Source organism: Nuphar pumila, chromosome 3 (assembly GCF_984573655.1).
Source record: "Nuphar pumila chromosome 3, dmNupPumi1.hap1.1, whole genome shotgun sequence".
Classification (NCBI taxonomy): domain Eukaryota; kingdom Viridiplantae; phylum Streptophyta; class Magnoliopsida; order Nymphaeales; family Nymphaeaceae; genus Nuphar; species Nuphar pumila.
This window is the reverse complement of record NC_143251.1, coordinates 11,421,571-11,493,659: the sequence shown is the minus strand read 5'-3', so window position 1 is coordinate 11,493,659 and position 72,089 is coordinate 11,421,571. Positions and strand designations below refer to the sequence as shown.

Here is a 72,089-nt window from a genome sequence, read left to right as displayed (position 1 = left end):
TTTACATTTTCACCAAAAATACACGATCCAAGAGTTGATTCCTGACAAATTTACCAAGATCAACACATCTACATGGTTGGATTTAGAAAAAAGAGTTCTAAATGCCTGTATTTCTAGTTATCATATATATACATATATATAATATCACTGAAAATGTCTTGAAAAGAACATTGACCTGATGAAGTTCATTGTAAACAGACATTGTCATCAAACTAAACCGTGAAACTAAGGCAATTTCATGCTCATTTGCACCCATTATACAGCGGTAAAGTATTTTTATTTTTTGGGCGAAATACTGATGCAGTAAAGAAAAACAGCAAGTTGGTTGATAGGAGCTGTCAATGCACGTCTCCCTGTGGTGGGGCGTTGCAGGTTAAAAACCCCAGTGATACAATTGAATAATAACTAGTGGGGGTCTGCCTAACCTCAGCTTGCCTTTCAAAAAAACAAAAAGAAAAACACAAAATTCAGACAATGTTTGTGGTAGGAATGAGTGGTTGTGTGGCAAACCAAAGTTAGGTCATGGCTGTTTGTGTTAACCATATATTCAGAGGGCTATGTCCGTAGTTTTATGAATAAGGGATTGTTGAAATAGCTTTTGATACCCCTCCTGACAGATAATGCCATGTTTTTTCTCTTCTTCCTCTTACCACTTTAATTCTTGTTTTACAATGAGAAGTCGGCAACGTGCATACACCCAAAGACAAAAAATGTTTGTAGTAGCATTGCATGGGACTTCGTATACAGAATTATTACCCTGTTAAAAGGATGAAATGACTATGATACATAAGGTGGATTTACTAATAACCATTACTTGCATTGTGTTTTTTGGATAAAAAGTGTGATTTGTAAGTCTTGAATATTAATGAAAATTTTAAAAATTTAGAAAGACGAATTTCAAACAATATAAAAAACCTACCGGCGATGAACTAAGAGTCAGTTTTCATAAAAGCAAGTCGGCATGAGAAAAACATGGTAAAAGCCTGTTAGGCTGGCAGTAGACGAGGATTGGAGTAAGCAGCTACCCCTTTTTATATAAATATATTTGTATGTGTGTGAAAACATTTGCTATTAATAAAGGCAAGGAATAATGAGGTACAAATCATAACGGCAAGTTGTATCAACTCATCTAACCACAGAGATATGCTCAGCATGGTTTGTTTGCTAATGATCAAGCTTTGGATCATATGCTTTTCTGATGTAAAAACATGATTTTTTGCATTATGAAATTTTGCACATTGTGGGTTGATTTGTTATAATCACATGATTAAAAACAAGTTTTCAAATAAATAGACCATGTAGATCACATCTGTAACGTTTGATCTAAAAGAAAATGAATTTTTTTGAAGAAAAGAGTGACTTCTACTCATTAGTTCCTTACCTTCATTAATAGCCAATATTTACCCTATATATATTATCAAAGTGGTAATTATGCATACCATAAAGTTTAAACACGTTCCCCATGGCAGGAGCCGCGTGGCCAGCACGGTGTTTGAGAGGATGCTGAGATGAAGACACTGGATCAAACCCCACTGGCACACACAGGTATGTCTGTATCTTTTAGCGGTGGGCCACTTAAGGCAGTGTGGTCATGGGCCCCACCCAAGGTTTTTCTAGCTTTGGCTAGGGCTCCTCGTCACAATAAAAAAAATTACACAAGTTCCCAACTAAGAAGTTGACAACAGAATAAAGGAGCATTCAGTGGAAAGCTAATTGCCAATTCTTCTCTGATCCATGGCACTTAGCCGCTCCTTTGATCTCAACTACCCATTGTTCCCGGCAAAAGTTACAATATATATAGCAGGAGAAAAGGGCAACGAAAAGTACTGAGATTAATGATGAATGTTTAGCATGGTGCGTCTTGTCCCGAAAAGCAGATTAAAATAAACAAAGAGGGACAAAAAACCCTCTGCACCTGAACAGTATTTTCAAGAATCCAAACCAATCACATATAGAGGTGAAGGGAGCGGGTGAATGTAGTTGAACAGTCGCCAGTTGTATACAATTTTTTTTGAAAGGCAAGCTGGGTTAGGCAGACCCCTACCAGTTATACAACGATATCATTAGGATTTGAACTTGCAACATCCCAACACAAGGTGACATGCACTGGCTGCTCCTACCAGACAAGGAGAGCCCTCCGTTGGTCAGTCCCTAGTTGTATATTAGGTTTAAATCCAACTCTTCTCTTGTCTTGTCACTACAAGGATGCAGGTCAATAGCTGCGATATATCTCGCTGCTATTGCCTATTTCTTGCTGATATAGGCCTATAATGGTGATAATTCTCACCGATAAGTCACCAAAAAATGACCTTTGTTGAGTAATAACAATGACATTTATAGCTCGCCATTAAAAGGTGAACCAACACCGGCAAGAACTGAGAACACCAATAATGGAGTGGCAATCTTTAACGGTGAGGTTGTTTTAACGGCGAGATATGAAATAACGGCGAGATCTTTGGATCACCGTTATAAGCTACCTATAGGTTATAACAACGATGTACTATTCTCCCAATTATAGCTCATAACGGTGAGATAGGGATCCCACTGTTATAGCCTATAACGGGGAGAATTAACTTGATCCACATGAACTTGATCCAAGTCACCTATATGAGACAACCTGGCTGGGAGTAGGTTTAAAAAATGTAACAAATAGAACATGCAAAGGCATGCATGCATATCCACAAGTATATACACTTTAAGGGTGGACAATAAACCCTATGCAACCCTTGTTGATACCGAGAACTGAATATTTCCTTTAAGTCTAGCCCATACGGTAATGGACAAGACAACAAGCTTGGATAACAGCCAAGAAGTGGCTATACTGAGAACCTCGGACAAAGGGACAAATTTCTCAATAGTGACTCCCAAGAAATGTTCTGGAAAAAATTATAACTCCAAAAACAGAAAAATCATTCACCAAATTTGTAAGAACTAAAAATTATAGCATTATCCAGCTCATGGTTTTAAAACTCGCCGAGTCAACTCGGTGACTCGGCTCGGCCCTCCAGCGAGTCAACCTGGCAGGGCCTGACTCGGCCGAGTTCTGGGATATTTGAAATTTGATTTTTTGGGTATTTCAAAATAACAGTTTAATAACAAATAATAAATTAAAAGACAAACCAGTTCAAAGATACAATAATCTATCAATCTTTATGTGTTGATTAAACATATTGGCAAAAAAATGAATCAAAGATCTAACAAAAAAATGAAGCATACACGTATCGGTGCTTGTACTTCATGTTCTGGTGTTGGGTGCCTTTGAGTGTTGTTTTATGAACACATCATATCCTCCATTGTATATAAAAATACATTTTTGTACAAAGTCTGTATCACACCTGTGCATAACAATCTCTACCCTGGCATCCTTATTTTTTGACAGAAACACCCATATCATACCAGTTGTGCTGATCTTGTACAGTATGCTTGTACATGTATCCATGTGACAACATTTCCCTTGGTCATAATTGGAATTTCTTCTGGTGATTCATTTCCTTATTGTTGTTTTACTTTGTTGCAACTAATTCAATCTGGCTTTTTATGCAAGATGATGTGTTGCTGTTCTCAATGAGGTGAGATCACTAGAAAGGAAAGCTAACAAAAACTAGGGTGTCTTCTGGAAAAGTTTAGCTGAAATTCCTAAACCATTCTATTTAGAAACTTGAGTTTAAGTATGTTTCTAGACTCAGTTACATGGGGCCTTCATTGAATACCAAAGACATGCTTGTTATGAAGAAGTTTCTTCATGTAACTTGATCTTTCCATGTGACCTTGTTATGAAGAAGTTTGTACTTTTTCTACTCTGAACTTGCAATTTTTTATTTTGTCAACTCTTCAGACTATATGTTTACTGAAAAACATGGTTTGAGACAAATTATATATTGTTTTTCTTTTAAAATCAAAAGTTAACAAAACCCGGTCTGAGTCACCGAGTTGACCCGCCGAGTCAATAAAGAACGAGTCGAGTTCTGAGTCACGGGTTTTAAAACCTTGATAAAGCTTCTATAACATGCAGTAGCATTCCTACACAGGAAAAAAAGATCTCACCCACTTTTATTAATCGAGGGCTCTTGGAAAGTTTTGGACAAGAATTCACGTGCTTCTTGAGGTCTAGGTCAAGATACTCAAAAACCAAGTACAAGCGCTTTTTGTTGGACATAATAGATCTGGATCCAACCTATTCAGGTGACCCTGTTTGACACCATTAGTGGGCTACATAATGGGTGAGAGTTACTTACATAACTGCCTATTCCCATTGTATAAAGGGGTAGGTTGTCATGTAAATGATGAGAGTTTCGCTAATAAGCCTACCCAAATTCTACATGTAGATTACGTGGTATAGGGTCCTGCTCATTGTCGACCTAAGACATGGGCTCATCGGGGGCCCAAAACCCAATGTTGGCATTTTTGCATAAACATACATAGAAAGCGTACCTTAAGACGCCATAGAGTGTGCGTGCGGATGTTCGACATTTTTCTCAGCCGGTCGACGCTCACGATGAGCCCAGGCCTAAGGTCGACGGTGAGTAGGACCCTGAACCCAATGAACTGAATGTAGGCTAGGTTGACGCTGATACTGTATGACAATGGTTACTCATCATCCAATGCAACCAGCCACCGCTTTATATAGTGGAGAAATGAGATGAGGTACAGTGAATGTGGACATTCCACATTCACGTAACCTCCTCCCTTATAGCATTAACTGCCCTCCAGTATCATGCCCACTACCCCACTAAGCTTTTAATGTCAAACCGGGTTACCCAATAGGTTGGACCCAAATCCAAATGTCTAACATTCTCCCACTTGACCCATTGACACTAAAAGTACATTAAATCGAGGTTTATACCATTATCTCGATTTAATTCTTCATAAGGGTTCACATGCTATCCTGTATCACAAGGATGAATCAAATGAGTCATGAAGATGAACACTTCTTTATGAAATGTCATATTCCCATGTACTACACTACAATTCACCTTCAGTGCTTAAGCATGTTTAAAATTAGCTTTATGAATAGGTTGGTCTCTTACCTATTCTATTAGTCCTTTAATATTGTTATTCAGCTATTCTCTCTAACCCATATGAGAGATCCTTTATGTAAAATCAACTTCGTATCAACACATGGAGTTAAAATACTTTATTGTTAAAGAAATGACTAAGAATCATTTGGTATGTATTGATACAATTGAGACGAAGAAAATGACTGCGGATCCTCTTACTAAAGGGTTAGCATCGGAATTGTATTCCCAACATGTAAAGAGGATGGGTCTTTTTTATTCCTTTTGATATATGACAATACATTAAGTGATCACATTTGTGTATATGAATTTGATTCTCTATGGTTTTGTAAATTGTTGATTTTGCATAAAGGATCTCTCATGTGGGTTAGAGAGAATAGCAAAATAATAATATTAAAGGACCAATTAGGTAAGAGACCAACCTATTTATAAAGGTAATTTTAAACATGCTTAAGCACCAAAGGTAAATTGTAGTGTAGTACATGAGAATATGACATTTCATAAAGGAGCGTTCATCTCCATAACTCATTTGATTTATCTTTGTGATAAAGGGTATCATGTGAACCTACATGAAGAATTAAATCGAGATAACGATATAAACCTCGATTTAATATACTTTTAGTATCAATGGCTCAAGTGGGAGAATGTTGGACATTTGAATCCAGGTCCAACCCATTGGGTGACCCGGTTTGACATTAAAAGCTTAGTGGGGTAGTGGACATGATAGTGGAGGGCAATGAATGCTATAAGGGAGAAGGTTACGTGAATATAAAATGTTCACATTCACTGTACCTCCTCTCCCTCCTCCACTATATAAAGGGGTGGCTGGTTGCATTGGATGATGAGTAACCATTGCCATACAGTATCAGCCTCAACCTAGCATACATTCAGTTCATTGGGTTCAGGGTCCTACTCACCGTCGACCTTAGACCTGAGCTCATCGTGGGCGTCGACCGACTGAGGAGAACGCCAAACACCCGCACGCACACTCTATGGCATCTTCAGGTACGCTTTCTGTGTATGTTTATGCAGAAACGCCAACACTTTTCACTGTGTAGAACATTTTGCAACCTATAATTCACAATAACCCTATCATCAGTGAAGGCTGATAAGCATTTTATCTATCTACATACATAGGGATGGCAGTGAACCGGGGGACAACGGGGCTCCGCCCCGCCTTGCCCCGTTTGGAGTGGGGATGGAGGCGGGGATAAAGGTTAAAATCTATCCCTGTGCAGGGATGGAGGCAGGGATGGCCTTATGCTTTCCCCCACCCTGTCCACGCCTTTCCCCGCCCCGCCCCGTTCCCAATCCTTTAAGGAATAACTATAGACTGAGGGGAAACGGGGGCTCGCCTCGCCTCACCCCCGTTTGGACCGGGGATAGAGGACATGAAACGGGGATGGAGACGGGGATGAAGGTTCGGATTTTGAAACGGGGCGGGGGTGGAGACCTTGTCCCCCGCCCCGGTCCACTGCCATCCCTATACATACACCTCAAACAGTGAACATAAGTACAAATATCAAGATGACATAAAGAAGTCAAGACATGAATCATACTACAGACATTCAGATTAATAGATGGAATAACCACTAAATGCATTTTACTGAAATAGAAGAAGCTGAATCTGCATTAGAACCTGACTATATTCCCATGCTGCATCTATTTGAGCAAGGAGATCTTGCGTTTTGCCTTGCTGGGGACGCCCTCATCTTCCTGCTCAAGACGGATCTTCTTAAGAGCAATTGTCCCATTGGTCACGTGGCCACGAGCCTTATACACAACACCATAAGTCCCTTCCCCAATCTTGTCAACTTTCTCATGCTATCCACATTGTGAACAGTTGAACATTGTTAGTTTAAAGTTCAAACACAATAAAGAATTTTCTATCAGAGATATTTGTTCAAGAAAACATGACAAAAACTAAATTTCAAATTACAAATAACACCAAAAGGGGAATAGTTTTCCACAAGAGCACACTAACCTGCTCCATCAAGTCCTGACCACCACGCCTTTGTAAATAAATAAAAAAACAGACCTAAAAGCAAATCAAAATGATTCACGCCATTAATAATACGAAGGTAGCAAAAAAAAAAAGATGATTACCGACAAAAATACGCCCAAACGCTCTAAGTGGTTCTTTCCACTCCTCTTTTCTAAGCAAAGTAGCAGAGTAAGCAGCATAGAGACCCAATATACTATCATTCTGTATGATCCTCAGGAACACTTCCCAGTGTGATGATCCAGAAAGATTAAACAGAACATTGATCAAGGGAACCACTATGAACTTAATTATAAAATGCCATGTAGAAGGGTAGCCAATGTCTTAAGTGCCAAAATAAGTGTTTTTTCTTGATGAACATGACGAGACGAAACAGTACAGATGGAGGTTACAAGCTCCACCCCATCATTCCTTGTAGCCATAGAAGCATTTTCTGATCCCTAAACAATACAATGTATTTAATATTTTTTTATGATGTTTTTTTGTTATACCACACATTTGTTTCTGATAAACAAGCAGACTTTTAGATTCAAAATACATGATCTAAGATAAACAAGCAGATTTTCATATTCATGATCTTTATGTAATGTAGAATCACCATTATATTAAAATGAAAGGGGGGAAAGGATGCATTTGCGCGCGCGCGCGCACACACACACACACACCGATCACTTTCATAGAAAACCATCACAAGAATAAATCGTCACAACACATATATATGAAGGAGTGATGGCCTTACCTGAATGTGGGTTTCCTACTCACCTTCTTCAACGATTGATCTGTTGCATAGAAAAATAGAGTTAGGGTGTGTGCTAAAAAAAGGAGAAAACAAGTATAATTATGGAAAAAGAGGGATAAAACCAATCTATTCAAAGCAGAAAAACAAAAAATAGAAAACCAAGGAAAAAGAGGGGAGTGGGATGAAACCTAATCCACTGATTTGATCATGGTTGTACATTTCAGTGCAGAAAAAAAATCAGCATACCTTCGGTTTCCTGGTTGCAGCTGCTCTTGAACCCTCATTGCAAAAGCTAGGGTTTAAGCCAAAGACGAGATGTGGTAGCGATGGAGGGAAGAAAGGGGCTGTTGGGTTAGATAGGAAAGATTTAAATGGGGATGTTGTGCTAGGTAGGAACAACTTCAATGGAAGGGAAAAAAGGGCCATGAAAGAGGGTAGCAGGGACGTGGTTGGGCATCGGGCAGGGACTCAAGCCAATGTTCATTCCCGGATTCCGAAAAAGCCACCTCAAGAGTTGGGTGTTGAGTCTGCACATTGGGGAGGGTTTTAGAGCATCCAAAACCGACCCCATAAGGGGACGGCAAAACGAGGGAGGCGAGAGGGCGGCGAGCGTCTGGAGGGGGTGAGAGAGGGTGAGCTCGATAACCCTAGTGTGAAGCAACCCAACTCCCCTAGAGATCCCCGCCGGGAGGTCCGCAGGAAATCCGTATGTGGGAATGGAGAAAGAAACCGAGGGAAAGAGAAGAGGTGGAAGCGAGCGGGAGCAACACATTTTTTTTCTATTGGGAAATAGAAGAGGGCGAGAATAAAAGTAGATGTATATATATATCCATATGTATCGTCGTTATATAAATCTCACATTTATTTATAACAGCCAGAGAGCTTCTAGTCTCACTCGCCTTTGATGAACCTAATAGCGGCGAGACTCACGGTCGTATTACAGTAATAACCAAAAGATATTTGTCTGTTATTATAAAAAAAAATCTTGCTTTATCAATAGCGACAAGATTTTTTTTGCTGAAAAAGAGTCACTGTTATTGACCCCATCCTTCTTTTGATTGATATATATACAACAAGTCAATCCTTGGTGGGTTTACTCCTTGAATGTTTTGCCAACTAGTGGCCATATTTTTGTGCCAATGAAAGGGCCTTGACTCATCATCATACACAAAGTTTCTCTCCGTGAAAAAGGAAGTTCGACTCACCCAGTCAGACTTAGTTGTGGATGAAAAAGGCAGGATCCCACTGAAACGCAAGCTTCTTTCTTAACTGAAAGAGAATCTTGTGTTTCAAAGGGAGGTTGTGGGGGCCTCATGCATTTTTGTGACAACTCCTAACTTTCTATGACATGCAAATGTATTCTATGAGCTTGTTCATGAAAATTACAGAACAAAAGAATAAAACATACATAACACTCTTTTTTTGTTTTGTTCCTTAACAACCATACCAAGTCCAATGTTTGTTTCGACAGTACACGAAAGTTGTGTTTGAAAGTCCAATGTTTGTTTTACGTTATGCGAACAACATGAACACACATGGATAATGGGTCAGATAACTCTGTTTTATATCATACGACTCGATCCGCCTATTATTATTATCCATGTTTTAACGAGTTTATTATGGATTTTAACCCTGGATATGGATTTTGAATTGAAACCAAATATAATAAAAACAAAACAACCGTAAAACAAATATGCAAACCATTTTTCCATTGATATTTTCTTGTCAAAGAAAAAATTTACCGATGAAAATTTTGTTTTCTTGAGAAAATTTTGGTATATTTAAAAAATAATAAAAAATAAATATTGTATCAATAACACAGTTTCCCAGATAAGAATGGATACAAGAAGGGATGTGAGAAATAGTAACTCGGAGGCGTGTGAAGCTGGATTTATTTTGGAAGTGATTGTGGAAGCGTGTGAAAAGCAAAAAAGAAAACATGTAAAAAATAATAGAAAAACAAGGTAAAAGCAAAAAAAAAGAAGATTTAATCAATGTTAAAAATATAAAAAAAAAACAAGGGAGACAAGCGAGAAGGAATAGGAATGTGCTGGGTCGGATAAAGGAATGTGGACAGAGTTAGAATCAAATCCGAAACTAAATCCGTTGTTAAAAATTGTGATTTAGGTTGAGCTTGTTTTTTTTTTAAGGCAAGATGAGGTTAGGCAGACCCTCACTAATTATTAATCAACGTACCACCAGGTTTTGAACCTGCAACGTCCTACCACGAGGAGCACTTGCACTGATAGTGCCTACACGCTGAGTCCCCGTTGGTAATTAGGTTGAGCTTGTACCAATGCATATCCCAGGAATTGGCAAGGGGGCACAAAGTTTTCCTTGAAAAAGGAAAACCTATGTCACAGGACCATGCCATTTTGGCTGCGTGTCCTTGATGACACTAGAGGACACGCTAATTCAGATATAGATTCTTATGAACATTATTAAAATTTTATTACTTTTAAGAATATTTCAATAAATATGTATTTTCAATATTAAAATATCAAAAAACATAGCTTTTTATTGATTAAAAAAAATTGTACCTGAGCCTTATTTTGGAAAAAGTTTCTCAATTTGCTAGTCGAACGTGTCCTTGCATCCTCTTATCTTGTAACATGGGAAAAAACTAACAAAATATATTGGATAGGGATGGCAGTGGACCGGGATCTGTTTCGACCGAAGATGGAGGACATGAAATGGGTATGGAGTCGGGTATGGAGGTTAAAATCAAAACCCGTGCGGGAATGGACTTACGCTTTTCCCCACCCGCCTCATCCTCATCCCGATCCCTGCCTTGCCCCACCCCGCCCTGTCCCGTCCTGAATCCTTCTTTAGGGATGGCAATAGACAAAGGGAAAATGAGTCCCCGCCCTACCTCACCCCATTTGGATCGAAAATGGAGAACATGAAACGGAGATGGAGGTTAAAATCAAAACCCGTGCAAGAATGAAGGGCAGGATTTTGAGATGGGGCGGGGGTGAAGACCTTGTCTCCCATCCCGCCCCTGCCACGGTCCACTGCCATTAGGGATGGCAGTGGGGCGGGGCGGGGCGGGGTAGGGGACAAGGTCTCCACCCCCACCTTCATTCCTTTTTCATGTCCTCCATCCCCGGTTCAAGCGGGGATGAGGTGGGGCGGGGTGGGGAAAAGTGGCAGGGATTGGGCAGGGCGGGGATCGTGGCGGGGTGGGGAAAAGGGTACGTTCATCCCCGAACGGGGATGGATTTTAACCTTCGTCCACGCCTCCATCCCCGTTTCATACCCTTCATCCCCGGTCCAAACGGGGCGAGGCGGGGCCCCACTTTCCCCTGGTCCACTGCCATCCCTAATATTGGAGCAAGGATTTTCATGAAACACAAACCCCAGCTTTCCAAATTCAGGCTTTGGACTATAGCCACAAGTACTGTTCTTGGGAAAATCTTGGTCAAGAAGTTCTCATGAAAATAAGCCTTTTTTTTGTTTACATAGAAATATATAATTTGCAAATGCAAAAGTTACGTCTAAAATATTGTAAAGAAAGCCTTAAATATATTAAAAAAGTATTTATATTCCCTCTGTCAAAATATTGCCTATATTTGTTACTAACTTACTATGTTTGGACCAAGTCGGATCTTGGCCCGTTGCCTGGTGGAAAACCATTTCGTTTTTTTTTTTCCAACAGCATGCCGAACCGGGATCCCCTCTATGGGATCAAATCATGCCAGTCATGTGTGCCAACAGTGTGCTATTTTAGGGTGTGTTTGAATTGGGGACGCGTGTTAACAGGATGCGTTGGGATGTTCACGCTGGTCCACAAACAGGACAGGACACACTGTCCTGTCCTGCCCTGACCACGTCCCCCAAAAAGAAAAACAATTTTTTTTAGTTTTTTTTTATCTGAGAGTATCGAAAGCAGACCAGGTCATGCTGAAAATGAGCGTTTTTGCTCATGCCGAGATCGTGAACATCCGATTTATGCTAAAAAATCAGCAAAAGAGTTATATGCTACGTGGCATTCATCCAAAATGCAAACAGACGGCCACGATCTCAGCATGACCTGATCTGCTTCAAGCGTGGGCCCGAGGGGTTAAAACTAGGGGTGTCAATGGGTCGGGTATAGAACCAGACTTGGGTGCGATTTTTGGGGTATGGTATCCCGTATAGACCTGGCTCTAATCAGTTCCAATATAAAAGAAACCATACCCGGATCCCATAAAAACTACATGAATCAGACTCAAACTATACCAGGTAAAATAATATTCTTTTACATTGAAAATTTATGGGTCTTAATCGAAACTCGAGTCGGGCCCGAGTCTAGTATAAAATCTCACAAACTATACCTGGATCTATATATTAATCGGACTTTCGGGTCTTAATCCGGTCTTATTATTTATCACCAAACTCAGACTCTATAGGGTTAATTTGGTCCGGGTCTGATCCGGATAAACTAGCCAGTTGACACCCCTGATTAAAACGTCCTCTTATTGGCACACAATGGAGACACCCTGCAGACCTGCGCCAACTGTCGTTTCCATCTGGCCATGTGATCTGCTTTTTTTTTTAATTAATTACTGAAATTAACCACATCTGGAATTGAAGACCTGGTCGTGCTAGCCCAGCCAGCCATGCCTATCGTCGTTGTCTCATATACCTACAACTTTGTGGCTAGTCATTTTTATATTGCGAGGTGCTAATGAGTCAAAAACTAGTCCATGACTAAAGCTAGTGCTAGAGTCCATGATTAAAGCTATTGGATGACTCCTGAAATTCGAACATGAGACCCCACTGCAACTTAATCATCCAGCTATCACATTTGACTAGAGCAAAACCATTTACTCCTTATTGGGCACAATGGATACAGGTTTTCGGATCCGGCATCCTAGGGAGAACCAGTGGGACCCATGTTGCCATACTAGCATTGAGCAGCACAGCTCCTGCAGCTGGCACGGCGAGAGGAAGAAATCTAGCAGCCTTCCCTGTCGGAAAGATGTTGTACTAAATTAGGGTCCAGATCCAGTAACAGATATCTTGGCCACCATGAATACATGAATACGGAAGCGTTTTCTCAAACTTGGTCGAATGGGAGCATGCATAGGACGCTCTAATATTATAATGAATCTTGGGAGTAGATCCAGTGGTCGGGGCTCAACCAGTTGGAACCGTGGATGCCCGGCCGTATTAAAAAAAAAGGGCAGCAGATCAGGTGCAATCACATTGCACATCAAAGGTGTGCTGCTGCACCTGACCATCCTCTTTCTTATTGTTGGCCCATAGTTCTCTGGCTTGTTGGCCCACATCGGCATGGCCATGGTGCCTTCTGGGCCCATGCATTTGAGGTGAGTAAGGCCCACACACCTCCATGGATGAGATAACCATTGATTATCTTTATCCAAACTACCTTTTTCCTCTTTGTTTTACCTTGATCAAAAGCTTTTCAAAAACTAATGACATTTTTAGGAGATAAGCCTTACCAGAGATGTGCACGGTAAGGAGAGTCAGTTACTTTGAGCATGGGGCAAGTGAAACCATACAGCCCAAGACTTCTACCAAATTCGGTAGAAGTAAAAACTTTTTTTCAGGAAGCAAGCCTCTCTCTCTCTCTTATCCACTACTGCAAGTATTGAAGTTGGCCTATCAAATGGTATCATAATTAACCACATCTCTACACCCAAATCATCGAGCAAAATTTGTACTAGTGAGTCAGCTAAAATTGACAAACTCAATGAAACAAATTTTCATACATGAAAGATGAGGATCCCGCTTGTGTTATCTTCAAAAGGAATTGAATATGTCTTAGAAAAGAAAATGAAAAACCTAGGTAACAAAGCATCTGAGAAAGATAAAAAGAAATTTAAAAAATTCAAAAAGGATGATAAGCTTGTTAAAACTATCATGCTTCCTTACATAGAGAATAATCTTCTTAAGGTTTTTGAAGATTATCCTACTTCTCTAATTTTTTTTGAAGCAATCTTCTTGAAATATCATATGATCTTTGAGACACACATTTAATTACTTCTTAAAAAGTATAATTCATGCAAAAATGAATGAAGGAGATAATGTAGTGAATCATGCGAACAATATGCTAGTTATGGCAAAGGACCTTGCAGTTGTAGAAAATGTTATCCTAAAGCAGATGCAGATCTCCACAATCATTAACAACTTACCTCTCTTCTTGAAAAATGGTTATCATAGCCATTAAATTGAGTTCATCTCAAATTTAACTATCTAAATTGCCCATACAATTAGCTATAGAATAGAAACACATGAACAAAGACAAGCATAATGAATTGCTAGTTGTTAATTAAAGATGCTCCTTGTAGTAGTCATGAACCTCTTAAACACCCATAATTTAAAAGAAAGCCAAATAATAAATTTGATAAAAATGGTCCAATATTCCACAAGCCACATGTATCATCTCCTCAGATTAAGTGCTATAATTGTGGTAAACCAAGACACATCAAAAGGACTTGTGCTCACAAGAACAAATTCAACAACAACAATAACAAATGCATTGGCAATGAGGAGAAATATGTAATTTGTGTGATATCTGATGCTTGTTCGTTGATCAAGAACTGCCTGGATGGTGGGTGAACTTAGAAGCAACAAGGTATATTGCTAAAAGCAAGGAAGGAACAATCGATCTCAAAGAATACAAACCTAAAGCAGACCATATTTACAGGGGCAACAACACCTATAGTGATGTTATGGGTGTTGGTTCATATAAAATTAATGTTTTAAGTATCAATATTTTATTGGCTGATGTATTGTTTGTGTCGTTCATGAGGCTGAATTTGATATATGTTTCAGCCCTGATAAAGAAGGGTTATGAGGTTAGGTTTAACCCTTATAAGGTCATAGTTAGCATGCATGATTATATTAATTTTAAGGGTTTATTTGATAAAGAATATGAGATATTTAAGCTAATAACACCAAAGATTGAGACATGTTAGCTTAGATAAGATAAAAAAAAATGGCTAGTCTCAAATTATTATTAAATTTTAATAAAAAATCATTTAATAAATAAAAAACTTGTATATATGAAAAAATTACCAAAAAAACTTTTTTCAAAAGAAGTCATTTGTGGACCCTTTAGAGTCCAGACCCGCAAAAGAATGAAATACTTCATTACTTTTATTGGTGATTTTTTTATATTTGGACATATATACTTGATATCCCATAAGTATGAGGTATTGAACAAATTTAAAAAATATCATAAAGAAGTGAAAAGGCAACTTGGACGTAATATTAAAATTTTAATGTTTGATCGAGGTGGTGAATATACATCAAATGAATTCAAAGAATATTATCGAGGACATGTAATTCTTCAACATACAACAATGCCTCAGACAACACAAAAAAATGGTGTCTCTGAGAGATATAATAGAACTCTCATGAACATGGTCCGGTCTATATTGTTTAGTGCATCTTTGCCTAAAGTATTCTGGAGAGAAGATGTGTGCACAACTATGTATACCTTGAATAGAATTCCCTACATGGCTTTAATCTCAACTCCTATAAACTTTGGTTTGGTAAGAAGCAAGACTTAAGTCATCTTTGAAGGTGGGGTTTTGTAGCACATGTGAAAACCCATAATCAATCAAGAGATAAGTTGGATACCAGGTCTATTAGACATACTCTTATTAGATATCCAACTGGATCAAAAGGCTATATATTTTATGATTCGAATATCGATCTTATTGAAAACAAAGATGACTTTTTGGAAAATCAAAATGCCAATAGTAATGCTCGCATCGATGTTGACAATAATCTTTATGATCATATTAACATTGATGATCCTATTGAACAATTAGATAATGAATCAATTAAGGAGGATCATTTTAACCATCCAGAAGGTGATGTACCTTCAGATATAACTCCTTTATCTTTGCATCAAACGATTATTGGTCATAAAAGGCCAAGAGCTCCTCCATATTATTTTATTTATTACTATGTTCATTTAGTTGTAGAGCTATGTTACTCGGTAGATCTAGATAAAATAACTGATAATTTAACATATGGTGAATCAATTATTTCACGTGAATCATCATATTGGGTAAAAGCCATGGATGAAGAAATTAAATTCATTGAAAAAACCCATGTCTGAAAATTATCAGATTTACTTGAGAGAAGCAAACCCATTTGGTGTAAATGTGTTTTAAGAAGGAAATACAAGTCAAATGGAAACATTAATAAATTTAAAGCTCAACTAGTGTAGAAAGGTTTTTTGAAAAGGGAAGGAGTGGATTATGGAGATACATATTGTTGAGCTGCAAAGTTTGCATCCATTAAGATACGTTTGGCTATTGTAGCATATTATGATCTAGATCTATATTAGATAGATGTTAAAATTGCATTATTGAATGATGATACAAAGGAAACCATTTGTAATGGTACAAACAGAAAGCTGTATTGTTAATGGTCAAGAAGATAAAGTGTATACCTTAAAAAAATCCTTGTACAATCTTAAACAATCACCACATTAATGGTCTTTGAAATTTCATAAAGCCATATGTGATATTGGATATGTGGCTAATGCCCTTGACCATTGTGTATATCTATGGAAAAGTGTGAGCAAATTTGTTATTTTATCTTTTTATATTAATGATATACTCCTGACTAGAAATGACAATAATATGATTGTCAAATCTAAGACGTGGATAAGTATTTAGTTTGAAATGAAAAACATGGGCAAGGCATCCTTTGTTCTTGGAATAAAATTTTTGTAAGACATTAGTTCTAGGCTTTTATGTCTAAGTCAGGAGATATATATTGACCATATGCTTAAAAGGTTCAAAGTGCTTGATTGTAGGTCAATTAGAACTTCTATGGCTAAAGAAGTTAAGTTAAGCAAGAATGATTGTTCTAGTGAATGACAAGAGAAATTGAACGTCCCTTATGCTCAAGCCATTGGAAGTTTGATGTATGTTATGTTATGTACCAGACCGAACATTAACTTTGTTGTGGGTCTTGTAAGTCTATATCAAAGTAATCTTGGATGGTCTTATTGTCAAGTTGTAAAAATAATATTTAGATATTGAAAGAAACTCAAAACTCAAAAATTTGTCATCAAATAGGTATTGTCAAGTTATTTCGATGCTGATTTTGCTAGAAGCAGAGTTGACAATAAATTTACTTCAGGCTATCTTTTTCTCTTAAGAGTTGATAATGTTTCTTGGTCTTGCAAGAACCAGAGTTGTGTAACTTTGCATATAGAAGAAGTAAAATATGAAGCATGTAACATGACTACTATGTTTTCTATTTGAATAAGTTGTTTCATAAAAGATTTGAAGCTGAAAATAACTGATGGGCCGTTACAAATATATTGTGATAATCAATTTGCTATTAGCTTGATGAAAAATGGAGCAGATAGCTTCAAAAGCAAACATATAAAGGTAAAGTACCATTATATTCATGGCATGATAGAAAATAATGATATTACAATCGATTATCTGTCAACTACTGATATGATTGCTCACCCGTTGATAAAAGACATACCTGATGAATTATTTTCTAAACATGTTACATGCATGGGTTTAAGATATGTATAGTAATCCAGCTATGATGGAAAGCCATATAAAAAAGTAACACCTTATCACTGTATTTTAATGCAAGTGGATACCCCTAAATAGTGGGAGGTAAATCACTGCATTATTTTATGTTCGACTACATGGATGCGATAATCAATGGTTATCTTTATCCAAACTACCTTTTTTCTCATGGTTTTACCTTTATCAAAAGCTTTTCTAAAACTAATCATATTTTTAGGGGATAAGCCTCACAAGAGACATGCACGGTTAGGAGAGTCAGTTACGCTGGGCATGTGACAACATTGGGGGTAAAACTATATAGCCCAGAACTTATACCAAATTCGATAGAGGTGAAAACTCCTTTTCAAACACTCCTGAAGCAAGTCTGTCTCTCTCTGTGTTATACACTATTGCAACTATTGAAGCTGGGCCTTCAAGGCTGTATCCAAAGATATTGAGTAGTCTAGTGCCTCTAACATGGGCTCTAACATACCTTCCTCACTATTAAAAGGGGTGAACACTTATAAAGCAATCACTTCGAATATTGAACAAGGTAAAATAACCACACTACAAGGATGAGGGTCAATAGCGGTGACTTTTCACACCGCTATTGCCCTATTTATTATCACTATAGGTCTATAACGATGACAAAATTGATCATCAATTTTTTGCCTCAATTGAGTAATAATGGCGACATTTATAGGTTGTCGTTAATGTGTGACCCAACATTGGTGAAGAATCTCACCAAAATTGGGAACACCAATTCCGGTGACCTACTCTATAATGATGACATACCTATAACAATGATATTTTTGTGTCACTTTTATATCTTGTAATGAAGAGAATTGACTCGCCGTTATAGTTGATAACGCTGAGAAGTAAGTCACCATTTTAGACTATGAAGGCAACAATTAAGTCACTGTTATAGGTTATAATGATGATATAGGGTTAAAGTTGATAACGGTGACACAAGAATGTTGTCATTATAGGCCTTAAATTTGCAAAAATAAATTTTTTATATTACATTAATTAAAATAAAAAAAATCTTTTTACACTTCAGAGTCGACTTTCTCAAAGAGATGTTTTGTTGCTTCGTCGTGGTTTTAAAACCTCTTGTAATGCTTGTAAAAACTTTCTCACAATCTTGAGTATGATAATTGAAGTTATTTATCCACGGTAGTACTATGTTCAACTATATCCTTGTCTAAATCAAACTCGGCCTGCATCAAATTATCAAAAAATAGTTAGTAAAACTTTTTTTATAAATTAATTTGTTTATTAAAATATGGTTAGATAATATACTTACATAAACTGCCTCACACAACACCATCTTCTCATTCTCTGAGACCTTTATGCATAACTTGTGAGTAATGTTGATATGCTCCCTGACGATGCACGAAGGCTTCCTAGAGAATACAAAGGTGCCCTCACCTATGACTCATTGCGACTCATGCATTGTTGTTAGTGAAGCCTTTTGTTGCTTTAGTTGCTTTTGGTGAGAAACACATTTGTTCTTCCCATGTTTGTGTTGAGAAGATTCTACAGTCGCTAAAATTTATAGTAAGAAACATATATTAATAGATATGACAATATTAAATTTTCAATTGTACTAAAGAAATACTGGATTAATATTTACCTGAGGTGGTCGTGGATGACTCTAGAGCTATAATGTCCTATGATGTGTGGGGGATCTCCTCTTTCTCTCTTAAAGTATCACCCACCTGTGATCTGAAGTCGATCTTGTCTAGGTGTTCACCTTGGCTGACGAGTGGTGAACTAATCCATAGGGATAAAGAATGCTCACCTCCTCATTGTGAATGATGTGCCAACATCTGTTAATTTCATGCAAACAATATTAGTTCAGACTATATTGTACATAATTGAATCATATAAGAATATTCGCTATCATACATGAACAATATTAAATCAAATAAGTGACAACAACAAGATCATCAAGTTAACATAACATACAATTATGAAATACAAACAGGGGCCATATACATTTTTGAACTCATTTTTCAAGAAAAAAAAAGACAAAGGCACTTATTATACTTCATTTGTGACCCTAGATGCTTTGTCAAGTCTTTAATAGGTAGATGTTCAATTGCACTTATATAAATTTCAGAGTCTTGCCATGAGTCCAACCAATTAGGACTTTCTGACAACATATGTATGGTAAAAATTTAAAAATAAAACAAAAAAACCATAAATGAGATTATGACGATTGACCTGCCATCAACTATTTCTTTTATTGAACACATTCTAATGTCTTATCTTGTATATATGGGTCAAGTTGAACTATACATTAGGTTTAGAATGCTCAGATAGATCAAACAACTATAGGTCACATCACTATATCATAAGAAGATCTATAAATTACACACACTACTACTAGTAAATCATGATTGTGATACTCAAATTCACAAAATTGCTAAAGAGGAGAAGACGAGAGAGGAAGAATAGGAGACAATAGAACACGAGGATGGCGACACTTCAAAAAAGCAAAGTAAATATTGGATTCGACCCAAGTGTCGTTGAAGAACTCCAATGTTGCTAGAGAAAAGAAGACGAGGGAGGGAGAATAGGAGAGATGAAAAGACGAGTGAAGAAGATGCTGCAAAAAAGCAAAGTAAACATTGGGTTCACTTTGCTTTTTTGTAGAACCCGTGTTTCACGGGTGTGATTTCAAATCACCCTACCCATGAGATTCAAAATCTCATTGTTGGAGAGAAGCCAAATCATATTTGATTCGGTGTAAAACCAGTAATTTTTTAGGATTATTAATAAATAAAGAACTCATTTTTTTATCTCCAAATTAGAAATGTGTTTCTAGCTTTTGAATTTCATTTATTTATTTATTACATATTTATTTGTTCATTCAAGCCAATCAGGGTATAATTTGCATTAATAAAACTATTTTGGGCTATAAATCACTATATATATTATATTTAAATATACTTTTGATGGAGTTTGTAAATTATTGAAGTGTATTTGTGTGTTATTTGGCTCTTGGTAATGATTTATAAGATAATTTGCTATTTTTGGCTAATCTTGTTATAATTGGCATTTTTTGAGTTTTTGACATTTGCGATCACACACGAAAAGTTCGTTGTATTGCTTGGGTAGCGGTCTTTACGGACTTCAAAACTCCTCGGTCTTTTGAGTTTCGATTCATTGTTCTTCACATTATTAAGGTAAGATACCTTAACTAAACTTATAGAGAGCATGTTTAAGCACTAATTGTGTAAGCATGATGTTGCACTGAATATCTAAATGAATTGCAAATACAAGTTATGCTCACACACTTCACTTAGTTGTGGATATCTAGGACTCTTGTGATTGTAGTTTGAAGATCATGTTTGTCATGATTGTAGTTAGCAGAATATAGAGTGTGTTTGCTGTAGGTACCCTTGTGTGTGAGATTGAATGCCTGTGCACTTATGAATGTATAATATGTACGCAATGTGTGTCATCATACTTTGGTTTGCGCATACTATGTTGCTTTGTGTGTTTGTATGAATTTGATACATGGTGCAGATATAACTACTATGAATATGTATAAGTCATGTTCGATGCATACTGTGAATGTTATAAGTTATTTTGAACTTGTATATCTTGTTTGCTTAAGAAATATATAAGTATGATGTACGATAGGATGCTCAATGAGATTTTGACCTACCTTTATACAATTATATCTAAGGTGATATATCGATTCATATGGTGAAAAATGCATATGACTTTTACTGTGTGTGCAAATCTCAAACTATGTAGGAGTTATGTATGTTGAGGTTTAGTTGCTTTGTATTATGAAATGTGCATGTTCACGTATGCATGTATAGAACTCATGTTTTGTTTACTCATGCTTCGAGGTTTAATTTATGAAATACAACATTTCTTGTGGCGATGATATGGTGCATAGGATAATATGCTTATGTATGATATGATTTAAATCCCATGTGATATGAAATTATAAATGCATGCGATAAATGTTTAAGTTCAATAGTGAACTTTGGTTCATGAAGCCTTATTGGTTAAATGCGTGATTTTATAATTTTAATGCCATATAAAGTGATATATGATGTGATGCTTTGATTGTATACATGCTTATGCCTGTGTTGATGGCTATCGACCCTAAGAGTGATCAATTGTATTGACGCATGTATCACAATAGTTTTTACTGGATATGGTACCCGTTGAGGAACTATTCCTCAAGGATTTTCTGTGAAGGTGTGCATAACCACATCAGGTAATTCGACTAGAGCGGTAAGTCTCTGTGAGGAAATGCATTGTCCAAGAGCGGGTAGTCGGCGAAGATGGTATATTACTGTGAGGAAGTGCATTGTTCAAGACCAGGCAGACCATCCGTCTAGGGCGGTAACTTCTTTTGAGGTTGTACATTTTTCAGATCAAGTGATCCAGCGTGGATTTTATAAATCTTTATTATGAATAAATGAAATGTTATGATCAATTATGATGATCTTCTGAGTTGATTGAGATAGCCAATTATGAATCTATAGATTTTGCTTTTCTATTATAGCATGATTATATATTAAACTCAGATATGATAATCAGATCCTTATTGATTTTAGATCTTGATATGAGGTTATGATTGTGACGCTTATGTTAGCGTATAGGTGAATAACACATCATGCCTACAAATGACTAGTTTTGACTTATTAGATGAATGATACATCACGCCTACATAGTTTCATTGTAAATGATTGTCTGAGTAAATATATCACACCTATGTATCATGATTGATGTGTATCATGAATATCTAACTAAATTACTCATAAGGTATGTGTGTGTGTTTCATGTTGGAATGGTCAAATATAATTTGACTTATTGTTTATAAGAGTTATGAATGCATATAAAAATGATGCAATGATCTGAATGTCTTAGATGTGTGTGTGTGTATATATATATATATATATTTATTTATGCGATGACTTGTATAACTTGAATGCATATAGATTATGCTTTATTACGTGAGTTAAGGTTGAATAGAATATTAAGTGATGAAATGCTTTATATTTGAATGCTTGAAATGAATGACACATAGGACGTTGTTCCCTTGTCTATCACTTGACGATGGATGAATAATATATCTTTACCTTTAAATGCTTGATATATTTTCTTTAAGTTTAAGTTTGAGTTGCTTTACCAGACTTTAGCGAGTCTAGCCCCGTTTTATAGGAGACAAGTAATGCAGGTAAAATATGATGAGTAGTTGGAGTGAAGGGCTGGTCGAGCTGCATTCTCGAGGGTCCACTCTTACCTTGTGATCTTGGTATTCATGATCTTTTCGTTTTAAGTACTTGATCATGTAGAGACTGAATTGTTTTTTTCATACTCTGCTTTGAAATAAAATTAAAACTCTTCATATTTCAGTCTTATATTATACGTGGTTTAAAATGTGTATATTCCTTATATTTTGATTTGATTGTTATCTTTAGTGTAACCGTGCCTAAAGTTTTAATCGTTTTTAAAAAATTTTGCATTATAAGATCTGATTTACTTATACTTATAAAAAAAATTTGGTCTCAAAATTTCAATATTTGAACAATAATTAAGGTTAAATTTTTTGGGGCATTACATTCGGTTTCTCTCACCATCCACCTTTTTTGTTTTGTTGAGCATGCGATTTGGGGCCATGTGAGAATCACTCTCTTATTCAAACGCTAGATTGATTCACATGTGATCCAACCAAACATTACGTTTGGTTGCATCTCATGTGACTTGAAATCACATGAGATAGAATCAAATGTGATTTGAGGTCATGTGATTTCAAATTACATATTCCACCATGTGATTTGGAATCACATGAGCATCACTTCAAATGTGACTTCAAATCATTTTGAGTTTCTTATTTGCATGAGATTCATTATCTCATTTACATGAGAGTTCAAATCACGTGTTTGGTTAGCTGTGCAAATGAGATTCATTTTCTCATTTGCATGAGATTCCAAATCACCCTAAGATCAGCGCTGACAAGAAAACACAAAACTCATAATGTGTAGAAGCTATGACTTTTTAACCACGAATTATAGATTTTTGCAAAAATAAAAATAATGGTCATGTTATTGAAACAAAAACTCATGTTGTACACAAAAGTGTAGTCCTCTATAGTAAGTGTTGCATCAGGCACAAAAAAAAAACACGCCCAAAATGCATTACAAAACTAGGTTTTATTAGTAAAAAATTTAGAATTTCCATAAAAATGAACAAAAAATCTCATAAACTGGATTCAGTTTAGTCTCATCATCTTTGAAAAAGTGTACTGCATAAAGCCTAAACCTGTGCGACAAAGAAAATCCTTAGAACACATAGATACGTCTGTTCACACACACTAGACCCCAAATTCCTACCCAAGCCAAACAAATCAAGCCCTATACCCTCAAGTTCAAGCCAAAATGAACTGAATGACTTATTAATAAAAAAAACCTACCCATTAATAGACAAAACCCATGCCTTGAATTCCTACTGAAAAACAAATTGAATCAGCCATTGATAAAAAACTTTAGGCCCCTCGTTCTAATAAAAGAAAGCTGAACCACATGCCATGCAGCTAGCCGAGGCCCCAAATTCCTACCAAAAGCAAATTTATAACCTAATTTACAAGTATTATGACCCAAATTCATAGAGAGAGAGAGAGACTTGAACCTTTAGTTAGTACGGGGGCTAGAGCTAGAGAAGAAATGACAGAGTTCTCTCGCTTTTCCTCCACTCTCTTGATACTCTGACACTACAAGAAAATTGTTAATTAGCGACAAAAATTAGCGACGGAAAAAATCCGTCGCTAATTAGCGACAGATTAGCTAGAGATAGAATCTGTCGCTAATTCGCGACGGATTAGCGAGGAAACAAATTTTATTGTTAATCTGTCGTTACTTAGCGACGGATTAGCGACTAAATTTTTTGTCGCTACTTTTTATTACAAGAACACCATTTTAGCGATGGATTTAGAGAGGGAACTCTGTCGTCGCTAATCCGTCGCTAATTAGCGACGGCATAGCGACAGAATATATTCCGTCGCGGTTTTTGTATTTTGATTTAGCGACGGCTTAGCGACGGAATGTTTTCGTCGCTAAGCCGTCGCTAAATGTCGCGTAAATCCCTAATCCCATCCCTCTTTCTCTTTTTCCTGTTTCGCTGTATTGCTCCCGCCCGCCGCCCTCTCCCTCCCGCCGCCCGTCGGCTCTCGCCACCGTCCGGCCGCCGCCGCCTCGCCGACGATCCTCGCTGCCGACCTCCCTGCTTGGCTAGCGGCTGCGCCAGGGACCCCGAGCACCGGCGACCCTCCGCCGACCTCTTCTTCCTCCCTGTTGTTCCTCCCTGTGGCTGCTGCCGGGAGGTGTTGTCTCCCCTTCGCCGGCGACTCGCAACCGGCGTCCTCAGCCGCCGACGACCGACGATCCTCCCTGCAGCCACCTCTTCGCCTCCGCTCTGAGTTCCGGCGACCCAGTGGCCCCCGAGCTTCGCTCCAGGTCTCCCCCTCTCTGCTGTCGACTGCGCCGGCCACCGGCGACCTCGCCAGCCGCCGCTCCCCGTGCTTTTCGGCAGGGGGGGTCGACCCCCTGCGTTTCCGGTAGGGGTGGTCGACCCCCTGCCGGAAACGCAGGGGGTCGACCCCCCCTGCCGTAAAGGCACGGCAGGGGGTCAACCCCCCATGCCGGAACTGCCTTTCCGGCAGGGGGTTTAACCCCCTTCCCTGCCGAAAAGGCAGGGGGTTTAACCCCCTGCCGTGCTTTCAAACTAACAAATTGAAAACAAACTAACAAATTGAAAACAAATTGTTGTATTTGAAAATCATGTCGATAAAAGTAGAACTATTCTTAAATTTTTGTGGAAATCAAAATCCACTACTGAACTATGATAAATCAAGCTACTGATTTGCAATTTGTCAAACTGCTGTGAAAAGATTGAATCAAACTACTGGAAATTATAATAAATATGCTGTCATAAAATCAACTGCTAAAAAGAATGTCTAACTGCTGATATATATATATATAAAAAATTGACTATTTGGATTACAAACATCGACTCAAAATAAAAATATAAGTTGCTGATGATTTGAATAAAAAAAATTAATACTTTTTTGTTGTGCTAAAATCAGATCGTAATTATTAGAAACAATTACTGCTGTTGAAATAAAAAGAATAACAACGGTACTACAATTCAAGCTGCTGAAATTTGAAACGACTGTAGTTATGAAGAACCACACTGCTAAAATATAATAGACTATTTGAAACATTAGCATCTTCTAGTTAGATTTGGCTTAACATATATACTATTTTTCTTTTCTCTTCTTTCAATTAGTTAGAGTTGTTTTAATTTGTTTTAATTTTTTTAGTTAGTGTTTCATCTTGTTTCATGATTAGTTAGTTTATTACTTAATTTGTTTTGTTTTTGTGCAGATTTTTCAACGGAACCAACTCGTGCTCGGCCACCTGTGGTAAGTAAATGACAAAAACAATGCAAATCGGGTAAATACCCATGGTGAGTAAGTGATGCAAACATATCACATGTTATTTAATTTATTGAATGCAGCACTTTATTGTTCACACACTCACTTAGTTGTTGATATCTAGGACTGCTTTGTTGGAGTTCGGAGATCATGTTGAGCATGATTTTAATGTAGAAATATGGAAGTGTTCTTATTTTTGGAGTACGGAGTCCATGCTAAGCATGGTAGTAGTTAGTGAGATATTGAAGTGTGTTTGCTGCAGGTACATGTTTGTCATTTATTTGATATGAATGATTATGATGTATTGCAATGTTTGATGTAATTGTATCCATGCTTGCATGTAGTTACTTTCAATTTGATTTTGACTTCCATGTGAAATTTTATAATAAAAGCATGCTTCAAATGATTGTATCGTGTCATTAATAGTTTGCACATGAAAATATTAAGTTATCAATGCATGCATTAAAATTCTTGTTATTGTTTGACATAGTATATTGCATGGTAAATTTGATATTTTCTTCATCGTAGCATTCTGATTGTTTTTTTCTTAATTCGTTAGGATACTATTCGTAACATCATACGACAGAATGACTGCAAACCGTGAATGGATGTACCGTAGGATAGTGGACAATGAGTTATCGCATGAATATATGGATGGTGTTGATAGTTTTATTGAATTTGCAACGGCGAGTGTCAGTACGGTAGATCCCACAGGTCGGATTAGGTGTCCCTGCAAGATTTGTAAGAATAATCGATTTGTAGAACCTCATGGCGTTAGACATCACCTATACAGGAAGGGTTTTGTGAGTGATTATCAGAACTGGACGTTTCATGGAGAAGAATTTAGAAACGATTTTGATGCACGGGTGAATGTGGTGCACGATAATCCATATACGAATTTGATATTTGATGCTGCAGGAACAGAACTGGGTTCTACTATGAGTTCTAGTGATGTAAGAACTGCCGTAGATGAAGAATCACCAAACGATGCAGCTAGTAGATTTTATGATTTACTTAAAGATGCTGATGAGCCACTTTGGAACGGTTGTGAGAGTCACACTATCTTGTCTGCAGTTCTTCAACTAATGAATTTGAAGTCCAAGTATAATTTGAGTCAATCATGTTTTGACCGTTTGTGCATGATTGTGAAGAGTATGTTGCCTAAAGATGAGAAATTGTCACAAAATTTCTATCATGCGAAAGTTATGGTCAACGCTCTAGGTATGGGTTACAAAAAGATTGATGCTTGTCCAAATCACTGCATGTTGTATTTCAAGGAGCAAGAAAATGACATATCATGCCCGTCATGTGGGCATCCTCGGTTCAAGCCAAAGACAAGAGTCAATGGTAGCACGAGATCAAAGGAAGTTTCATACAAGTCGCTCTGCAATTTTCCTATCACTCCTAGATTGCAGCGATTGTATATGTCTTCAAAGACAGCTAAACACATGAGATGGCATGCAAATAAAGTTTGACACGATGAAAACAAGATCACGCATCCTGTTGACGCTGAAGCTTGAAAGCACTTTGATCGTACTCATCAGAACTTCGCAATGGAAGTGTGAAATGTTAGACTCGGTCTATGTACAGATGGATTTAATCCATTTGGGGGTAGATCAACTCCATACTCATGCTGGCCAGTATTTGTAACTCCATACAACCTTCCACTAAGCTTGTGTATGAAACGTCCAAATCTTTTCTTGTCTCTGTTGATCCCTGGTCCGACCTCACCTGGCCAAAATCTTGATGTATATCTAAGGCCATTGATTGATGAATTAAAAGTACTGTGGGATGACGGTGTTACCACGTATGATGCCCACAAAAAACAAAATTTCAACATGAAGGCCGCTGTTCTATGGACAATCAGTGACTTCCCTGCATATGGTATGTTATCTGGTTGGAGCACACATGGGAGGTTGGCTTGTCCGTACTGCATGGAGGATTCCAAAGCTTTTAGATTGAGGCATGGAAGGAAGCCTTGCTGGTTTGATTGCCATCGTCGATTTCTACCCAGCGATCATCCGTTCCGACGTCAAAAAAATGCATTTACAGCAGGCACAACTGAAACGGAAGGTCCATCCTCAAGATTGTCTGGCATAGAGATTTTAAGAAGATTACGATACTTTCCAGATGTATTAATAGATGCCCGCAGTCCTACACCCTTCCGTGGATTTGGGAAGGAACACAATTGGACGAAAAAATCTATTTTCTGGGAACTACCGTATTGGCCGACCCTATTGATACGACATAATTTGGATGTGATGCATGTAGAGAAAAATGTGTTTGATAATGTGTTCAATACAGTAATGAATATTAAAGGAAAAACGAAGGATAATCCGAAGGCCCGTATGGATTTAAAATTAATATGTAAAAGACCAGAATTGGAACTCAAAGAGTATAATGGCAAAGTACTGAAACCAAAGGCGAAGTACGTGCTCGAACCTGATCAAATAAAACATGTATGTCAATGGTTGAGACAACTGAGATTTCTAGATGGATATGTCTCTAACATTGCTCGGGCTGTGAAGATTGACGATGGACAGTTATATGGGTTAAAGAGCCATGATTGTCATATCTTTATGCAACGATTGATACCCTTAGCATTCCATGATATGTTAGACAAACCTATATGGGGGGTATTGTCTGAGTTGAGCGGATTTTTCAAAACATTGTGCGCATTGGAGGTCATTGTATCAGATGTAAAGAATCTCGAGGACTCTGTCATCACCACTGTTTGTCTGTTAGAAAAGATATTTCCGCCAGCATTTTTCGATGTTATGGAACATTTGATCATACATCTGCCATATGAACTAAGGGTTGGTGGCCCTGTGCAATATCGATGGATGTACTCATTTGAAAGGTATATGTTTTTTTATATTTGTCTCTTTAATGACAGATATTTAAAATTTGAAATGTATATTCTTGTCAGATGCATGTTCGACCTAAAAAAAAAGGTTCGTAATAAAGCAAGAGTAGAAGGCTCTATTTGTGAGGCGTACACTTTAGAAGAGATTTCAAATTTCTCATCTATGTACTTCGAACCTCATATTCCAACACGTTACACATGCCCGCCCCGTAACGATGATGGAGAACAAGTAACTGTAGCTGACAAGCTGTCCATATTTTAACCACTTGGGCATGCATTTGGTAGTTGCCGATCAAGGCTATTGACAGATCGAGAGCAAGATGCAGCACACATCTATATTCTTTTTAATTGCTCAGCGATCGACCCATACATCGAGTAAGTATATGTATATGCAACTCAATTATAAATCCTTTTATGTTCTATATGTGGATACATGACTCGGTAATATAAGTATTTGTGGTTTGCAGACGATTTGATCTGGAGTTGCGAAACGAAGTTTCACATCTCACTGATGCAGAAGTACAAAAAGAACGTGAAACTAAGTTTGTGGAGTGGTTGAAACAGTTGGTAAAGAAGCTAACTTAAATTTTGTACTTATAAACAACACTAAGTTACTTAATTGATCGTGATCACAATCATTGTTTATGTTTGTGCGTAGGTTCGCAATGGTGATGTTAAAGATCAAGGAATATGTGATTTAGAAAATGGTCCGACCAAAGTTGTGCAATGCTACAACGGGTATATCGTAAATGGTTATCGATTCCATACAAAAGACTACGGTATAAACAAATCAACGATAAATAGTGGCGTGTGTGTCAAGGGTAGCAGCTACGGTGAAAATGAACATGATTACTACGGTGTTATAGAGGAAATAATGGAGTTGACTTACTTAGGCATGAATAACAGGGTTATGGTATTCAAGTGTCATTGGTTTGATCCAACTGCAACAAGACTCGACAAAGCTTCAGGCATTGTGGAGGTGAATCATAAATCCAGGTTTGGAACATATGAACCATTCATATTAGCCTCGCAAGCTCAACAAGTTTATTATACTTCATATCCGAGTATAAAAAAGTCAGATAGAAATGAATGGTGGGCAGTTTGCAAGGTGAAATCCAAACTATACCCCGAGTATGATCAGTTACAGGAAGATGGGTTAGCTGAAGAGAATGATTACTATCAATCAGATGATGTCTGTGACTTCGCTTATGGTCACGATGTTGCGCATGATATGCATGTCATATCTCCATTGGCTGATGAAACATTCATAGAGGAATGTGATCCAAATGATGTACAAAGTGGATGGGCAAACAATGAAGAAGAAGAAGAAGAAGAAGAAAGTTAAACTAGTGACGAGGAAGAATTCTCAAGCTAGTGAGCAAAATCTTATACTACAAACCTCTATTTAAATGCATTGTAATACTTGATGTGAGTTGTATTGCAATACTTGGTGTGAATGATTAAAAATTTTATTTGAATGTATTGTAATACTTGATACGAATGATTCGAATGCATTGTAATACTTGATGTGAATGATTTCAATTATCTGAATGTATTATAATTTATGCAATTAACGAATGATTTGAATTAGTGCAATACTTGATGTCAATGATTTGAATTATTTGTGCATTGCAATGCTTGATGTGAATGACTTGAATGCATTGTAATACTTGATGTGAATTATTTGAATGTATTGTATGACATATGTTGTTTGTTAGAATATGGTTCATGGAGGTTATAGTGGTCGCTCATCTAGTAGTAGTCAGGCTCAACCTTCATCTTCACGGGCTCCTGTGATAGGTATATCATATAACTAATTAGATGCTTGATTAGTTCAAATGCACATTCTGAGAATTTCTAATGTATTTTTTTACAGATGATGTTGCGCCTGTACACGACCCACCTACACCAGTTGATCGCACAAGTCAACAGCCAACACAGGAAACAGGGTCTTCTCAGGCTGGCACAAGAAGACTCATTCGAATAGTGTATATCGATAATCGACCGTAAGTATTTTGTTTTCAATTATTGCATATCTTTTAAATATTTTATATTCATATTTACTGTGTAACAATTCATGTGCAGCACGAGGTTTGAGCCACAAGAAGTAGTACGGGAGATTAGGAATTCACTTCTTCAACATCTACCAGGACCAGTTGCTCAATGGAAAGAGTACCCAAAGGAGGTGTTAGACAGATTGTGGTCCTCATTCATGGTATACAGTTGTTCCTCATAGTTAATGTGTTTCATATTTAATTTATTTAAGCAATGTCTACTAACTTTCTGAAAATATTTGTAGGCTTCGAATCGCTTTGCAACTACGGTGGAAGAAAATGATGCAAGGAAGGTGTGACAGAAGGTGGCTGCCAATCGATTTGCAGACATGCTGCACACTATGAAGACTGCAGCAAAAAAAGCATCTGGCGTAGTAGATGATCCATTACTGTGGAAGGGCCATGGTCCTATTACTATCAGAAGAGATTACTGGGATGAAATGTGCGATAAGTGGGCGGGAGATGCATTTAAAAATCGCTCTGCGAAGGCTTCACAAAATCGATCGAAGATGCCCGAAGCCCATCTACACACAGGTGGATCTAAGACATTTGGGAGCCACCTAAAGAAAATGGTAACTCATCAATATATAATATTAATTTTATAAGTATTGTTGCAAACTTGTGTACTAAATCTTTTGTCATTTAACTTCGCAGGAAGCAGAAAAAGGAGGCAGTGTACCATATAAGGATGTGTTTGTAGAAACACATAAACGGAAGACCACGGGAGTCTTCGTATCAGAGAAGGCGAGAACGACAACGGTATGTATTAATTCTATTAATAATCATTGCAATATATATGCAAGTTATCATAATGTTATCATTAATTATTAATGAATACTTTAAACATTATTTTGTAGGAGGCATATGAGCAACAGATGGTAGAGCGATATGGCGAAGACGCTACTCAGCATCCATCATTTGATCCTACAGCATGGGTGACTGCAGCAGGTGAACCCAAAAAAGGTCGCGTGTTCGGGTTTGGGAGTAATATGAACACTTCACCAGTTATTGGTTCTTCCAGTTACGGCTCACCGACTTCTTGCGCCAACATAAGCTCCAAGCAGCCGACTATTCTTTCCGGTGATGATGTACGCGAGATCATTAATGAATCACTGAATAACTACTTCCAATACACCGTCGCCCCCTTTCTCCGAAATGAGATCAAGGCCGCTGTTCAGGATAGGGGATCTTCGATTCCAGGTCCCTCTCAGGTATAATCACATATATAGTTTTTTTGACTGTCTTAAAGCACATCTGAGCATGGTAGAATCACATATAGAGTTTTTCTAGATGCCTTAGAACACATATGAACATGCTATAATCACATATTCAATTTTTTTACTACCTTAGCACACATATGAGCATGATAGAATCACATATAAAGTTGCTTTGCCTGCCTTAGAGCACATATGAGCATGCTATATTCACATATTCAATTTTTTTACTGCCTTAGCACACATACGAGCATGATCGAATCACATATATAGTTTTTGCCTGCCTTAAAGCACATCTGAGCATGGTAGAATCACATATAGAGTTTTTTTATATGCCTTAGAACACATATAACATGCTATAATCACATATTCAATTTTTTGACTGCCTTAGCACATATATGAGCATGATAGAATCACATATATATATATATTTAACTTTTTGTCTGCCTTAGAGCACATATGAGCATGATAGAATCACATATAAAGTTTTTTTGATTGCATTAGAACACATATGAGCATGCTATAATCACATATTCAGTTTTTTGACTGCCTAAGAACACATATGAGCATATTATAATCACATATTCTGTTTTTTGACTGCCTTAGCACACATATGAGCATGCTATAATAACATATAGAGTTTTTTAACTGCCTTAGAACACATATGAACATGTTATATATCATTTATGATAGAATCACATATAAAATTTTTGGCTTTGTCTGCCTTAGAGCACATATGAGCATGCTATATTCACATATTCAATTTTTTTACTGCCTTAGCACACATACGAGCATGATCGAATCACATATATAGTTTTTTGCCTGCCTTAAAGCACATCTGAGCATGGTAGAATCACATATAGAGTTTTTTTAGATGCCTTAGAACACATATGAACATGCTATAATCACACATTCAATTTTTTGACTGCCTTAGCACACATATGAGCATGATAGAATCACATATAGAGTTTTTTTATTGCCTTAGATCACACATGAGCACATGATAGAATCACATATAGTGTGTAATTTATTTCATTATATTTTGTTTATTAATACTGACTATTCTTTTCTTGTGTAGGCTGCTAGCGATAATCAGGGTAGTGGAGCTGAAGGGACAGATAAAGACAATGAACAAGAAGACGCACAAAATCTTGGCGATGATTAGAGGACTGTGTTGAAGAAGTTCTATTTTTTTTATTTTTCCTAATTGTAATTGTTGAATTGTAAATAATTAAACTTCTTAATTTTAAGGTGGAACGATTAATTATTATAGATACTTGTTATATGAATTTTTTTATGTGGTTTGTTTTTTATTTACAGGAAATATAAATTGTACAGGAAATAGAAATTGTACAGTTCTCGGTAATTAATTTTTAAATAAATTTTTTTGATTTTTTTTCGTGTTTGCGACGGATTAGCGACGGATGATTCCGTCGCTATTCATATTAATCTAGCGACGGCTTAGCGACGGAACCATCCGTCGCTATTCATATTAATCTAGCGACGGCATAGCGATGGAATTAAATCCGTCGCCAAGCCGTGGTCGCCGTTTAGTACCGGCGGATTGGCGACGGAATATAGCCCTCGTTATTCCGTCGCAATTAGCGACGGACCTGGCGACGGAATTATTCCGTCGCCAGTTAGCGTCGAAATATTCGCGACGTAAGCATACTGTCGCCGCGTTGTCGCTAATCCGTCGCTAACATGGTTAGCGACGGATTAGCGACGGATTCGCGACGGAATGTGGTCGTCGCTAATCTACTGCTTTGTTGTAGTGTGATTTCTTCTCGCTCATAGTGGGAAGACTTGCCTTCCCCCTTTGCCAACTAGTTTGGCGGTGTCACCCGAGCAGGGAGGAGGGAGGCTGGTGGTCTGATAGATATCACAGAGAGAGAGGAGGGTCTGGCGGCATCACCTGAGCAGGGAGGAGTGAGGCCGGGGGTCCAACGACATCACTTGGGATCAAGTAGGGAGGTGGCATCAAGAGAGGGAGATAGTCTGACAGATTTGCAAAGAGAGAGAGGGAGATTTTTTTTTTAAAGTGCCCATTGAGCCCTAATTATAGACTCTATAACAACGACATAAATGTCTCTTTATAGAGTCTATAAGTAAATCATATAACGGCAACACGAGATGTTGTCGTTATAAAGTAAACCCTATAACAATGCCACTAGGATGTCACCGTTATTAATCTATAACAGGTATATCGTTAACGGTGATATAAAAGTCACCATTATAGAGTAAAATCCTATAACAATGATATTTATATATCGTTGTTATTGATCTCTAACAACGAGATTATCGATTGTTAAATATATCGTTAAATTATTTTAATGATAATATTTAATGGCCAGATAATGTCTCTATTAGAAATATATCTTTAACAACGATATATAAAGTCACCATTGTATATATGTTTTTAACGATGACATGTGTGCAGAGGCAAGTCATTCTCGACGTTATTCATCTCGCTGTTATTGATGAAGCAATAATAGCAAAATTCATGGCCGTAGTAGAGTAACAACAGCACGATGACTTGTTATGACAGTTAAAGAGCGACAGATATTTACTCTCATCCTTATAGTGCCAATGTAAAAAAAAAAACTTTCAAATTTTATCATCGCACCGTACATTCCATGATGCATTTTTATTGTTGATGATGGCAGCAATGGCAGCAATTCTTCTTGATATCGGTGACTATCAAAACATTGTACTGCTCTTATTATATATATCTGCTCACCAAACAGAACTCCATGCAACATAAACCGACTTGCTCACATGCATAACAATATATCTTTCTCAACTTTTTACTTTTTATTTTTGTTTTTTTAAAAGAAGGGAATAAATTATCACTCTATGGATTGTTGATTCTATAGAGTCATGATTCTACACGGCTGTTCTTCCAGTAGTCTGTCTGTTGTGACTGCCTAATGCTAGCAAGGTTTGTACTCGCTGAAAAACAACGGCTTTTGTGGGTTACATGTCATGCATGACGCACGTACAAATTGCACAACATAAACAAAAATTTCATGATATCATGATTTTGGTCACATTTTATGCAATAATTTCAAGAACTTTATCATGTTCTTCTGTCAATCCAAACCCAACCTGCCTCTTCTCTTGCTTATTTCTAGAAATGTTGGGTACATCAATGAGTTCATGCTTCGCCTACAAGGGCGACTTATGAATGTTGGGTACATCAATGAGTTCATGAGCTTTTTCATGCTTCCATTATCTGAAAAAAACAAAACAAAAAACTTGATCATGCCTCGAGTGGCGCACTTATGTACAATCAAAACATGATGTAAATCACGAACTTGCTCATATCTCATTCGATGCCCAAACGCGGCTATAAAATGCAATTTCATGCCGTACCTGCCAAAGGCAGGCGTTTCCTGTTCACAAAGTAGGTGTAAAAAGCTGTGCTTGAGAAGGCAACGTGTCAAGTGTGAACAATAAGATTCTTTTTATTTTTTATTTTTATTTTTCAGAGAAAAGATCCTTTTATTTATTTTTTATTATTTATCTCTCACTCTATGTTCCAAACCATGCAAGGTACAACTTAGGGTAAGACCCTAATACAGTGGAGCCCACTAATATTAAAATCCAGCCAAAGTAGCCCCTAGTTTTTTAATATTATGGGCCCCTGTGTGAAGCACACAATCAGCCTATATTTTAATCCAAACAAAACAAATTAAAGAATTTATTTTCAGATATTAAAAAATTCATTAAAAAATAAATTAAAATTATGTGTATCCAAGTCTTTGGAGAGCAAGACACCTCCTCCCCCCCAAAAAAAAAATAAAAATAAAATAAAATAAAAATAAAAATAAAGATCTAACCCAAATGACTCAGGAAAAATAAAGCTGGGTGTAATCTTGGATTGGTTGGAGGAATCTCAAAGGTTTTTACCAATTAAAGGTCTACTAATGTTCATGACTCAGGAAAAGTAGAGGCCAGAGCGGCAGCGGGCTTGTGGAGAAGGTGCTGACCACTTTGTCTCATGTTCGACTCTCACTGGGTGTGCGTGTACCTTTCATTAGTAATGTCCTAAAAGCTTGGTCAATGATTTTTTTTCTTTTTTCTTTTTGAGGACGAGGACCTCTCCCTGAGAACCGGGTCACTTAGGGATGCAAATGGATCGGGTTTGGTCAGGTCTCTCATATGAATCCTACAATTTGTTTCTGGGCACGAATCGTTAAAGCAAGATCACAAATAATATTCGGATTGGATTTGGAGTAGTGCATTTGGTATTCAAACTAAATCGACATTTATATGTAAAATAGGTGACTGGATCTCAATCCCTCAACTAATCCAGTATCATGGGTTTCCTGGATTTAGATCTAATATAAAAAAGAAGAAAAAGAAAATCCCATCATCAGGATGTTGAAGTGGAAGGAGCTAACAAAATGACCAAATGGGGATTTGGGTGGCAAGTATCCAGTCCAAAACAAACACATTCGCCAACACCATAAGAGCGAAATGGGTAGGATCACGCATGATAGACCCGCAACCAAATCCTGTTTTGATAAGTCGCCCAGGTACATGATCTGGTCCCAGGACTACTATTAAACATTTGGATCCAGGTCAAATTTAAGCATTGATGCCAAACCCATCAAATGCAGTCCAATACAAGTTGGATAGTGCATTCCATAAACGAACCAATATAATATAGTATATCCTTGCCTCAGCCTAATCTGGATCCATATCGGGATCACAAGATATAAAAACCAACCAGCACTCGTAGTAGGTTATGTCACAAGGACACACCGTTTCCTCGTGTCTACATGACAAAGCGTGACACCTTTTTGTTTTTGAAAGGCAAGTCGGGGTTAGTCAGACTCCTACCAATTATACAACTATACCGTTGGGTTTTGACCTGCTACAATATGCACTGGCTGCTCCTATCAGGTATAGGTAAGCGGAGCCCCCATCCCAACACAAGCGTGGGGGTATATGAATGTCACCAAGTTGAAAGGACACCACAAGTTCAAAACCCATGGGTGTCATCCCTTGATGCAAGGTCCAAGTTAGGTGTACTCACCTCAAGCATTTTATCAACTTAGGGCGCCAATCATTATGCAGTAGTGAGGGGTGGGTTTTTTTTTTTTCTTGGATTAAAAAAAAAACTGTATTTGTTTCAAAATCTGTTGGTGCCCGTGTCCATGTGACATCCATGGTTTAATATTCGGGTCGGACCCAGACCCGATCCAAAAAAATATGAAACTCGAAAAAAGCGTCCGTAAAAAGTAATGGCTATCTTGTAATTTATGGTTTCCCGGTTATGCTTTCTCGTCAATAAGGATATTTGGAGGGAACCGCACTCGAAAATAATAAACAACAGTAGAACCCCTAATAAATAACTCAATTTTCCTAAACCGGCTCTATAAATTCATCTCATCTCTTTCACTTCACTCTCACTGCAAACAGCCCGATAGACGAAGAGAGCACAGAGAGAAGAAGAAGAGGAAGCCATGGCCTCCGTTCCTGCATCCAACGGCCCGAATCCGACGATCCTCGTCTCCGAGAAGCTTGGCGAGGCCGGCCTGGAGCTCCTCCGTGGCTTCAGCAACGTCGATTGCTCCTACAACCTCACGCCGGAGGAGCTCTGCGCCAAGATCTCCCTGTGCGATGCTCTGATCGTCCGGAGCGGGACGAAGGTCACCAGGAAAGTGTTCGAGGCCGCCAAGGGTCGGCTGAAGGTTGTCGGGAGGGCTGGAGTCGGGATCGACAACGTCGATCTCCAGGCCGCAACCGAGTGCGGGTGTCTCGTGGTGAACGCTCCGACTGCCAACACCGTCGCGGCGGCCGAGCACGGGATCGCTCTCATGGTCGCCATGGCGAGAAACGTCGCCCAGGCGGATGCCTCGATGAAAGCCGGTAGGTTCTAAGTTAGCTCTGGACTCCGATCTGTACTTTGATTACTTTTTCTTTTTTGATTTTTATCTTCATTTTTGTTGGTAGTGTTGATACGTCATGCTCGCATATCTGTTATCCTTCACCAGTGTTGGATTTGCGGTACTAATTGTACTTAAAATCATAAAAAAGTTGTAGATCTCTGCTAAATCTGAGTCTGGAAAGTTCTCGATCTGCTTCTCTTATTTTTAGCTGGATAGCAAAAGATTCAGAGATTGGATGATCTCTTTTCTTGATTTTAGTGAACATTTCTGTGTGTGATGAAAGCATAATGCAAAATTATGGCATATTGTTGTGGAGTTACTGTGTATTTTAGTGTACTGAACTCTGAATGAGCTGCGGATTTATAGAAAGGTGCTTTCTAGATGAAATTTCTTACCTGTATATGTCGTAACTGTGAAAAATGATAAAAAGATAGTGCTATTCATTAGATTCTTATGGACGGGAGGAAATTCCATTGTTGTCCTCGCTTCTCCCCCCTCCCTTCTCTCTCTCCCTCTCTCTTTTAAAGCCTAGTTTTCTCTTATACATTACCGAGATGTAGTAAAATCTTCGTTGCTTGTTTGTGTAGCTAGGCAATAAATCTGGTTGTTAACTTGTCATATTTGCCTTTGGTTGCGATCCAGTTGAATTCTAGATGTCTAGTATGATTTAAAAATTGAGAGGTTGGTACATGCTGGCAAATTCGCGGATCGGAGCTTTTTCATGTGCTGACTTGTATCTGAGAGGTACAATATGCATCACCGAATGAATAATCAAAAGTTATCCATGACAATTTTATACATGAGTTGCATCGATTTAATCTTCCACCTGCTACGTCTTCGTATTTCTCTGGTCAGTGCCACTGCATCATGACTCATAAGGTCTTTATATTAGCAATGTTCTTATGTAGAAAGGTGGGAGGGGTTTCGAATTTGGTAGCAAGCTGTGCCTGAGAAGCTATCAGCTGTATTCAGGAGCATACATTACCAGTAACCTTCTGGAAAATCGTTATAGGTTGGGAGTGGCTCTGAAAGGTGGAGCCCCTTCTTGTTAGTTTAGTTGAAAACCTGATATCTGTAAAAGTATGGCGGTAGGGCGCTTCCGTGATCTTGATGAGGAGTTCTGCATTTAGCTTAGTAGTGATGTTTTTTCTTTTATCTTTGTATATAGTTTTTCACGACTTGTTAGTATTGCTCAGAGTTGATCCATCTTTTCACCAGCATATTTTATTAGGCCAGTTGCTGTTTTCAGCCCCTGTTCATGACAGCAGAGGCAACCTATTTCTGTTTGGGAGGCAACATGAAAGTTTAATTAGCAATTTCAAATAAAGAGTTGTCCTTGAACATTTCTTTTGTCTGGGTACCATGGTTAGTACGTGCGTAATACTATTTCTAGAGATCAGGAAATAATTGGTCAATTTATGATGTAGAGCTCGGTTTTTATCTCTGTTCTCCTGATAGATTTTTGGGTATTACGTCCGTTTTTCCCTTTTGCTCTTCTTTTGTTACTTTTGTAGTTTTCCTTTTTTTTATCTCTGTGATCACATTTATGCTTGGAATGCTGACATCACGGCGAGATTGGATGGTGCTGGTTTGAACCAAGTTACCTTTCACATCTCAGCAGAGGAAGTATTGCTCCACGGACGTTGATAAATGCATGACATGCTTTACTATTTGCAAATCTACCATAACTGAAGGTTGGGAATAATGTATTTTTTGAATCATTTAGGGTAAGTTCGGGTGCCTCAACTCGACGCCCAGGGAAACCCATGAGATTTCAAATCTCACGGGTTGCCTGAAATCTCATGTTCGGTTGAACATGAGATTTCAGGCTATTAGAATCGCTTTCTCATGAACCTGAGAAAGCGATTCTGAATGATCCAACCGAACGTCCCCTTACTCTCGGAGATGTGCTGAGGTTTCCCAAGCAGTTCACATACGGTGAATGTGTGTTCTTACCTATGACTTTGATAGTTACTTATCTTGTGCTTGATCAGATGAATTCCTCTTTCCATCTATTCTATTGTGGTGCATTTTGTGATGAAAACTTTCATGTTTATGAGTGCTAGCTCACTGGTTTTACATGGGCTTACTTTTGCGTGTGATTAGGGAAATGGCAAAGGAACAAGTATGTTGGTGTTTCCCTTGTTGGGAAGACATTAGCCATTTTGGGGTTTGGAAAAGTTGGAACAGAAGTTGCTAGACGTGCAAGAGGCCTTGGGATGCATGTTATTTCATATGATCCATATGCGCCAGCTGACAGAGCTCGTGCTATTAGTGTTGAACTTGTTAGCTTTGACGAGGCAATATCTACTGCAGATTTCATCTCACTTCATATGCCATTAACCTCTTCTACTTCAAAGATGCTCAATGACGAATCCTTTGGGAAGATGAAGAAGGGTGTGCGCATTATTAATGTGGCAAGGGGTGGTGTAATTGATGAAGATGCACTGCTTAGGGCGCTTGACAGTGGCATAGTTGCTCAGGTGCTGACCTAATCTTCTTCTTAAGTCTTCTTTCTGTTATATTGAGCTTGATACGTTCATGAGACATCAGGTTCTGCCTTTGAAATCTGAATTATACTCTTAGTAACGTGATCTAAGCATTCAGATGTCCTAGTGGATATCTTCATATGCTTCTCCACACAGACAAAAGTATGTATTTCGAGTGTTCATGCATTTGATTTATACATGCACAGACACAAAGATGCATCAGGCTTCTGTTGACCGTGGAAAAATTAGGATTTTGCTTCTCGCTGCAAACTCGTGCACATTTAAATATAGTCTGATAAGTTGTTGTGTCGTGTTTGAAACAGGCAGCACTAGATGTATTTGCAGAAGAGCCTCCAGCAAAAGACTGCAAGATAGTGCAGCACGAGAAAGTCACTGTGACACCTCACCTTGGAGCCAGCACAGTCGAAGCTCAGGTTTGTCTTACCTGTTAATTTATTTTACCGTATTAGATGTGGCTCTCTTTGTCACCACAACCTTTCGGTTCTGAACTAAATTTTTGTCATTTAAATCTCCAGGAGGGTGTAGCTATAGAAATTGCAGAGGCTGTTGTTGGGGCGCTGAACGGTGAACTCGCTGCAACTGCTGTGAATGCACCCATGGTTCCTGCTGAGGTAATATATGCCCTTCAGCTCTCTTCCATATTCAGATAGTTGATAGATCCTTTCAACATCTGTGGATTAATGTTTCTGTTCTTCATCTTCGTAGGTTTTGTCGCAGTTGGCACCTTTCGTGGTGCTGGCGGAGAAGCTCGGCAGGATGGCTGTGCAACTGGTAGCAGGAGGAAGCGGCGTGAAGTCGGTCAAGGTTGTATACAAATCGGCACGAGACCCTGACGATCTGGACACAAGGATACTGCGAGCAATGATCACGAAGGGGATCATAGAGCCTATATCTGATACCTTTGTCAACATTGTCAATGCTGATTTCACAGCAAAGCAAAGGGGTCTGAGGATTAGCGAGGAACGGATCGTTCACGATGGATCACCGGAGACCCCTCTCGAATCAATTCAGGTTCTGATAGCCAATGTGGAGTCTCGGTTCCAGAGCGCCATGTCTGATTCCGGTGAAGTGAGAGTCGAAGGCAGGGTGAAGGACGGAATACCTCACCTGACACTGGTGGGATCATTCAACGTGGATGTCAGCCTCGAGGCTAATCTGATCCTGTGCAGGCAGGTCGACCAACCTGGTATGATTGGCAGAGTTGGAAGCATCCTTGGAGAGGACAATGTCAATGTCAATTTCATGAGCGTCGGAAGGATAGCGCCTAGGAAGCACGCCGTCATGGTGATCGGCGTAGACGAAGAGCCAGATAAAAGCACTCTGAAGAAGATAGGCGACGTGCCGGCGATCGAAGAGTTTGTGTTCCTCAAGCTGTAGAGGTAACAGACGGGGATGAGGTGAGAAGTTTGTTAGATGCCCGTTTTTTCTCAGTGAGGTGCACCTGTGTTTGTTTCCTGTGAGACGCTTTCTTTTTCCTGGAATTTGCTTTTCGTTTCTTCTGTTTACAGAGTTCTTGTTCCCATGTGTGTTTGCGAGGTAAAAGATGGGCGTTGTGAGGTGCGTGGCGTTATGTTCGTTAAATAAAAACAGTGCAACATCTCGTTGCATGTTACCTCTGTCTGTACGCTGTTATGAGGCAAGAGATCAGTGTTGTAAGGTCTGTGGCTTTTTGTTACTAAATTAAGGAAATGTGCAACACGTTACTCCTGGTTTATTCATCTTAATGCTGATCATGGTTGCCCCTACAGTTGCCAGAAATTGGTATTCATTTAAAATTATACTTCACAAATCTCATCGTGATTTTCTCGGCAAAGGAAAAATCTTGCGATAAAATTGAAAATTTTGTTTTTGAAAAAAATCCTGGGAAAATATCGTTATGTTTAAGATTTTAAAATATATATAAGAAATTATATGATTGATAAGAACATTAAGAATACAAAAAAAATATGAAGATTGTGCTTATACAGTACTATAATAATTTCAAGATAAAATATCAGATTTGTTGCAAGATTGTATCGAGTTCTGAAATTCTCGCGATATTGTGAAAAAAACGGTGATATTTGTGACTGGTCTGAAACTTGGATTCAAGTCTGGGCTCAAGTTTAGGCATTTGCGTCCAGTTTTCAAAAAGACCGCTTACCTTGAATTCAATTTGGGCAATATATCTGGACCACAAACTTTATCCATACTCGACCTAAACATGGGACCAAAATTAAATGATGGTTTAGGACCATATTTTGGATTTGGATCTTGACCTGCACAGGAATAGACACAGTCTTGACCTAAACCAGAAATTGAGATGGGCTTTGCATCTGGATGGATTCCACAGAACCCAGACCCGGATCCGCCTAAACGAAGCTCACATACGCCTATCTACGCATTAAAAGTGCATGTAAAGACAACAAAACTAGCCAGATTGAAGCTGAAAGTAAACTTGTTAGGCAGAATTTTCACATTATCTACACTGTTCATGTTTGCTGACTAAAGACATCCAAACATGTCCGACCATTCAAGTTATACATCCAGGCTAGAGTTTCGTGAACTTAGTCATGTTTCATTAGGATTGTACTCTAGGGGTGTTGATAGGTCGGGTATGACCCAATACTGAGTGTACTGGATCTGGGTATGGTAATAAAGAAAGAGTGGTCCTGTTAACAATCGGGGTCAGACCCGTAGTTTCTGATCCAGATCTGTACAACAGACCCACGTCTGACTTGAATTCTGATTGAGATCCACAAAATTTTTTAATGTGAAAACATAAAAGTATTATTTTTGTGGCTATAGATGGTGTTTGGCTTTTCCCATGATAAATCGGGGGCAGACCCATTAAGTAACCTGGTTCTCGGCCAGGGTTTCTCGTTATTAAAAAAAAAAAAAAATGCAAACACCACGGGGGTGAGGGGTCCTAGCCTCGGAGTTTTACGCTGCCAGCGCGATGACCACAAGTATGGCAGGCTGAGTCAGTGCGACCAGGTCTTCGTGCCAACTGCGGTTTCATCGAGTTATAAAAAAGAAAGAAATGAAAACACCATTGTTCGTGAACTTGGTCATGTTTCACGTGATGCCAAACAAACACTTCAAAGCTAGAGACTGATTTTTGGCCTCTTTATCATGACTCCGAGATGGTTTTTGACTTGTACGAAGTTAATCATCTGCTGCTGCACGCCCTCACTTGCAACAGAGTTCCAAGCTATGTGGCAAATATTGGCGTTATATTTAAAAAATAACGTAACATTTTATGTTACATGTTTTAAATTGAAACATATCATGGTATTTTCATGGAAAATTTAAATGCAACAATTTTATATTTTTATCAGCCATTTTGGTGAAGGAACAAGTGGTTTTATTTTTTTATATTTTCCCTCTATTTTTTTCATACAAATATATTTTCCTGTTTCTGAAAAATGCAAGAAATGTGAAAATTTGCAATCCCTTGCAAGAATTTAACGGCCTTTATTTTTTCCGTTTTAAACGTTGGTCGTTATGCTTCCAATTCCAAGGGACATTTATTTTGGCTATCATGATGGGAAAATCTAACCAATGGGCAGGGCCGTTTTCCTCGTCATGGAAGGCAGAGAACGCCCAGTTTGCTTAACTACGTGCGCTCTTAAAATAAAATTACCGAAATGCCCTTATCTTCCATTGAACTCCTTGGTGCTGGCACTTTGGTTACATTCATCCCGATCATCTGCAAGTTGTTTTGATCAAATCTGACCGCATAGATGAATTCTGCACGACCAATTTAATAGGAATCAACCCAGTCTTGTCAGTATCGGTGAGTATCAGCCTATACATATTGTATCCCCAAAAAATCAATATGATAATGACTTGAATCTGCTATTTTTTAATAAATATAAAAATGACTTAAAATTATTTTAACAGCTTTAACATATCACACATAATATTTTGAATGATTCACTTGAGAATTGGTATGGACCGATTCACCTGAATCGTTGGCCAAATGATACTGGTCCAATTCCAATGCTTACACCATTGGAATCAATCTTTGGATTGCAATTTTTTTGACTAAAAAATAAATTTTAACCAACAAATTTTGACATGTTGATATCGGTTGATTCTTGAATCAACATAAAATCCTATACAAAGGTCGGATCTTAGCTATTCAAATATTGATGGGGTACGAAGATAGGGATGACATCTATGAGGTCAGATTTAATCAAAACAACTTGTATTAGTGAGATCCCAAGATGGGATATGAAGATAGGGATGATTTGGGGGTATGAGTGAAAGATAAATCACTCTATACGAGATTTATATTGAAAAAGTAAATATGAGACTCTTTATTATTCACATTTTTCGAGAGAAGCATAGTTAAACCATTATTGTTCTACTTTGGTGGAAACAACAATACTCGTAGTTGTTTCGTCTCTTCAATTCTCAAGGAATTGACTTGAGTTGGTGAAACTAGCAGACCATGTAACCAGAGACAATTCAATACTATACCTTTAGGTACGAACATGCTTCATGAGCTAGAATACACATCTACTATAACACCCTGTGTGAATTTGGAACACAACAACTTACCTTTGGATAAAATTATTGTTTCATAAACTCACACACAATCATAATAACGAATCTTAATACGGTTCAAAGAATCCTTAATCAATACAACTCATATCACTTTAATAATTACATGAATTGGTCAATCAAGATCTTTTATCGAAAATATATTTGTATTATAGAGCATGCCCATGTACACATTTTAATGCATGTATATTCATGATAAAATATAAGTGCATGCTTTAACTAATATGCATAAACTAATTGTCATGAATTTAGTCATAATCCATGCTTAAAACCATCATGCATAACTTAACCAACATAAAACACATGAATTAACATGCATAAGTCATGCTTTTCGTACAATAAGAACTTTATAAAGCATAAAAAATAACAAAAGCAAGCTCATATGAGTAAAACCCGAGGTCTTCAAGCAGGAATCAGTCTTATACGACCCTGAATTGATCTAAAATGGACTCGAACCGGTCATCAAAGTGTCCAAACCGGTTCTGAACCTTATGAATAAGTATCAAATATGAACAAAAGTTCATAAAAACCCTATGATCGAATGTCAAAATCCCTGTATTTTCAGAAATTCATGAAAACAGGGTCTCTGTATCTCGAAATCGGCGAAAAACTTGAAAGAACTTGTAAAAAATAGCTTCAAACCGGTCCCGAAAAGGGCTGTATCGGTCCAAGATCTAGTTAAGCTATAAACTGGGTTTGGACCCTATTCTGGATCTGATCTGATTCAATCTAAATCCAGATCCAGTCAAAACAATATCCGTATTAGTCCTGATCCATATGAAATCCAAATTTGACCCAATCCAAATATATAGGATCTGGGCCTGACTCGATCCAAATAGGATTCGGGTCTGACGGATTAGATCGAAACCCAAAACTGTAATGGGTCCGAATCATAACCCAAATATTACAGACCAGACTGGACCTGAAACCCAAATGGGTCCAGTACCAATCCATTCACATGTTAGGATCAGACCCATATCTAGATTACTAATGGGTCTGGGTCCAAGTGGATCTGAATCCTACAGATTGATCAGACCCCAAAATGGATTAGACCCAGACCCAGATATTGAATGGGTTTAGGTTCGATCCTGGGACCTGTCAGCCAATGGATCCAGGCATACCGGATCCACCCAAAATCTGGGTTTGGATCGGGTATGCCACAGGGTCAGAATACCCGGTCCGACTCGGGTCACCTGTTATGAAATGGATCGGGTCTGACCCGATCCTCACAGGACCCGGTGTCACCGGATCAGACCCAGACACAAAAATAATATGGGTCTGGATCTGGTCCAGCGATCAGCTGAACCCAGTTTTGGGCCGATGCATCGATCCGACCCGACGCACAACATAAGAACCATAAGGCTTTTTCGGTTTCTGAGAAACTGAAGGAATTCTGTTTTCTTAGAAACTAAAACATCGCCTCTTCGAGCTTCACGATAACCCACGTCGCCCCACGATGATGTACGGCGACCGACACCAGTGCCAAGCCGGCGACGCACCTCCGGTGACATCTCGGCGACAAGTAAGGCCACTGAATTTACCCCCTCCTTTTTTTTATTTATTTATTTGTCGTCGAAGCTGCCTACCATTGTCGACGACCTACGTCGCCCCACCGGCTACCCTCGTCGCCCCACAACGACGAACATTGGCGACAGTCTCAACCCGATCAGTAGTCACCGACGATGGCCACGGGTAAGAGCAAATGCCCCTGGAGACCCACGTCGCTCCACGATGACATGTGGTGGTAGGCACCTGCTGCCGGTTGAGAGGCTGCCGACAACCCGTATCAACCTGTAGAAGCTTCGGTGATGGCGATTCCATTGGCAGCCCGATGGTTGAAGGAACCAGGGAAAAAAAGTTTGGGGGTTTTCAAAACTTGTTTGTCATACGTCGCCGGACAGACGATCCGGCGAAAAAACAACTCCCCCTTTTCGGCGACGTTTCGCGGTGATCCCGACACCGACATATCCCCTTGCAGCCCGATGGCCACAGGTAAAACCCTCGATCTATTTTTTTTTTAATGAGGGTCGCTGGGGCTGCAACTGCCATTGGTGTACGACTATCGGGAAAGGCAGTCACCCCACGACGATTGTCACCGTCGACTGGTGACCAACGTCGCCCCACGACGACGGGCGATCACCTTAGGATGACTCTGTTGCCTGTGAAGACTGTTGTCCCAGGGCAACAGTCTGCCGAGAAATGCTGTCACCCCATGGCGATAGTCCTCAGAGTTCAGACGACTATTTTTCTGAATACAAACAAGCCATGTTGCCCCATGACAACAGGTTCAATCTGTTACAGTCACCCCATAGCGATATGCACTGTCAACCTGCGACTTACCTCATCTCACGACGACAATTGCAACAAATGCCAACATGCTCACACTCACCCACACGCAGCATTATGCATGGATGTGGGCCCATAACCCAATGTTGGCGCTTCTTGCAATATCATACACAAAAAGCATACTTGAAAGAGCCATAGAGTTTGTATGCAGTTGCTCGACATTCTTCTCATCCGATCGACGCCCACGATGAGCCCAAGCCTTAGGTCGACGGTGAGAAGGACCCTGAAATCACTGAACCGTATGTGGGCTAGGCTAAATCTGTTACTGTATTGCAATGATTTCTCATCATCCATTGCAGCCAACCACCCCTTTATATAGTAGAGGAGGGAGAGTAGTTACAGTGACGTAACCTCTTTCTTTATGACAATAACTGCCCTTCACTGTCATGCCCACTAACCCACTGTGCTTTTAATATCAAATTGGGTCACCCAATGGGTTGGACCCGATCCATCTGTCCAACAAGATCATGATCTACAACGAAGAAAAAGCTAACTTGACTTCAGATGATAGAATGCTGGTATGCACGATTTGATCTTTGTTCCCAACCCACTTTGTTCAATTCACTTGGTTTGGTTGGGCTTTGGGTGGAAATTCTGCAGCTGTTTGTTCCTCCACATCGGTTGATCAAGCATTGGGTTTCAGTTTTTCGGAATGACCAAACTCTTAACCCATTTTTTAGTGAGTTTTTGTTGACTCTTCATCGTGTTTATCGCTACTTTTAAATGATTCTCCTATGCAATCCATGAATTGGTATTTGAATACAATTTGAGATCTATAATGGAGACTAAAATCCATAAGAAATATGTCAAAACATAGATAATAGTGGAGCGAATTAGGTCAATACAAAATGAAGTTATCCGACCCATTATCCATGTGTACCCAAGTTCTCCAAACATCATAAATCAAACAGCGAACATAAAAAAAAATACAACTTTGAAACAAATGTTGGACGAAGTACAATTGTTACAGACATGTGTTTTGTTTGCTCGTTTCTTTGAATGTGTAACAAGCCATCAATGAGAACCTTCCGGAACACCGAGCTAGGACCATGTTGGGTGTTGTCGCACGAGTCAAAAGTAAGATGACTTTCCCTGAGCTCAATAGAAAATAGCGTTTTTTGTCCTAAACTGTGGTCTCGTGTTCAATTTTGGCAATTCTCTCGCTCTCTCTCAAGGATCGTGGTTTTTTCCCAATTACCGCGTTAAAAATGATCGTGGTGGTGGTGTTCTCTCTTGCGATTTAAGCCACCACCATCTTCTTCCAATCCATCCTTCTTCTCCTGCAATCAATCTCTCTCTTATTTGTTCAGGTTTGAGTTTTCTTTCCCTCCCCAACTGTTCTTGTTTCACTATTTCAATATATTGTTCTTTGCTCGAACTTTCTTGATCCAATTTCATATCGATTGGAATTGGCAGGAAAATATTGGTTTGGGGATCGGATCTGATTGAGGAATCAGATGTGCTGAAGTTTTGAAGATGGGTATGGTTTTTTCAAGACTCTTCTCTTCCCTCTTCGGGAACAGGGAAGCCAGGATCCTCGTATTGGGCCTTGACAATGCGGGGAAGACAACTATTCTTTGTATGGTTTTGATCTCTCTGATGTTTCTTTGCTTCGTTTCTTCTTTGTGGTCGTTCTAGTTTTGATTGTTTGTGACGATGTTTGGGCTTTAATTGCTTTCGTTCAGATCGGCTACAGATGGGAGAAGTGGTGTCTACAATTCCAAGTAATTTTCCGTTTTTTTGTCTTTTCATAGGAATTGGGCATCTTTCTTTTTTCTTGATTTTGGTCTGTGATAGTTTTCGTGGGTAATTCGAGCTATTCTCTTTCTATCTTTCGTGGGTTTTCTTGTGCATACTTCTCTTTCCTCTGTTTTGTTTTCACATTCTGTTTTGGTCTTGAATTGTGATTCAGCTATTGGGTTCAATGTGGAGACCGTGCAGTACAACAATATTAAATTTCAAGTCTGGGATCTTGGTAGGATTGTTCATCCTTGCTACTCACTTCTCATTTCTTTCTGTGGTATTTTATTTACTTTCTTTGGTTGTTGTGTGATGCACTTCATTTAGAGTTACTGCCATCGTTATAAATGTTACTTTGGAGTTTCAAGGACTTGAGAAATTCAACGCAAACTGCTTTTAGTGTGATCTAGTTTGCAGTCCCCTGCAACTTCAAAGCTTTATCTGATCTTTCTTCGATGAATCGTGTATGGGAGTAACGGGCGCTTCATTTCTTAGCTGTTGAAATATTTGTGTTCAGCCCAGATGCCACTTTTCTATTTGAAACCACAAACAGTGATCCTACTCAGGTGGATATGATAAGAGTAACATATAAGAAGATTCATTAGTTTTAAGATATTGGATCATATCGTAGTCAGGGTGATCAAAATTTTGGAACTGATTACTATTCCATTTGAACTATCAACATCAAGTTAAACACAAGAAAAAAAGATCGGATGCACTTTTACTGGAAAACTTTGTATTATCAGGGTGATGGTAGCCTTCTAGTTTAATTGTTGAATACCAGTCCAGACCTAGACCAACATAATGAAATATATCATTGTCTTTAAGTGCCCTAGGCATGTAAATGCTGTATGTTCTGTGCTTCTACTTCTTGTTAATGTCTTAGTGTTTCTAATCCTTTTCACTCACCGTGCTCCTTTTATATATTCAACATCTTGACTCTTATTCTTCTATTCAGTTTGTTGTTCTAGCATATCATATCACCAATGAATATTTTTGCAAGCAAACTTCTTTCGGTAATTTTATTTTTTTATGCGTCTTCGTTAAATAAAAGGTCTAAAATAATAAAACAAAAAAAAATTTCTCATTAGTAGTTTTTACAAAATGAGAAGGAAGCGGAAAATCTCTAGGACATATGAACAAAAGGAGGAGTAAGAAACCTATCTTGGTCACCTGTTTTTTGGAGATGTTTGGAAAGTGCTTTATCAAACCTATCTTGGTCACTTGAGATCTTTGGCAGTTAAAGAAATAAAACAGCTCTTGTCCTCAGAAATCTCAAGATACCAAATACAATTATGTGGTGATCTTTACTGAAATGTTTTACCTTAGGCCATGCAACCTTTTAGGCATTCTCGATCTTTAAAGAATAATGGAAAATGTTACTTGTATCTATCGTCTATCAAATGCTCTGCTTTTAGCCTCTCTGGAAAAGGAACGATGGCAAAATAAGCTAACCCCTATCACAGATATTGTGCCGATTATTCTATTTAGAAGGATAAACTGCTGTGAGTGCAGTTTGGCATGTGGTCTTGCGAGGATGTAGATTTTCCTTCTGGTTGAATGACTGAAGTTTTCCTCCTTGAGGTGATCAGCAATAGGATGCATGTACTTATCAATTGACAGAATCATCAGGGGAACCGTTAAAATAGCCATTATCAACTGCATAAGTCAAGGATAATAACTCAGTTGATTGTGGTGAGTGGATTGGTAGAGATTAAATTATGTGCATCTGATGCAGCCCACGTCGGAGGAGGAGTGAAAACAAATGCCCACCTTGAATCGGTGTGGCTGAACCTCTTTATTAATCTCAAATGGTCTCAATAAACAATGGGGAAAACTAATAACAGTAAAGAACTTAAGAAGAAGAACATGATGCAGAATAATAAAATGCAGGAAGAAAATGACGGCTGAAAGCTTTCCAATAGTCTCCCCACGCAACCCTAGGAAGGGCCTTTTAAAGGCTATTTACTAGACCCGGGTCGCGGGTCCAGACTTGGATCCGACCCACGATCCGGGTCAGTCTCTATCTGCAGCTGGTTCTGGGGCGTGCGAACTCCACCACGCCTGGCGTAGGTGCGCAGGGGTACCTCCCTGCGTTGTGGCTCCGTCCCTGCAAGTGAGTCATACACGCGGGGTCGTTCATCTGCCCTTTGTGGCGGATCGGGTGGCACGATGGACCCAATCGGGTCCTGCCCTGCATCATTCTCCCCTGGTTGGGAAGAAGTCGGCTCTGTCGACTTGTTGTTGCCACAGTAAGCATATAGATCAGCCACGTTGAAAATAGGGGAAATATGCCAATCATCGGGCATCTCAAGGAGGTAAGAATTCGAACCCAATCGCTGAAGGATCCTAAAAGGGCCATACTTCTTAGGACTTAATTTGCTATAGGTGCCTACAGGAAAACGCTCTGGACGCAGATACACCCAGACGAGTTGACCGACCTCGAAATGGACATCACGACGACCCTGATCTACGAAAGCTTTGTAGGTCTCGTAGCTTTCAACAAGTTTGGCCCGGACTTGTCTGTGAATGTCACGCATATATTCGACGGCATCAAAGGCATCCGGAGCTGGAGCTGAGAGATCTGACACAGGGGCTAGATCAACGACATGGGTGTGTGACCGACCATACAGTACTTGGAACGGAGATTTACCAGTAGAACGATTAATGGAGTTGTTATAGGCGAACTCGGCTTGGGGCAATACGAGATCCCAACTTTTGACATTTTCCCCCACTAGGCTCCGTAACAAATTTCCTAAGGTGCGGTTCACAACTTCGGTTTGACCATCAGTCTGGGGGTGATACGCACTACTGAACTGAAGCTTAGTCTTCAATAGAGCCCATAACGATTTCCAAAAGTGATTCATAAAACACGTGTCACGATCAGAAGTGATTGTGTGAGGTAGACCATGGAAACGGGCCACGTCCTTGAAATAATATGAGGCGACTAAAGAGGCATCGGTGGTTCGCTTACACGGGACAAAGATAGCCATTTTGGAGAACCGGTCAACAACTACTAAAATTGAATCAAAACGACGGGGTGTGCGGGGAAGGCCCACAATAAAATCCATGGATACGTGCTCCCACGGCCGTTCAGGAATGGGTAACGGAGTATACAGACCACTATTCTGACGATGACCCTTGGACACTTGACACACATGACAACCTTGGATGAACTTGACAACATCTTTGCGCATTTTGGGCCAAAAGTATCGTTTATCTAAGACAGCGAATGTCTTATCATGCCCGAAATGCCCTGCTAACCCTCCTTCATGTAATTCAGAAATCAACTGAAGTCTAAGGGAGAAATTGGGCACACATAATTTGTTACCACGGAAGAGGTAACCATTATGAATACAAAAACGGGGGTCGAGGGTGCGATCTGAAGAGATGCACCCTTCCCAGACTTTGTGAAAATCAGGGTCCGTGGGGTATAATTCCTTGCATTGTTCGAAGCCAATGACCTGCACTGACATAGTCATCAGAAGGCTGTTCTTCCTACTAAGAGCGTCAGCCACCTTGTTCAGGGTACCAGATTGATGGCGAAGCGAAAAGGTGTACTCTTGCAAGAAGCTGACCCACTTGGCATGACGAGCACTCAACTTCTTTTGACTATTCAGATACTTTAAAGCCCCATGGTCCGTGTACAAGACAAATTCCTTATAAATGAGATAATGTCTCCAATAACGAAGGGCTTGTACCACGGCATAGAACTCAACATCGTAAGTGGAGTATTGACACCTGGCCTGAGTCAGCTTCTCACTAAAGAAGGCAACGGGCCTACGATTCTGACTCAAGACAGCGCCAATCCCCACTTTGGAGGCATCACATTCAACCTCAAAGACTGCACTAAAATCATGGAGAGCTAAGACAGGAGCACTGGTCATTTTTTCTTTGATGATCGTAAAGGCTTTGCCAGCCGCGGGCGTCCAATGAAAACTAGTACCTTTTAGGCACTCCGTGATGGGGGCCATAAGGGTACTAAAATTCCTCACGAAACGTCGGTAAAAAGTGGCTAACCCGTGGAAACTACGAATCCCTCCTATAGCCTTTGGGGTAGGACAATCGCGCGGACTTTTGCGGGGTCGGCCTTGACGCCATCAGATGACACAATAAACCCTAAGAACACGACACTGGACGTCATAAACTCACACTTTTTGGCATTGGCATACAATTTTTTCTTTCTCAAAATACCTAAGACTTGACGCAGGTGACTCAAATGATCGGACAATGATGAACTATAGATCAAAATGTCGTCAAAGTAGACAACAACAAACTTCCCAATACACGGATGCAAGACTTGGGTCATCATGTTCATAAAGGTACTTGGGGCATTAGATATCCCAAACGGCATGACTAACCACTCGTACAATCCATCACGCGTCTTGAATGCCGTTTTCCACTCGTCCCCTTCGCGTATACGAATCTGGTGATACCTGCTTTTTAGATCTATTTTAGAGAAAATGGAGGCACCAGATAACATATCAAACATATCATCCAAACGAGGAATGGAAAAACGGTATTTGATTGTGATGCGATTGATCGCACGACTATCGACACACATGCGCATGGACCCATCTTTCTTAGGAGTAAGTAAGGCGGGTACGGCACAAGGGCTAACACTCTCGCGAATGAAACCCTTTTGCAGTAATTCCTGAACCTGTCTTAATAACTCAGTGTGCTCAGAGGGGTTCATGCGATATGCGGGAAGGTTGGGTAGACTCGACCCTGGCACAAAGTCAATGGCATGCTGAACTACCCTTGCCGAAGGTAATCCATCAGGTAGTTCATCCGACATAATGTCGCGAAACTCCTCTAGAAGAGGGGCAACATCCGCGGGAATGGACACTGACGAACTCATCACTGGCTTTGCCACTAGGGCATAACAATAGCCATCTTCCTGACAATGGTTCAGGAAAAGCCGGTACGAGAGGCCTGCAAGTCGGGGGACTCGCTCAGGTTTGTCCACAGTGGGAAAACCAGTCTCCTTGATAGGTAGAAGGACTATCTTATGGCCATTAAAGACAAAAGAGTATGTGTTCTTGCGGCCATCGTGAGTTGTCTGACGATCAAACTGCCAGGGACGTCCCAAAAGAATGTGACACGCGTGCATAGGGGCTACATCACACCACACCTCATCGTGGCAGTGTTCCCCCATGGAAAACCGGACTAGGCATCGCTGAGTGATGGGAACCTCGTTTCCTTTCTTGAACCAGGCCATCTTATAGGGTTGGGACAACTTTTCGGTGTTGAGTTTCAAGGTAGACACCACACTCTCAGACAACATGCTCTCACATGCTCCGGTGTCAATGATGACATCACAAGCGTGCCCCTCACAGTTGCACTGGGTCCTAAAAATGTTATTCCTTAGCCATTTCGATGGGGCCGATTCTCGGGGTGTGGTCAACACATGACGGATGGACAACAAACTTTTGACGTTGCCGTCGAACTCTATAACTCCCCTCTCATCCTCAACTTCAACTAATGACTTGTCATCACTTTCACTCTCACTTGCGGACTCTACAATTCCTTCAACAAGATGGGTGTTCCTGCTCACGGTGGGACACTTGGACGCGACATGCCCTAACTTTTGACACCTGAAACAACGAAGGGTCAACTCACTAGGTTTGGCTTTGGACCGGGTGTGGAAAGCTGGGCCCGACTGGTCAGGTTTGCTAAGGTCTGCTCTAGGCTTTGAATCACTAGGGGAGCTTGCTCCCCTGGTTGGGAAACCCGACTTAGGTCGACTGGAGGGTTCACTACGGGTCGTTCTATATTCTTGCCTCCGCTTCAGCTTGTCCTCGATGTTCATGGCGTAACCACTGGCTTGATCTAATGTCTCAACTGTGACACAACTAAAATCATCAGAGATAGCAGGACGGAGACCCGAAATGTACCTCGTGACCTGTTGACGAGCTGTTTCCTCGATCTGCACACGCAGGGAAAGACGATGGAACTCCGCAGTGTACTCTGCTATAGTTCGGGAACCTTGTCGCAGGGTCAGGTATTCCTTGTACGCTCGCTCAGCGTGATCCGAAGGCACGAATTTTGACTGCATCAATCGTTGCATTTCCTCCCACGACTTTACGCGCTCTAATCCCTGTCGCTCCCTCGATCATTGTAGCTCCACCCACCATGTCTGTGCTAGGCCTCTCAATCGAGTAGACGCTAGAGAGACACGACGATGTTCAGCGACAGTGTGGTAGTCGAAGAAGAATTGCACGGCATAAGACCAGTCGAAGAACTGCTCTGCGTCGAATCGCCTCGCAAACTCCGGAAGATCCAGTTTCACCCCATAAGTGGAAGAGTGGTCTGGTGCTCTCTGTGGTCGCGGCTGCGCCCTCGACGAGGCCTGCCCACAGTGTTGCGCACGGCTCTTGGGGTTTCTCGAGGGTTGTCACGCGATCTTCAAACCCGTCCATCCTCTTTGACAGGCCGGCGATATCCCTACTCATTCGCAGCATGTTCTCTTGGATTTTCGTCAACACGTCCATGACACGCAGTAAGGGGTCTTCGCTGCCAGCCTCCTCACGTTCCTCGCCTCGCACCGGATCACTCCCTGCTTCAAGAGCCATCTCGCTGATGAAGATGGGTGCGGCTCTGATACCACTTTGATGCAGCCCACGTCGGAGGAGGAGTGAAAACAAATGCCCACCTTGAATCGGTGTGGCTGAACCTCTTTATTAATCTCAAATGGTCTCAATAAACAATGGGGAAAACTAATAACAGTAAAGAACTTAAGAAGAAGAACATGATGCAGAATAATAAAATGCAGGAAGAAAATGACGGCTGAAAGCTTTCCAATAGTCTCCCCACGCAACCCTAGGAAGGGCCTTTTAAAGGCTATTTACTAGACCCGGGTCGCGGGTCCAGACTTGGATCCGACCCACGATCCGGGTCAGTCTCTATCTGCAGCTGGTTCTGGGGCGTGCGAACTCCACCACGCCTGGCGTAGGTGCGCAGGGGTACCTCCCTGCGTTGTGGCTCCGTCCCTGCAAGTGAGTCATACACGCGGGGTCGTTCATCTGCCCTTTGTGGCGGATCGGGTGGCACGATGGACCCAATCGGGTCCTGCCCTGCATCAGCATCTCAGGTTTGGACCCCAGAAAGAAGCAGAGGCAAACTGCTTATCTAAAGGAGAGCCAGGCTGGTATTCATTGAATGCCAAGTGCCTCACTGCTATGAAGTTTCATAATCTCGAGGCCTAAGTCCTATAGTGCTCATTCTGAGGCTGTATCAAACAAAAAACATCTTGCAGGTTTTTGGATCAAGCACTTTTTCCCTTTTGTGTTATTTTCTGTTCACAATTGCTGGCTGGACCTTTTCTCTTGCTTACATTCCTTAATGACAGACAACTTGGCCTAAGGGCATTTTTGGATGCAAAATATATAAGTTTGCAATAACCACCTGAAAGGTGTTTTTTCCCCTAGAGGCCCAATATTTATGCTGAACCTGTATAAAGCAAGTATGAAAAGCCATCTGGAACTGCTTTCCAAAATATATCTTGATCTATGCCACCTAAGTACGGGTGCGGGTGCAGGTACCTTGGGTAAGACACAGGAATTTCCAAAAGTATATATATATATATATATATATATATATATATATATATGTGCACACGAACACACGTGTGTATACGTATGTATGTATGTATGCATATGCGTGTGTATACAGCATGGATGAAAAAACACTTTATGCATCTTAAAAATGAACTAAAGTGATCCCACATAATGGGTAAGATCGGGTCTGAATCGGGCCAGAATTGGAAGTGGTCTGACCCATACCCATTGCACCAGTACCAGTACAAGTGTCGACCTGTGCTGACACAGGTACAGTGCCCTTCCTGAAGTGCCTATGTTACATAGATTTTGATCACCTGAGATCTCCAACAGTTAAATGAATAAAACTGCCCTTATTCTCAGGAATCTCAAGATATGACATCCGCTTCTGTGTTGGTTTTTTTCGAAATGTTTTCCCTCAGATAATTCTACCTTTGTATTCTTGTTCTTTGAAAATTATTGGCAAAAGTTTCTTACATTGTCACCTATTAAATGCACTTTTTCCCTTTCTGGAAAAGGTAACAAGGACAAAATAACTAAACAATTGGACTAGTAATAATCTTGTTATTGGTTGCACATGTGGACTATATAGTTGTTTTGAAGGAAAAAAAATGAAATACTTGAGTATAAAATGTGTGATAGGGCGATTTTTTTAGCATTTCAGCACACATTTAATGTGTCTGGCTACTCTTTTCTTTGACAATTTACATATTGTGCGATAGTGACACATACTTTTTGCTTTAATGAAACAGGTGGACAGACGAGCATCAGGTAAATCCTTCATCCTTTTCCTTGGCCAAGTGCAGTTAAATTATGCATGTAATGTGCAGATTAGTCTAGTATGGCTTCTCCAGGTTCTTTCTTGGTTTGGTCTCACAAATGCTTATTAGATGCATGTGTTCTTTCTAGGCTTACTGAAAGCCCTATCTTATGAATATATGGTAATGGTATAACTAACTGTTAATAACTTGAAGAATCTTCTGTTTCACTTGAGATAATAGGGCAACAATTATGACAGTAATTCACAATACTATTATGGATAGTTCGAGTGCCATTTCCATGTGGCAGTGTGCTTTGAATCACATAGTTTAGATCATAGTGACAAAGTTTTAGAGGTGCAATACATTTGCCATGAGTTCAATTTTTTTTCTTGAGTTTTTCAAGAAAAACTCAGCAAAAATGAATCAATTTAGAAAAATTAAATGCAAATCTTAAAATATAAAATATTTAATAAACATTAAATGGGATTTTCCCAATATTCTTCCACTAAAAACATCATTTTGTGATAAAATACTGTTATATATATTTAAGTGCTTACGTCATGATACTTCAGAATATTACGCCTTTATCATAGTTTTGGAGTTTTGGATATATATTGCATTTTTATTGAAATATTCAAGTAAAATCTTGTGGCAATTTTCACTTTGGTTTAAATGCCTATACTAGCCAGATGCTTCATGTTTACTTTCTTGACTGTATTGGATAATTATTGCGTGAGACAGGATGCACACATCACTTGCCAATAGTTGTATATAGTATATACACAAGGTGCAAAGTCGCAAGCACAAATTGATATTCCCTGGTGCACACACATGGCAGTTATTTGACAGTATCATAAATTAAATAAATTAAATAAATTATATATATATATATATATATACACACACACACACGAGGTGTCCAACAGTATAATTATGAAGATTGGACAGCTCTTCCTCTCCATTTCTCTGAGTCAACAGCTTAGATGCACCTATATACAAAGAGGAGTGACCTAGAAATAAGGATACTCTTCTTGCTAAACATTGCCTAAGTTATTTTCACCTTGGGGAAAATGGAGAGGGATGACTATTCAATCCTCAGATTTGTAGATTTTGGACCTACCCTTGTTTGGATGGTTCATGTTATATCTATACTCAAAATTCTCTCTCTCTCTCTCTACACACACACACACACACACACAAACACACACAAGAATATGCATTTCCATTTTATTTTTGCAAACTCGACCCTGCAGATGTGTTCAGCATGGTCCATTTGCTAGGAATTGATTGTTCGATCAATACTTTTTTGACAAAAAAGCATGATTTTTGGATACTTGAATATTTATGAAAATTCCAAGCCATTGATTTTCAAGCCTTAAAAAAATCCTTCTTATTTATCAGAATAAGATGATTCAAACATCCATACGGTTAGGTTTAAGAAAAAAACAGAAAAAACCCTTGAGAATCTCGGTTCACACTCTAGTTCTGATGTGTGTGTAGCTATGCACATATGTATGTACATATGTATAAACATTGCGGTTTATTGACAAGTTTGAGATGTTTCAAGATGTGATCATGACCTGCAGTGCAGCTATGGATTGAGTTGGCTTGGTTTCCAATATGATTTGATGGGTCATTCTCAGCGATTTTTCTTTCTCATGTATTTGAAATGTTGCAATTTTGTTTCTTTGTCTCTCTGGGGAAAAGTATTTAATAGACTTGTTTGTCTTTTGTCAATAGATAAAGTGATTTCTAGGTCTTGCTGGGTTGACCTGGTCTGTGCAGCTGCTAAGTTGAAACCAGTAATCAGTTATTCAATTAGTTGTGGAGTTAGCAATTAAAGTAGTTCACAAGTTTTTCATTGCCCAGAGACCTTATTGTTTTCATAGATGCTTTGTACTCTTTCCATTCTTGCAAATTCTTAGGGTTTAAAGATGTTATTTTAAAACAAAGAGGAGGAATTGATGCAGAAATAATTATGTGGAGGGAAAAAATGTCTTCCCTGCTTGTAGGAATAGACTGATGCTGGTGACATTGTCATCCAATTATCCTCTACATGTCTTTTTCAATGTGAAATTTGTTACTGGTTGTTACCTGGTTTCTATTTTTTTAGTGTTTTAATATTTGGTTATGCTTTTAACCGTGAGTTTGTTGTTACCCATGTGTTTTTGGTATCATTGTTATTTTTTTTATTGTTTAATACAGGCCATACTGGAGATGTTATTTTCCAAATACTCAGGCAATTATATATGTTGTTGACTCAAGTGACACTGACAGACTAGTAATAGCAAAAGATGAATTTCATGCCATCTTGGAGGTACTTGATGTTTGTTCCATATTAACAAAAATGAGTTTTACGTTGCTTATGGTGATTTTGTAAATTCATATGCTGGCTCATTGCCTCTTCAGTGCTATTTTGCATGTCAATGCTGTACTGCTAAATGAACGTCAAACACTTTCAGTGCATCAACAACATGCTACTTCATACTTTTTTCTTTTCTTAAATATGAAAATTAGCTTCAAATAACATTTGATTCAGGTCTGCTAAGAAGTTAAGCCCTTAAATCTATTTGGCTTCAGCACATGATTCAACATGCATATGGAACTTCAACTAGCATCTAATCAATGGGACCAGATGAGTGACAATGTTTTAACTTCTAGTCCATTAAATGAAAACCTTTCAATTTACACAAACCAGAGTTATCAGAAGCTTCTTAGGTAGGTGGGAAGCACACTTCCCGGAAACTCGCTTCGGAAGCGGGATATGCCTAGCTTTTGAAACTTCATGAGAATCTCGATTCCCCCATGCTTCTTCTATGCTTCCCACATGCATGGTCTATGCTTCCTATATGCTATTCTCACGTTTCTTTTCATGTTTTTCATGTATTTCCTCTCATGCTTCCACTCACTTCCCATGTACTTTCTCTAAATTGGTAACCATCATTGCTAGGTTATAACAAAAAATTAACTTACTAAAAAATCATGAAATATAAGAATAATCAATTTTATTTTAGTTTTTATTTGCTTCTTGTTCAATTCCTATTCAGTTACCATATTGCTTCATTTTTTATTTCTATTTCGCTTCAAATTGATACTTCGCTTCCTGCTTCATATAAAATTTAAAATGCCTCGCTTCTCGCTTCCGCTTCTCGATCGTTTCTCGCTTCCACTTCCTAGTTTGGCAACTTTGACACAAACACCTCCTAGCACTTCTTAATCTTTCTCAGATCCAGTTGCTTTCTCTGGGGCTACATGTGCATTTTATGGTTTGCAGTTATTGTTGCCTTTTAGTTTAAAATATTTGTTCATATGTAGTACTCTATCTGGAGTATATATATGTGCCACAGATCCCAATCATAGTCATTTATCAGTATTTGCATCTTTGTTCACAACAAATGAATAAGAAACATAAAATTATTGAAAACTTATGATAAATAATGCCTGAAATATATAAGTTGAGAGAAGTGTAAGAACCTTAAAGCATATATCCTTTTAGACCGATATTGAGATATGTTGGTCAAGTTAACATGTTTTTTTGTTATTCACAATTCACATTCATTTCTGCAAAGGTTGATATTCATTGAAGATTGTGTTTTATAGATTCATAATATTTTACCAACATTATTAGGTTGACGTCACTTATTTTTGGCAGGAAGAAGAGCTCAAAGGTGCAGTCGTTCTAATTTATGCTAACAAGCAGGTTACAATCTTACAATAACTGTAGCTCTTTCATTTTCATGTTATCTCAATTATTCTCGTCTTTGGTTTCTATTGCATGTTAGCCTCATGGATTTTGCGTTATCTGATTTGTTGCTTTTGGTTTTCTATTGCATGTTAGCATCATGGATGCTTTTCATTATCTGAACAATTATCATTTTGGTTTGTCTATTCCATGCTGGCCTCATGATTGAATATCATCTTTTTGTAGGTGCTGTGCCCTGTCCAAAAATAGTTTACATACCAATCTTTTGTATTGTTCCATAATGAATAACCTGCATGTAGCACTAGCACAAAACTTGAGTCTAACCTGTATCTGTAACATTGTTCATGTCAAGTTTTTCTCCTGCTGTCATGCTTGTAAGAAGCTTGAAACTTTTATCATTTTTTCTCATTTCTGAGCCATATGGTGTTACCTAGTCTAGAAGATTCATAGCAAGTTTGTAGTTGAAATTTTGATGTTGGTGACTTCTCCATGTGCAAGTTTGGTTATCAAGCACAGATTAGTCCTTGGTACAATATCTGCATTTGCTGTTTATATCCTCAGTTTCTAAAACTTGAAACGTGAAAACTCTGTGATTAGCATTGCTGAATGACCTTCAGGCTTGTGCAACCTTTGGATTGAACATGTTCAAAGGTAAGAACATCTTCTCCAACGCAATTTTCTTGGAAACAAAGGATAAGGGTGCAAGTTTCAGTTTTGATGCTAGCATAGGACATCTGGAGATGTAAAACAAGCGTGCTGCTTTATCTCAACTTGGGCATTTCTTGTGTAAGAACTTGAAAGTTTGACAATCTAAGCCAGAGGAACCACAGGCTATGCTTGGTTTAGGCTTTGATCTTGTCAAGAATGATGTCCACGCAAGTATTATGATGCTACTCAATGTAATAGTGACCTGTTATTTGACATTATATCAGGTCTGTCAAGGCTAAAAGCTCATGTTAAGTAAGCTAAGAATCATGTAAAAACATTGTTTTCTCAAGAAATACACTCATCAATTTATCCATTTTCCTATCAATGATTACATGACATTTGACCTGCATCAGTCCTCTACTATAATATCATGTGCTAAAGTGCAACATATCTGGTGCATCCAACAGTCATCTATGTTTTTTCTTTTAGTTGTGTCTTATCCCAGGTGCTTGTAAATATGGATTCCAAATCATCGAGCGTGTACCTGTCCATATGTGCTTGAGTGGTTATTATTTATAGAGGGGCTGCTGCCAGTAAAGACATGGCTTGCAGTTGTCATGGGAATGCTCCATTTGTGTACTTTTCATGTTTCCTGTCAGATTGATTGTTGGTGCATCAGTCTAATCGATGTTGTGCACGTGTGCACTTCTGATCCTTCACCAGTGGTTGTGAATGATTGACTTAAGCAATATTTTGTCGGTGGTTCTGTAGGAGCGAGTCAGAAAGATTGAGAAACAGAACCATCTGATTCTATTCATTCTTAATAGCCACCCAAGCAGTTGTAGGGCACGGAAATAGATCTTTCATATGAATGCAACATTGTCTGTTTTTAGTCAACTTCTTTTCTATGTAAGTGGTCAAATACAGTAACTGAGTTGAAACATCTATTGTATGTATATAATAAGTGTATTCCTTATATGCAGGATCTTCCTGGTGCACTTGATGCTGCTGCTATTACTGAAGCACTAGAACTCCACAAGATCAAAAGTCGACAATGGGCTATCTTCAAAACTTCAGCCATAAAAGGAGAAGGCCTCTTTGAGGGCTTGGACTGGTAATTCCTGTTACCTTTGGGGTACGGAGCAAATATAAAATAGAATATTTGTTTTCCAGTTCTGAATAATTATCCAAATTATCTTCTTACCAATTTGGTTTGCATCTGGCTATGGTTGGTTCTTTAGAATAGTAGATTGAGATTATAACTTCAGTTTCACGTGTGGTGCCTAGTTTTATGTTTAAGCTGTCATAGGGATGCTCCAATTTATGACAATTTCATGTTCCCTTTTTTGTGTAAAAATAGCATGTCGGATGTCCTTTATTTAACATTTGCACTACATTTCATATGTTCCATACATAGCTTTAGATCATCGACATGCCATGATTTTCTGCCAAGTCGTATGTTTCTCTTCATTGTTATAACTATGATTTCATGGTCCTCTAAAAAAAAAAACTCTGATTCGGATATGTGTGTGCGCTTCTCATGCACATGCTGTTAAAAATTTATCTTTGGTCATTCTGCTGCATTGATACAAACCTATTTCTTGGTGCAGGTTAAGCAATACACTCAAGTCCGGTGGTGGCTGAGACATATATCCTTTAAGCATATATGGCTGTGTTTCTCAAGAAATTTAGCAGTAGAGGAAACAACAAATTGATAGAGCAATTGTTTGGGTCCAATGTGAACCACATCTAATTCTACATAATATATATAGAGTTAATTTAAAAAGGGATTTGTGAAACATCATTTTTGCATGAAAACTGTGTTTTTTCTTTCTCCCCTCATGAATCAAAGGATTGAAGGAGTTCTTGATTTGTAGTGTAACAAAACACACTTTCTTTGTTCAATTGGAAATTGTCAGCCTCACATTATCCAAATTGTGGATGCCTGGGATTGGCTCTGGTTGAGGGGACTGCCTGACCATCCCGGTTACCCCTGTACCAATTCAGCAAGCCTTAAAAAATATCAAACAGCTCCATTGTAGCTGCAATGGGAGACTCAATGCAATTACTCGTAATAGAATTGAGGATGATGGTGATGGTGACGATGATGCATACATGGATTGATGATGATAATTTTTTTTTTTTTTAAAGGCAAGCTGGGGTTAGGCAGACACCTACCAGTTATACAACTATACCATTGGGGTTTGAACTTGCAATTCATATATATAGATTGCATTTATGATCTACATGCTCAGCTTAGTAGGAACTGACTTTAGATCACTGGAATCCAACATGTATACAGGTTTTTTCTGGTGATACAAAAATCAATGGTTGTAAGTACATTAAATTTTTTAATCCAAAAAGCTGTGTTTTCATTGAAAAAATATGATCCAAGGATCGATTCCCATTAAATCGACCATGCTGCACATGTCTACGAGGTTACATTCGGTCAAAACAATTTGCATCTTGAGATCGGAATTAGATTATAAATTCAATGGATTCTGCCAAATATATATCCCACAAACCATGCATTAAACAAGAAGTGAGTGCTTAAAAACAGTTTGCATGAAACGTCAGACACATAATAAGCATAAGGGAAAATGAGTCAGCCAACTCGAATAAAGTAGAAAGTGCCATAATAAAATTAAATCAAACCTTTGCATTTATCGACATATATTTTTCAAGTTTTTTCTCGAAATATTTATCTTATATGCGGGTTCTATAATAAAAATATTTAAAAAAAAAGAAACTATATTTGTAACACGAAAAATGTTTTTTCAATATAAGGAAGCTGAATCTGTATATTAAAAGAAGAAAACTTCTCATTCTTTTTGAAGTGAGATTCACATAAAATTTGTAAGAAGAAAAATCTTTATATGTGGTATCACGCTTCCAAAACGAGTTTTTGAGATTTCAAATCTTCTCTTACAAAATGATTTTGTGGTTAGCCTGATTCATGGAAACAACTTGGATTATCTTTTTCCAGGTCCTGGATCTTACATCTGACCTATTAAGGGAGGCTGATGTTCTTCTTTGAGTTGAAAAAATGGAGAACGAGGAGGATGACTATGCAAATTGAGGGCGAGATAGGCTGGTACGTATAGGATCTATTTAGAATTTATATTGCTACTTGATTTTAGAGCTTTAGTTAGCCTTGGACCCGTATTAGAATTAGAGTTTTATTTTCTATGAATAGTGATTGTAAAGATTTAAGTCAGAGGTTGGATTGATTATCAAGAGTGCTTTTCTTTTTTTCCCTATAATTCTCTTTTAATTTTTCATAAATTTCTAGTTTAGTCTAGCTTAATTTTTCATATAGTAGATGGTAGATCATGATATAGATTCTTATAATCATGCTTTGGGCATATAAGAAGTTGACATGTGAGTTCAAAGTTTTTTTGAAAAATAGGACATGAGGACACGGGCTTTTTAAAATTTTTGATCAGTAGAAAGCTGTTTTTTACATTTTGGCATAAAAATAAAATTTTTACTAAAATATTATTAAAAAGTATTAACCGTATATTAGAAATGATAAAACAATACCCATACGTGTCAAAGTCAATGCCAGCATGTCATAGCAGGTGCGACTCATCTCACCCATGAGCCTAGGGGTGGCAATCGGGTTGGCGGGTCGGGTTGGCGTGTCAGCATACCTCAACCCGAACCCGACCCGTTTATTAAATGGGTCGGCTGTGGCAAACACGAACCCGACCCGTTTAATAAACGGGTAACCCGACACGACCCGCCAACCCATTTAATAAATGGGTTGGGTCGGGTAAACGGGTTTTCAGGTTTGCGGGTCAGGTTGGCAGGTCGGGTTGGCGGGTTGACGGATCGGGTTGGCAGGTAGGCAGGTTGGCGGGTCGGGTTGACGGGTTGGCGGGTTGACCCACCCGCCTAACCCGTTTATTAAACGGGTCAGCCGGGTTGGCATACCCCCAACCCGAACCCGACCTGTTTAATAAACGGGTTACGCGGGTCGACCCGTTTATTAAACGGGTTGGCTTAAGCCCAACCCGAACCCGCCTAAGAGGCAGGTTGGCGGGTCGTGTCAGAAATTGCCACCCCTACATGAGCCCATGATACACGCTCTAACTGGCGTGTCACTGTGACAGTCTGTGTGATTCGCATATTTGGCCAAACGTTCATCTCACCTCTTTTATGTTTATGTTTTTGACAGACCAAAATTTTTTGAGACAATCCAAGGGGAAAACTAGGGGTGTCAATGGGTCTGGTTTGGTTCGGACCCGGGTGAAACCAGACCTGACCCTGATTTTCGGGTATGGTATCGGGTTCGGACTTGAGTCTATTCAGACCAACTATAAGAGAAACCATACCCGGACTCGATAAGAACTACATGAACTAGACCTGGGCCATACCTGGTAAAACTATTTTTTTATCATTTTTACATTGAAAAATTGTGGGTCTTAATCTGAACTTGGGTAGGGCCCAAGTTTGGTATAAATTTTTACAAACTATACCCAGGTCCATGTAATCAGACCTTTGGGTCTAGACCCGGATCTTAATCGGGTCTTCTTATTTATCTTCATACCCGGACCCTATAGAGTTTGATATGGGTTGGGTCCGGGTAAATCTGACCCGTTGACACCCCTAGGGAAAACCCCCTCCATCACCAACCACACATTGGCTGGCCTCTCTTTGGTAAAGCCGTCCCCTTACCCACCAGTGAATACACCCAGCTTCGACAATGCAGCAAGGGACACCACCCATGGGTTTCGAACTTGTGACATCCTGTCAACTTAGTAAAAATTCATAAGTAGCTCCTATGGAGCTCTAGTATTTGGAGGTTCACAGCATCTTTGTGTAAACGTCAGGTGCAAATGTTAGGAGGTTCGCATGATAATGTCAAGAAGTCTGCACAAATATATTCCAAAGGTAAAATGATCCTTAACAATTAACAATTGTATAATCAATCATTTTGGACATGCAAAAAACATTGGCATATTTGTAGGTTTTCACGAAAATATGACCAATTTTAAAAGACAATACGGTCATTTTCTGAAAGCCGTTCATCACTATGGCTTGCTTTGAATGCCGTTCATCACTATCAAGCTGCTCCTCACTCACTACCATCTCGCCTTATAGTCTTACATGCTTTGTCAAGACTTAAAATGAGACAAGATAAGCCTTTATCAAGATCGCAGCCAGACTTGACTCTTTGTAGAATAAGCAAACTTCATTTTCTTTCAAACATTATTGGGGATTGCTCTAGACTTCATCAAAATTTGGAATCAAGAAGATCAAGTCATCCACACCCTAAGGGTGCTTTTGAATGCCTCGGATCTCAGATCCCGCGTCCTGATGTGGCATAGGCATGCTGATGCTGGTGTGACACTAAAATCCCGAGTTTTACAGAGGCTGCATCTCAAATCCCAGGTTACCTGGGAATTGTGATCCTCACTTTTGTGAGATAAAGAGGAGAGTGCCATGGATTTGAAATCAGATGGGGAGGGGTAGGACTTCAAATCCTCTCATATGTGAGGTCATATCTGAATCCAAGGCATTATTCAAACGCACCCTAATTGCATGCTTGGAAGAGAGAAAAACTCTCATAAGAAAAAAAAGTTTTGCCTACGAGAGTTTTTGATATGAGAAGTTCTTCAAAAAAAGTATGAGAAGAACAAAGTGGGAAAATAATGGGGGGTCAATAATGGTGACTATTTAACAACAACAAGAAAAGTCGCCGTTATTGACTTAGCAATAACAATGACTTTAGATATCCCCATGAATGCCGTGGTCCGGCACAAATATCGTCGTTAAAGACATGTCTATAACGACACTTTTAGAGATCACCCTTATAGGTATGTTTATAACAGTGACATTATATGGCCGTTACATATGTCACCATTATAAACTTACCTATAACTACAACTTTAGACATTGCCGTTAGTTGTTTATCACGAAGACATTATATAGCTGTTAATTATTGTTGTTAAAAAACTTTTACGACAATATTTAACGGGCATATAATCAAGATAAAAATCGTGCCATTATAGTTATTATCTATAACGTCGACATTTTGATTGCCATTATAGCCCTTCTTTATAACGACATTTTTGTCGCCGTTATAGCCTTTGTCTGTAGCCTAATATTTACAACTGCGCACAAAATGCAGCGTTATAGCCTAGTATTTTAAAAAGGGCTTTTGTTTTTCATCTCTTTCTCTCTCTCTCTGCGATTGAAGATCTCACGTCAATGGCGATTTTTGAAGCTGGTCTGCCCGATCAAAACAATTTTGAAATCTCGTTTGAAGTCCGAGCTATAAAAGCTAAAACTCTCAGTGGGCGAGGGAGGGAACTAAGGACAAAATCGTGAGGGGAAGCGGTCTCGTTGTGATTTTCTCAAAAAACATTAGGGCAAAGGGAGTGAGCTCAGAGATCTCTCGCCAATGGCGATTCCATAGCGATTCCATTCGATGTCAGTGTTTCTGTTGCTCTCAGTGGGTCCTATTCTCGTTTTTTTCTCTTGTATTAGGGTTCTCTTTGCGAATTCGGGCGTTTCACGCTCTCGTTGCTTGATATCCCTAAATATTTTTCCATTTCTATGTGATTTGTGGTTTTTTGGCTATTTTTCGAGTTTATTTTCATGTTTTTTTATCTTGAAAATGTGTTGGTAGATCTAGGGAGTACTCGCTTTTTATGCTTTTAATTTGACTTGCTTCAGCTATTCTAGGGTTTTGATTATCTGGAGCTCATTTTATGAGTTCCCTTAATTTGCCTTTTGATTTTAGCTTTGGTGTTTCATTTGCAGACCATCTTTTTTCTTTTCTTTTCTTTTTTCATTTTGTCCACCTTTTTTTTACAAGTTCTAGTATTTTTAAGCATATTTTAGTTTTTTCTTTTGATGTTACAGTTATTTTAACGAGAATAAACGAGTTGATTTAGAGAGAATCGTGGAGGATTTTACCTTTTTTAGGGTTTTGTTTCCCTTTTGCTCAACTTTTTATGAGGGTTTTGGTTATTAACATATCTCACATGTATATGGCTGTGGATACAGGGATGGCGCCTTTTGAAATGGCTTTATCTTTCAAGCAACTTTAGGGGTCGTTAATTAATGTTTAGTAGGCGTTTTTCATATAAAGTTTAGTAATGGCTGCATTTTGTTGGAACTGTTACTTGCAATGGCATCATGTTTTCACTTCATTGATTTTTCTGGGCTGGTTAGTGATTGCTATGGTGACAATCAGTGGCGTAGCTAGGATTCATGTGAGGGGAGGGGGGGGGGTGTGTGTGTGTGTCGGGGGCAGCGCCCCCGAAAAGATTTTTTTTTTGAGATAAAAAAAATGGCTACAATTATTAATAAAAATCTATGGACAAATCAAACTATTTGCTGCAGTCAGGGCTGGGCTACAAAAATGGATAAAAATCTATTTCATATGGAATCAGGGCTGGGCTAGGACTGGGCTTTAAAAAAAAAAAATTAACTGTTTCGGGAGGCAGGACTGGGCTACAGCCCAGTCCTGCCCCCCCCCCCTAGCTCCGCCTATGGTGACAATGTTCTAGCTACGTGTGACACTTACAACAAGAAAATGACATAGCTTCTTAACATTGGTGTATTATTGGATATTGTTGATGAAGAATGGATGAGAGACACTCTACCTGATGATGGTACTTCTCATTGAACAATTTTCCTATGTTTAAAGACATATAGGTAATGTTTTCTCGATCATTCTGGTAAAAAAATTTTCTCCAATTGTTGCAGATATCCCGTTACCTCTTGTTGTGGCTGCCAGAACGGATGATACTGAAGACACAAGTACAATTCTAAACTTCTATGTTCTAATAGCAATCTAATGAATTGAAATTACTTTGATTTTAACTGTATTTTTTAAGTTGGCATTATTCCAAACTTTTGGTCTCCTTTAAACTTGATTTTTTTGAGAATATCTATGGGCAAGAAGAAATTTATTACTAGTAATAAAATTTAAAAATGAGAGCTTGGCTTTTCCACTATTAATATGTTTCTTCCATGCCTTATAAATATGAAATATAATTGATGTAGATATGTTGATTCTTCTTTACCGCTTTCTTCCAAATTATGGAGGTTTTGTTTCTTCTTTCAGATCAGGAGAATCAACTACTTGAAGCTGACACATGGCGTGATCTTTCCTTGGATATTCACCAAAACAGCTAGACTGCATCAGGTAAGATATTGCGTAGTGTAGTTATAATATTGTAAACATGTTTGTTACGAACTTATGCTTATGTGGATGTCCTCTCTAATATTCCCTCGTATTTGTAGTTGTATAGTCTTTTATTGTTGTTGCTCCCCATGGTTGGATAGGCCTTTTGTTGTCTGAAATGGCAGTATATTTGCCTGGTCTAGTTTCCTTTACCTTTTACTTTGTTTCTTTTTCTTTTTTAATTAAATAAATGATTGAATCTCTAATTATCATGGAAAATTGAACATCTAGATGAGTGGTTGTATTAGAAAAATGTTTTTTTCAGAAACTGCAAACCTAGCTAATTTTAGTTTTTAACTTCAAATTTGCAACCCTTCCTTAGTGGTCTTTATCTTTGCCTCCAATTTCTTGCACTATCTACCTAAGATGAATGTTCAATGTCTTTGTTGATTATGACAGGATAATAAAAAATATCAAGAAAGGGGAGGCAAAAATTTCTCAGAAAGATGAGATAACGAAGGCAATTGAAAAGAAACTTGATCATTATAAAAAAAAACTAACATAAAAAAATTATTTTTGTAGGTTTAAGGCCTATAACGTTTGACATTCTTGTGTCACCAATATCGACCTTAACCTATGTTGCCGTTACAACCTATAACGGCGACTTGTCGCCGTTATCGAATATAACAACTAGTTAATTCTTTCACATAAATATCTTCGGTATAGGGTGAGTGGGTGAGTTCTATTGGTGTTACCAGTTCGGGCAAGATTCTTTGCTAGTGTTGGGTCACACATTAACGATGACCCATAAATGTCATCTTTATTACTCAATTAAGGCCAAAAATTGATGGCCATTTTTTATTGTGGTTTTAGACCTATAACAACGATAAATAGGGTAATAGCAGCCAGAAATGTTGCCACTATTGACCTTCAATCCTTGTAGTGTGGGTGGTGTTGATGCTAGGTGGTTGTTGTGAGATGGGTGATGGTGCTCTCTTCTACAAAAAAGGCATAAATATTTTTTGTTCACAGTAACAACATGATACAAACCAATGCTTATTGACATAAGAGCCAAAAAACAATTTCCTTTAACTGGAAAATCCAAACCTGGATTTCTTGCTCTTCTTACTTTAAGATATCAAGAATTCTAAGAGTACGTTTGTGTGCCACAAAATGCAGTGGCAGCTTTTCTTGCGGAAAGCAACCCCGTAATGACTTACCCCTATCTCCCTCATTTACTGTGGACGCCTCATGCAGGGCTGGTAAACGAGCTGAGCTTGAAGTGTTCAAGATTGATTCATTCTTTTGTTGAGCCAAGGCAAATTCAAACTAGTAATGAGTCCAAGTTAAATTAGCCAAGTTCAAGCTACCTTGTTTTATAGAAAAAATACATTATCATATATATAAAATATTTTAAATATTTTTTTATACCCAACGAGCTTATAAGAGTCAAGCCGAACCGAGCCGATTATCTATTGTTCATATTCTGCTTGCCAAACTTATTTTATGAGTTCAAACAAGCTCTTTACAAACCAAACATGAGCTTGTTTCCCAACCTCGACCCCAGGGGATATTTGGAGTGTGGCTTTCTTTTGCGACAAACATGCATGCCCTAATGGATTTGTAGTCTTATTTTAAGTGATTATTAGATGTTATCTTCCAAAATGGAATCCAAATATTGTGGTCCTTTTTAGGGGTTTCCTTTTGTTATTTTATAGAAAAAGTTAAGGGGCAGATCACATAAAAGTTAACAAAGGTACACAAGTCAAGCGGATTAGTGACCCACCTAACTCATGCTTATTCCCAATTAATTGTCATTGTGACCAGGTTTCTTAATTAAGCTTTACAATTAGTCTAAGGTGAACATATTTGATCCTATGCGCTAGAACACTAGCTCTTGCTTGGTTCTAATAATGAGGTGAGGAAGGGAGGTGGAGGGAGTGAGAGAGTGTAAAGGGTGCTTATATTTAAGAAGAAGCAACCTCTAACACCCATGGGTAGGTGTCAACGGGTCGGGTTTGGTTCAGACCCAGGTGAAATCAGACTTGGATCAGATTTTTGGGTATGGTATCAGGTTTGAACCTGGATCTAATCAGGTCCACTATAAGAAAAACCATACCCGGGCCCAATAAAAACTACATGAACCAAACCCGGTAAAACCATTTTTTTTATCATTTTTACATTGAAAAATTATGGGTCTTAATCGGAACTGGGGTCAGGTTTGGGTCTGGTATAAAATTTCACAAACTATACCCGGGTTCATGTATTAATCAGACCTTCGGGTCCCGACCTGGGTCTTAATTTGGTCTTCTTATTTATCACTATACTCGGATCCTATAGGGTTTGGTTCGGGTCGGATCTGGGTAAACCA

General features: G+C 38.8%; 2 protein-coding genes and 1 long non-coding RNA gene across 3 annotated transcripts; all 3 read left to right on the top strand.

Annotated features, from left to right (window-relative positions):
* The first annotated feature begins 25,676 nt into the window (after positions 1 to 25,676).
* Positions 25,677 to 33,132, top strand: LOC149841961 (uncharacterized). The gene is made up of 2 exons (XR_016431022.1): positions 25,677 to 25,758; positions 32,939 to 33,132. It is a non-coding gene; the product is annotated as an uncharacterized LOC149841961 (long non-coding RNA).
* Positions 33,133 to 37,279: 4,147 nt separating this feature from the next.
* LOC149841960 (D-3-phosphoglycerate dehydrogenase 1, chloroplastic-like) lies at positions 37,280 to 41,980 on the top strand. The gene is made up of 6 exons (XM_090001227.1): positions 37,280 to 37,740; positions 39,867 to 40,243; positions 40,573 to 40,683; positions 40,786 to 40,881; positions 40,976 to 41,667; positions 41,779 to 41,980. Exons 1-5 carry the CDS (start codon positions 37,335 to 37,337, stop codon positions 41,645 to 41,647), a joined length of 1,662 nt encoding a protein of 553 aa, XP_089857353.1. The 5' UTR covers positions 37,280 to 37,334; the 3' UTR covers positions 41,648 to 41,667; positions 41,779 to 41,980.
* Positions 41,981 to 48,335: 6,355 nt separating this feature from the next.
* LOC149841959 (ADP-ribosylation factor 1-like) lies at positions 48,336 to 63,482 on the top strand. The gene is made up of 9 exons (XM_089998805.1): positions 48,336 to 48,474; positions 48,581 to 48,743; positions 48,850 to 48,888; positions 49,077 to 49,139; positions 57,216 to 57,234; positions 59,430 to 59,541; positions 60,877 to 60,924; positions 62,559 to 62,689; positions 63,186 to 63,482. The coding sequence occupies exons 2-9, from the start codon at positions 48,641 to 48,643 to the stop codon at positions 63,217 to 63,219; spliced, it is 549 nt and encodes a 182-aa protein (XP_089854931.1). The 5' UTR covers positions 48,336 to 48,474; positions 48,581 to 48,640; the 3' UTR covers positions 63,220 to 63,482.
* The last annotated feature ends 8,607 nt before the right edge of the window (positions 63,483 to 72,089 follow it).

Coding starts and splice junctions, on each gene's coding strand:
- LOC149841959 (XM_089998805.1), top strand. CDS start 48,641: ATGGGTATGGTTTTTTCAAGACTCTTCTCTTCCCTCTTCGGGAACAGG. Junction 48,744..48,849: donor GGGGAAGACAACTATTCTTT/GTATGGTTTTGA, acceptor GCTTTCGTTCAG/ATCGGCTACAGATGGGAGAA. Junction 62,690..63,185: donor CTCTTTGAGGGCTTGGACTG/GTAATTCCTGTT, acceptor TTCTTGGTGCAG/GTTAAGCAATACACTCAAGT.
- LOC149841960 (XM_090001227.1), top strand. CDS start 37,335: ATGGCCTCCGTTCCTGCATCCAACGGCCCGAATCCGACGATCCTCGTC. Junction 37,741..39,866: donor GGATGCCTCGATGAAAGCCG/GTAGGTTCTAAG, acceptor GCGTGTGATTAG/GGAAATGGCAAAGGAACAAG. Junction 40,244..40,572: donor ACAGTGGCATAGTTGCTCAG/GTGCTGACCTAA, acceptor TGTTTGAAACAG/GCAGCACTAGATGTATTTGC.